The following is a 72,089-nucleotide window of genomic DNA, read 5'->3' as shown; positions in this document are numbered from 1 at the left end:
GTATCAACAGCCAACGTTTTCCTGCAGCCTGATCTTAATCCGCGTTACTTCTGGCTGTGGGGTTATCTAAAATATGCTGAGTTCAGTACTACGCTTGGAAAAATAGCTTTACTATAGCCACGCATTGCGCAATGTATTTTGATCGTGACTCCTGAGACACTCCGATCTGTTATGGAACAAGTTGTTTTATCGATTTAAACTTGTGCCTGAAAACAGTGGATAGTATACTGCGTGCCAGTCTCGCGACAGTTAAAAACCGACTTCATTGTTGCTTTTTATGTGGTTTTTGGCCACAGAACAATTAAAACCGATTTCATTGTTGCTTTTTAAGAGGTTTTAGGCCTCAGAGCAATTAAAAACCGATTGTTTCCATCCGACGTGGTACGACTTGGCTTGGTGCATGGGCTTACATAACTAGCAATGCCGCAACTGTTGAATGTCACATTCTGTGCCTTGGTGTACATTGCACGGTAGGGTTAGTTTAATGTGCAACTTCCACTACAGCCACCGTATTGAGACTCATCTGTCACTTGTAGACGAATCCATTTATGATAATGACGCTTAAAGCGCCATCTAGTGGTAAAATTCTCGTTAACCTTTTGTTGTTTCCAAAACTTTTCTCCTTTCTTTGATAATATTCCATTTATACTTGCCGTCTTTGCATTTAAAGCAGCTGTCCTTTATACAGCGTTTTGAAACTGTATTTGTTATTTGTTTGTATAATCCGTATGTGCCTAGTAAAGAAAAACAGACTACTCGATTACTGGTTTACAAATAACTTTCTTTCTACACCGTTACCCCTCTGAGATTTTGGTAGACGTAGTTTCTATGTTATTTCCTCTTGCCTCTGTGTAAATGACAGTGCCTCATACATTCCCAGAAACGAATGTGGTCGTAATGCAATGTATATAATCAAATCTTTCCTGAATCATTTACTCTCAGAGTTTTCAGCATAATTTTCGTTTGAGGAACACCTTATCGTTGATGAAGGTGTGTATGGATTTACAGAAAGACTTATTTTCCGTGTCTATAAGAAAAACAACCCTGACAATTACGATATCAAACTGTTTAAAGACAGGATATGCTTTTGATTTTCTAGGGGAATGTGCTTGCTTAAATGTAGAGGACTTCCTAACCAAGGTAAAGACAGCAAAAGACAAAAAGTTGAAAGGTACCTGTACATTTACGACGAAGAAACATTTTTAGTGTCGGTAGTGGAGGGACAGAAAAGATGTTCTACGTTTACGTTTTTCAGGTCTTTACCAGATGATGAGAAACAGAAGCAGAAGTTAACACTAAAATAGGGATGATAAAGAAGATAAAACCTGATGCCATTCTATAGTACAATCTCAATAGGTAAGGTCTACACAGGAATGATCAACTCGTTTCCTATTATCCTTTCAACACAAGGCAAATGAAATTGTGCAAGACACTGTTTTTCCGCCTTTTTGAAATGTCAATCACGAATCCTTTCATCTTGAGTAGAAAAACAAAAAATAATCTGGACGAAGACTACCATTTGGCAAATTTTTTTCTGCAATTAGGCGAGTAATTTGCGAAGAGTCGGGGTGTACATCAACATCCTGCTGCTTCCCAAAATGCATGTAGAAACGCACCTCTAGGAAGACATTCCACAGAAAATAAGGCGCATCCCAAAAGAGCGTGCAAAATTTTTTCAGAAAGAAAGTATCCAGTGAACAGTCTTCAAGAAAAGAACGGTATGATGGTGCCCTGACTGTACACTTCAGATCACACCATACAAGACCCAATTATTGCTAAATGTGGTAACAAGAATCGTCTCTTTTTAATTAAACATATACTGAAATTGTAGAAAAATTTATGTGCCAAATTTGTAGTGAATATACTTTATTTTATAACTATGTTAAAGAAGAGCCTTCCTACCCCCAAAATGGATATCCATATTTTCTTCTTCTTGCGATTGCGGTTCATCTAATGGAACAAAATGAAAGGCGGTTTTTATTGTTCCATACATGTTTGGCTTCTTTATATTTGTGAAGTATTCCAGTGGCCTGTAATGCAATTTGTTTTTGTATGTAATATTTGCGTTACACAATAATTACAGAGATGTTACCAAATAACTTTTTCGTTTTTCTTTTGCTATTACACGAGGAACAAATTAACAACCTTTTGTAGCATGTTGTGATGTTAAATTAATATTTGTTTCTGTTTACTGTCTGTGATCTTATTAGCGCATGTGTGCTGTTCTAGAGGTGTACTTAGATGGTTTGCAGGCTTTCTGATTTTCGTCGTTTAACGAACATATTCCGACTTAACACGTCACTTCCACTGAGCTGTGTGTGGTATGGTTAGTTTACTGCACGTAGTATTGCCAACTAATATACATACTTATTTATTTGTTGACAGTACCACATTCAGTAAACTATTTCCATATATATGTGAGGAATTGTTTTTATTTATTTATGTTTTGGTGTATTTTATGCATCTGTTTTTATTGTGTTAGTAGCTAACATGATGACTGTTGTTAATTAGATAAATTTGATCATTTATTACTTTCTTCTTCATTGCAAGAGCTCTTAGTACATCCTGTAATGTTAGGAGTTTTCTGTTGTGACTGTTCATCTGAACAATTTTCATGTCCTGTTCAGTGTCAGATGGTTCATGTCCCCACTTCATTAGATGTTCAACAAAGGTAGAATTTTAATTTCTGCCTGTCATTCTGAGATCGAGATTTGCAATCTTCACATTCTAACTGGTATACACTAGGTCCATGGTATTTGTCTTGTTTTTCTATTAGTGCATTTAACTGTTACTGGAATGTGATTCTTGTGCCATATAATACTTGCAATTTTTGTTTCTTCAGTATACATGGTATTCCGTGTCTTGATCTGTATCTTTATGTTAAGGTGTACCATTTCTTTTTGTTAGTCATGTCGTAAGCGTTACTCTTCTGTGTATGTTTGTGTAATGTAGTGTGTTTTTTTATAGAGTTTTGTGGTATTTGTGCTTTCTTTATTTTCATTTCTACTTAATTCTGGCCGGCCGCTGTGGCCGAGCGGTTCTAGGCGCTTCAGTCCGGAACATCGCTGCTGCTACGGTCGCAGGTTCGAATCCTGCCGTGGGCATGGATGTCTGTGATGTCCTTAGGTTAGTTAGGTTTAAGTAGTTCTAAGTTCTAGGGGACTGATTACCTCAGATGTTAAGTCCCATAGTGCTTAGAGCCATTTGAACCATTTGAACGTAATTCTGTTTTGATTTTGTGTTGCAGTTTTTGTATCATGTGCTTCTTACGTCCACTGTTTTTGGCTATAAGTACATTGTTTGTAATTCTTAATCATAGTTTTCTTTGCTGAGTGGGATTTTGTTCAGTCTGTGTGTCATCTGTTAGGAAGCTGCTAGTTTGTCTTTTTGTGGGTGGTTTCATGTGACACATACAATTGTATACGTCGCTATTAGTTTCCTGTAAATGTCAAACTTGTGATTATTGTCATCTGTCTTTATAGTTGTATCCAAGAAGGGTATTCGTTTTTGTGTTTCTTTTTCTATGGAGAACTGGATATTAATAAATAGACTGTTTATGTCTGCATGAAGTTTATTTATTTACTCCATTGGTTCATTTAGATTATGTCATCCACGTATCTGTACTAATAAATAATTTTTTAACTTTTCTTTGTAATTGATGTATCAAAGATGGCATTTTCTCTGTGGTTGAAGTATATGTTAGCCAATGTTCCTAATACTCGAATTTCATTCTAAGGCCCTCTTTCTCTAAATAATATTCCTTTTGAAATTGGAAATACTTCTGTGATGTGATTATTTGAAGAGTTTTGGTTATTTCTCTGTTATAAAGAATACATAAGAATCTTGAAGTATGAAAACAGAATTTGTACCTTTCTTTACACCTAATGAAGCAGTGACATGAACCATCTAACACGAAAAAGGACATAAAAACTGCTGGGATGAAGAATCACAACAGAAATCTATCATTACAGGGAACTCTATTGCAGGCCACTGAAGATGCCTCACGTATAAAAAGGAGGGAAATTCATGTGGTACAACAAAATAATCCTTTCCATTCGCTGCATTAGACGAACCGACATACTGAGAGAATAGAAGCAAGCATTGAATGACGGGAAGCATAAATATTGACTGTATCGATAACGTTAATAACGTTACTTAAATTTGTCAGAATGAAATGGTACTTAGAGAGATGCCAAAAAGTCTGGGATTCTGTGACATGCATGCTGCAAAGAGGCTGAGTCAGGAAGGATTTGACAATTTTGCTGTCAAGCAGTTCTGATATCCATTGTCCATAATACTGCTAGAGGGGTCCTAATCCATCTTAATTGGCAGTCTCGTCTGAGTCATCCATTGGCTATGCACACGTTAGTAGTGTCTCTGATTGCAGTGCGATATTTCATAACCAAATGATGCTTATATGTCACGCTGCACAGAGCCGTGAGCTACTGTAACTTGAGTATGAACAGGGAAATGGTTTCACGCTGGTATTGTCAGTTAACTGTAATATAACAATAGGAACACGCCTTGGATTCACTCACGTAGCACTGAGTCCACGCAGGATACTCTGGCCCATGTGCTCTGACCAGTTCCCATCCGAAACACTGGCCGAGTTCATTGATTTGCCTGGAATGATAGGATGAATGGCTGGCTGGCATCGCCAGTAGAATTTTGGGTGCTTTCTCTTCTGACAGAAAAAAAAAGATTTTAAAGCATCAGATAACATGAGAGTACGTTCAGTAGCTGGTAACACTGACATCCATCTTGTTTTATATTTTACATTAATAAACTCAAATATGTCTTTTAGCTTTTCTGTATTGACAGTGTACATAGCAAAATAATTAATTTTTGAATTATTTGATCACTGTCACACGATAATTTGACAGCTACTGTTTGCAATGTATTATGTAACATATGAGCAGTACATGCAGTTATTTCAATATTTGCTCCAATTTCTAGTTTAGTTCCTTGTACACATTATTAGTACCAAGTCTCTCTTGTCCTTCAAAATTGGCGTTATCATTGTCACCTTGAAATCCAATGCATTTCTTAAGGTCAATTTTAAATCGGTTAAAACCTGTACACAAAAACTAACTACCATATCTGACATCTCTCCTTTTAACGTTCAAGTTTCAACAGTTTTATGATTATGCTTGTCTTGGTAAAGTATTGAAAAAGAAGTGGATTTTTTTTTCATTTTTATGGTTATTTCCGACGGTGCTAATGCTATAAAATGAGCGACTTTCAAGTTGATTACGAATGAACTCAACGGAATGAGGTGCAAGAACTTAATCAGACACGTTTCTGTTCTAGTTGAGGCATATTGAGTGGCAATTTTTCAATCATTAAATATTTTCGGTTTTAACTTATTAAGACAGTCTGTAGAAGCAAAATATTGATTATTTTTACTAAATGGTGTGCGAAACACAATCCTGCTGCAGTAATTTTTTCTTCTCCTAAACTATCTTATTTTACAAAATTTCTGAGAGTTTTATTTCTACTTGAGGATGATAGTCATATTTCTCGTTTCCAACGTGATGGTTTATATCTGCAACTCTTACACGACGAGAAGGCTTGATTTCTGTTCTGCCTTTTCTAATGTAGGAATATTTCTCGCTACATGTGTCAGAAAATTTGCACTTTCTTTTTGGTATTTTGGGCAGGGCTAAAAAAATTATAACATGCTGTATTTAGAAACTTCGTAATTAATTTTAAAAAATTACATTTTAGTTTCGGGATGACAACTTCTTGACGAGTTGACATTAGAGGGGAGTGAGGAGGAAGGAGCAGTGCAGGGTAAGCAGTTGACAGCAACTCGTGCATTGGCGAGAGCATAAACTTTGGCCGATTATCCGCTGCGGTAGAAATCTCACGGAGAAATAACAAGGTTTCACTACTGCTCATTGTTTGGCCACTCACATCAAAATATAGCATTATTTGTAGTACTAAACACTAAATAAAACAAATTCAAGTAGTAATCACTTAATAAGTAGAGATCCAATGACATTTTAAACTACATTAGAGTAGTTACTCCATGGCAGACTGTTAGATCACGGGTGTTGGGAGCAACGGGAAAAGGCACAATATCTGTCAACTACTAACTACGCGACTATAGCGTAAGTGGGGTGGGAGAAGTTCTTTAAGAAGTTGACGTACTGTAGTTACTAGCTTTAATGATGTTTACTTACATTGGTGGCAAGCTATAGCCCAGGGCCGGCCACGGCGTGCCAGACTTGATGCGTGCAAAGTGTGCGAGCAACAGGTGTGCCAAGGCCCGGCTGTGTGATTCTTCAGTTTCTCACGGTGTATTTCTTGCTCGAACAGTCCATGGGTGTACTGCCGGTCCATAGTCTCTAACGGGCACAATATTTCGGCGATCAGACATGTCGCCCTCGTCAGGTGCGCTGATGAACTGAGCTCCTGAGGGTGGGCGGGCGTCTTAAATCCCCACCACTAGCGAGGTGTTCTCTCTGCGATCCGCGCCCGCGCGTCAGCGGTCGGTGAGACGCTGGCGTCGGCGTCTGTGGTGGCCTCGGTGTAATTGCCTCGTCCGCCCTAGTCGCTCGTTCGTTTCCTTTGCTGAGCGTCTTTTCAATTAGACTCAGTGCTGGCTCCCATGCCCTGCTGAGGTTGTAGCTGCAATCTCGGTTGATGAGTCCGTCCCTGGTCCGAATTTCGATAGCCTCTCTAACGACGCTGTCCAAGTATTTAGATGTCTGTGCCAAGACCCTGGTATGTTGGCAGCCCATTTCGTGATTTTCGGAAAAACAGTGCTCTGTGGCCGACTTATTGTGGTACCCAAGTCGAGTGTGCCTCTGATGTTCTCGACAACGATCTTCAATGGTACGCACTATCTGTCCAATACAAGTCTTCCCACATTGACACGAAATCTGGTATATGCTGGTCTTCCGCAAACCGTGATCGTCTTTGACACTTACCAATAATGCTCGTGTTTTATTTGGTGGGCAAAAGACAGTTCCTACCCGGTGTTACCTTAATATTCGTCCTATTTTCCCCGATAGTGCGCGAGTATACGGTATATAGGCAGTGGCTATCTCTTTCTCCGTGACCTCTACCGTCTCCACACGCTGTACTGTAGAGGTGGGGAAGAGAGCGCGGCCGGCCGCGGTGGTCTAGCGGTTCTGGCGCTGCAGTCCGGAACCGCGGGACTGCTACGGTCGCAGGTTCGAATCCTGCCTCGGGCATGGGTGTGTGTGATGTCCTTAGGTTAGTTAGGTTTAAGTAGTTCTAAGTTCTAGGGGACTTATGACCTAAGATGTTGAGTCCCATAGTGCTCAGAGCCATTTGAACCAAGAGAGCGCGTCTGATCTGCCATTCCGAGTACCCATTTTTCCGGAATAGTTTTGAGGTTTGAACATAGCTGCTAAGGTTCAGTGACCATGTCAGAATTATATTGTAACAAATAAGCCCTCGGTCACAAATATTAAGTCAAAAATTGATCGGGTTTCGACGCTACTATGAGCGTCGTCTTCAGAATTAGACTAAGTGTACTAAAACATTAGGTATATAGTACATTAATAAAATTAAAGTTTGTACTGACTCGAAAAAATGTAACTGACTGACGTGCAGGATAATTTCAATTTTAATTAAAACTCTTTACTGTAAACGAGTCCAGAAAGACTACAATGTTTTTCAAATGCAGATTTTCCAAGTCCCAATAATGAGGTTGCGAAAGTACTACAATATTTCGATCGACATATTTCTGTGAAAGGGTTTTTTCGATTATGAAACTAAGTAAGTCACGATTACGTGGCAACTTGAGTCTGAAAATCGATGAAACTGTCTGCATCTGTCGGTGTGACGACAGTTTGAACCAGATAAAAATGATACTGTGCCTTCAGCGCATTAAAACTCAGTTGTTAATACTGAAAACTTATTTTATTTGTGGTCTGTGTTGTTGATAAATGTGAGATATAAAACCAAGTCATATGCAGTTTGACAGTACTGCCTCGTAGATGCAGCGCTTTCACTGTTTGCCCCTCTTCTCCCTGCTCGCGCTCAGAGCGCGGGGTGCAGTTTGGGGAAACGTGAAGCGAGGATGAGTGCTGCGGCGCTCGCGGCCGCCCATCGCTTTGCGAGTCGAAATCTTGGCCACCGCTGTTGTGGACGGAAGCTGTAGCGATATCTGATATCTATAAAAATGTCATGTTTTCAAACTTTGTCGTCAAATGCCTTCTAATCAACTGAATACAGTATCAATCAGAATCGCTGTGCCTACAGTTGCAGGCAGAGTTGCGAGAATATACTACCGGCCATTAAAACTGCTACACCAAGAAGATGACGTGCTACAGACGCGAAATTTAACCGACAGGAAGAAGATCCTGTGACATGCAAATGATTAGCTTTTCAGAGCATTCACACAAGTTTGGCGCCGGTGGCGACACCTACAACGTGCTGACATGGGGAAAGTTTTCAACCGATTTCTCATACACAAACAGCAGTTGACCGGCGTTGCATGGTGAAACGTTGTTGTGTTGCATCGCCTAAGGAGGAGAAATGCGTACCATCACGGTTCCGACTTTGATAAAGGTCGGATAGTAGCCTATCGCGATTGCGGTTTATGGTATCGTGACATTGCTGCTCGCGTTGGTCGAGATCCAATGACTGTTAGCAGAATATGGAATCGGTGGGTTCAGGAGGGTAATACGGAACGCCGTGCTGGATCCCAAACAGCCTCGTATCACTAGCAGTCCGCATGGCTGTAACGGGTCGTGCAGCCACGTCTCGATCCCTGAGTCAACAGAATGGGGACGTTTGCAAGACAACAACCATCTGCACGAATAGTTCGACGACGTTTGCAGCAGCATGGACTATCAGCTCGGAGACCATGGCTGCGGTTACCCTTGACGGTGCGTCACAGACAGGAGCGCCTGCGATGGTGTACTCAACGACGAACTTGGGCGCACGAATGGCAAAATGTCGTTTTTTCGGATGAATCCATGTTCTGTTTACAGCATCATGATGGTCGCATCCTTGTTTGGCGACATCGCGGTGAACGCACATTGGAAGCGTGTATTCGTCATCGCCATACTGGCGTATCACCCGGCGTGATGGTATGGGCGCGGCATTAGCCGAGCGGTCTGGAGGCGCTGCAGTTATGGCCTGTGCGGCTGGTCCCGACGGACGTTCGAGTCGTGCTTCGGGCATGTGTGTGTGTGTTTGTCCTTAGGATGATTTAAGTTAAGTAGTGTGTTAGCTTAGGGACTGATGACCTTAGCAGTTAAGTCCCATAAGATTTCATACACATTTGAACATTTTTTTGATGGTATGGGGTGCCATTGGTTACACGTCTCGGTCACCTCTTGTTCGCACTGACGGCGCTTTGAACAGTGGACATTACATTTCAGATATGTTACGAGCCGTGGCTCTACCCTTCATTCGATCCCTGCGAAACCCTACATTTCAGCAGGATAATACTCGACCGCATGATGCAGGTCCTCTACGGGCCTTTCTGGATACAGAAAATGTTCGACTGCTGCCGTGGCCAGCACATTCTCCAGATCTCTCACCAACTGAAAACGTCTGGTCAACGTCTGGTCAATGGTGGCCGAGCAACTGGCTCGTCACAATACGACAGCCACTATTCTTGATGAACTGTGGTAGCTGCATAGGCAGCTGTACCTGTACACGCCATCCAAGCTCTGTTTGACTAAATGCCCAGGCGTATCAAGGCCGTTTTTACGGCCAGAGGTGGTTGTTCTGGGTACTGATTTCTCAGGATCTATGCGCCCAAATTGCGTGAAAATGTAATTACATGTCAGTTCTAGTATAATTTATTTGTCCAATGAATACCCGTTTATTATCTGCATTTCTTCTTGGTGTAGCAACTTTAATGGCCAGTAGTGTATGATTGTGAGGACACGGTGTGCCGCTCGTAGAGTAATGTGAATGCTAACGGTTTGACAATGTAAACAATGTTTAGAATCAGAATGGTGAGAAACTGTGACATTTGAAAGTCCCGAAAGATGTAGCTGGGACACAGGAACTTCAAATAAAAAATCGGGCAATCCCAACTAATCGAGACACCTGGCAACCCTCGTTAAGTTAAAACTATTGGATCAGACTTTGGGATAAGTTCCGTAGCCAGATGAATGTTTCAGGAGTGGTCGTAGAAAGTAAAAGCAAGGCATGGAGACAATCGTGCTGTACTTCGAATGCTGCGAAGTGTTTTAGTTAATGCAAATACTTGCTCCTAGGTACCACTGCTTCATTGAATGCTTGAATTCACTACAATGTATAGTTCTTACAGCCGCTCATTTATTGTTACCGAAGTATCAACCGCTGCTGATGTCACATTCCCAGTTTTCTTGTTGTTTCTGCTGCAAGGAGAGTCATAGAGTTATTTCTTCCCAATCAAACGATACATTTGTCATGAGTATGAAGATTTAGATGTTGTGCACTAAAAATGTGTCTATTGATTAAATTACATCTACTCTAATTTATACTGTTGTTTGTCACAAACACGATCAATAGTATTATATTTTATCTTTCACTATCAATATTTTTGTTGTCATGATATAGAGAATTTGTTGATAATACCACCGGCATCTTAACTTTAATGAGAAATTTTTAAATGGTTACACATACCCAGCATGAATAGCTTAAAGGTCTTAATGTAATACGTACCAAACGGTCGTGCTATAACTTCTTAAAGCGACTGTCATGGAAGCGATTGGTAAATAATCTAATAATCTATACATTACGTGATAGACTTAAAGCGTTACAGGAAAACAAGGAGGTGACCACGAAACTTATTTTAGGAAATAATACGTTTTTTTCCGAGAACATTCAATGATGAACAAGAAACAGTATTGTCCAATCGTGTTGAAAATTTGGATAGAAAGATTATTCCTTAGAGTAAAGATGAGTTCGTAAACCTAATGTGCAAACATGCAGAGCAAATGAAAATGAAGTATCGGTTCAATAAACATAACTGATAGCGGATAAAAACTTTTGCTACGACTTAATGACAACACATGACGACATAAGGCTGTAGACAGCTGGCAGCGAGAAGCGGGTTGCAGCAAGGAACAAGTTCACAAATTCTTCGACAAACTATTTGAACTGATGGACAATTTCATGTTCTTAACCATTTGTGATCCAATTAAAACTTTTTGCAACAAAAATGACTTTTTTATGCTCAATACAATTTTATGTCTGATAAAAATATAAACGTCCAAAGTCAAAGGGTGGAAAAAATATCCTGCTGAGTAACGCATCACAGTATTGTCCACTGCGAATGATGTTCCTCAAGGAAACCTTCATGAAAACAATTATTTTAAAAATATTCCGTGTTCGATACTACCAAACGTCCCTCTAATAAATGGAGACGTCCTATAAACAACCGACGAGGAAAGATGGATCAAAGGAGATAATGAACTGAAAAGCTTGAATTCTTGGATGCGGAATACAGTATGAACCACTGCTGAAAATTTTAGTTAAAGGGATGATGCACTGAAGGGCTGACAGGAACGGGACGAAATGTAAGAATATGTTTGCTGACGTAGGGTAAAGAGGTTATGCTGAAATAAGGAGGATGGCTGACAAGTGGCGTAAATTGAAAATTCTATCAAAGCAGCTTAATGAGTGATGATGGAAACAACTGTAATTTTAATTCAAAGACCGCAAAATCTGGCGAGTAACGTGAATGTTCTACAAGTTCGTAGTCCATATACCGCAGCTATTCGTTGCCAACGTACGTTTGTGGGTTGTGAAATTGTCCCGATGAATGACGAATTTTTGTTTTGCAATCCAGACACATCTCACATAAATTTTCATTTAATTCTCCCGCGTTAGTGTTGCCATACGACTTGGAAAACCGGGACCGTCCCGGATTTGAGTGGTGCAAATAATGTCCCATCTGGTTGAGTACGAGTCCAGGACTTTTAAAAAGTGATCCCTTTACACAGATATCGAGTAAATAAAATTTAAACGCTCGCTTGATCTTTCAGACTTCGCTTAATTTGAAGGTTCGAGTCTCAAAAGTTATCGATTACACTTTCCCTCATCTATGAAGCAAATAAACAGTCGAATTATCACCTCTTTCCACGTCATTAATGTGATACCATTTTCTTTCCAACTCGAAAACGGAAAGAATCTTATTCAACGTTCCGTGATTTAAGTAGAAGGTGAATGCAATCATTTTATAAAACAACTATTGACTTTCTGATGAAATTCAGTGAGTCTCTTCGCCCGTCTCTTCCTCGGGTCCCTGCCTATGCACCCACGTAGGTGCCTCCTTCTCTTGTTAAATTCGTATACGCGTTTTCACCTCTTTATTGCATCTCATGAGTTACGTAACTCTGATTCCCAAATGTCTGAAAGCACTAACTTGTTCTATATCTTTCCGTCCTAACTTTATAAGTCGTTAAGTCTTGCATGAAAGTTGTAAGTCCTTTATGAAAAAAGATAATTCATATGCAGAATTCAGTAGTTTGTTAAGTAACAGAAACTCTTCTTCAAAAGCTGTGTGTCAGAAGAGCAAGCTCCGAGCTGCTCATAATGGTCCAGTTTTATTTCTCTCTTTCCTAGCCAGAGTGGTAATGTAGAGTGAGTGTTCTCAAGTAATGAATGCTCACTTGACTGAAGAATGAAATATGTTAAACTTGGCGTCAATTAGAGCCATTCTTCAAATCCAGAATAATATGATAGATGTCAGTTGTTCTGCATTCTATAAATTAATCTCCAGTGGCGAAATATTAACATACCGTGACTCTCTACACTAATCACAGTTGTCATAATAAAAATAATATAAATTGCAATTTATTGCAAAGAATTCCATGTTAAAACTGTGTCACATAAATTTGTAATACTTATTTCACCGACAGTGCGCTATATTTCATCGTTAATAGTCATTTGTTCCTGTTTTTTGGAAGAGAATTATAGTAACCTTATTCCAGGTGACTTTCTTCATATTCTCCAGTCATTGTTTAGTCTTTTCCAAGGTAATCAATTAGAGGAGTCCCTTCTTCACCCCTGAAAGCATAAAACAAAACCTTTCGAGTAGCTGAATTTTACTTCACCTATCTTGGTACTTTGTTTTTACAGTCATAGGACTACCACCTCATTCATAGTAAGAGATAGATATAAAAACTCAGTTGGATTCGTTCTAAAACAAACATTCCTGGTTCGTTACCGCATTTGTTCGAGGTCATCATTCAGTAAATGTGGCACTTGGATTACGCAGCACTTCCTCACAGATCATTCTTTACATAAAGTAAGTGATTCCATAAACCTTACACCGTCTAACGCCCAGTTCGATATTGTGCACCTTATAAACTATTTCAGTTGTGGCTTGCACAATCAGGATGTCCCTCAAGTGGATCTACTTCAGAAATAACGACCACTTTTTAAGATACCAATTCATTTCTTAACTAACCGTATGACTTTTTCCTAATCCTGTCAGAAGCATAAATACAGCTACATACATACTTGTACTCCGCAAGCCGACTCACTATGTGTAGCGAAGGGTATTTTGTGTACCACAGACACTCTTCCCCCAACCTCCCTTTTAATGTTCCAGCCGAGTGTGCCTGATGGGAAGAAAGAATGCTGGTAAGCCTCCGTAAGAGTTCGAATCTGTCTAATTTTTCCTTCTCTCGTAGCGCCTGTCACCGGTGTTGAGCGAACTCTTTTTGACACTTTCCCGATTACTAAACGTCCGTGTCAGGAAATGCGCTATTCTTGTTTGGATATTCTCTATTTTATCTCTCTCATCTTTTAAGGGTCTGACACTGAGTTGCAATACTCAAATATCAAGGTAACATGTATATTGTAAGCTATCTCCTTCGTGGGTAGGCTACACTTCCTCCGGATTCATGCAACGTATCGTTCTCTGGCATCTGTCTTTCCTAAGATTAGTTTTATGTGATCGTTCCACTTTACGTCGCTCCGTGCATGAACACCAGATATTTCATGGCTATGACTGCTCCAAGTGAATTTTCCTGAATCGTGCGATCATATAATATTGGATTCTGCCAACTATTTAGGCACAGTAAATTACGTTTGTATATGTTGAGTGTCAAGTGCCAGACCCCTGCACCAAATGTCTTTCCATTGGAGGTATGAATTAAACAACGCCTTCAGTCACAACTTTTTCGTGTTTTATTAACTACACGATGCATTTCGGATCCTGTGGGTCGATTGTCAGGTGTAATTTGTCTAAATACATGTTTTATTTCTTCTCCTGAATGAGGTGAAATGCATTTTCCGGTCACGAAAAGTTTTAATGTTAGGTTATGAATTTCTTAAGTCGAACGTGGAAAATATGTGCAAAATAGTGGAAAATTAACAGTGTAAAGTTACCACATAATCCAAGGTAAGCATTTTTAACGTTTTAGTACCGGAAAACATTCTTTTCTCCGTCGTTTTAGTACATGTCACTTCATTCAAGTGTTTATAAAGCTGTGTGTGCAAATGTGCATCTTGTTCATTTTCCACTATTTTCCACATATTTTCCGTGTTCGACTTACGAAATTCATAACCTAACATCAAACCTTTCCGTGACAGGAATATGCGTTTCACCTCATTCAGGAGAAGAAATAAAACATGTATTAAGACAAATTTCACCAGACGATGGACCCACAGGATTCGAAATGCATCGTGTAGTTAATAAAACACGAAAAAGTTGTGACTGAAGGCGTTGTTTAATTCATACCTCCAATGTTTTGAATACAGTCACTTTTTCAGCTGCAAAATATGGATAAAATTAAAATGTCCTTCCTATACACGACCTCCAACATTTCACTACAAATTCTCTAGCGTTGCTGCGTCTCTATTCACAAGAACATCAAAATGTAAGAGTTGCATGCAGAGTCAGACGTAATCCAATAGGTCACAGAAAACTTAAACAAAAGAAAAAACAGAGCAAATAAATCAAGATGAAAATATGGAGGTATGGATGCATAGAATATTACACAACAGATTACCAAAAACGGCCAGCCTCTACAGTATTTTCCGCTTCATTAAATGAATCTTCCTTGGTGTAGAATCTCTGCTGGAGAGAATCCACAGCAGAGTAAATAGACTGAAGCGACAAAGAAACTGGCATAAGCATGCGTATTCAAAACAGAAATATGTAAACAGGCAGAATACGGCGCTGCGGTCGGCAACGCCTATAGAAGACAATAAGTGTCTGGCGCAGTTGTTAGGTCGGTTACTGCTGCTACAATGGCAGGTTATCAAGATTTAAGTGAGTTCCAACTTCCTGTTATAGTCGGTGCACGAGCGATGGGACACAGCATCTCCGAGGCAGTGATGAAGTGGAGATTTTCCCGTACGACCATTTCACGGGTGTACCGTGATATCAGGAAACCGGTAAGACATCAAATCTCCGACATCACTGAGGACGGAAAAAGATCCTGCAAGAGCGGGAGCAACGACGACAAGAAAATGGTTCAACGTGACAGAATTGCGAGCATTCCTCAGATCCCGGCAAATTTCAATTCTGGGCCGTCAACAAGTGTCAGCTTGCGAACCATTCAACGAAACATCGTCGATATGGGCTTTCGGAGCCGAAGGCGCGCTCGTGTACCCTTGATGACTTCACGACACAAACTTTTACGCCTCGCCTGGTACCGTCAACACTGACATTTAACTGTTGACGACTGGAAACATATTGCCTGGTCGGATAAGTCTCGTTTCAAATTGTATCGAGTGGATGGACGTGTACGGGTATGGAGACAACCTCGTGAATCCATGGACCCTGCGTTTCAGCAAGAGACTGTTCAGGCTGATGGAGGCTCTGTAATGGTGTGGGGCGTATGCATTGTGAATCCTAAGGACTTGGTCAATTCCAGCAGGTCAATGCGTCAACCCACACGTCCAGAATTGCTACAGAGTGGCTCCAGGAAAACTGTTCTGAGTTTAAACACTTCCGCTGGCAACCAAACTCCCCAAACATGAACATTATTGAGAATATCTGGGATGTCTTGCAACGTGTTATTCAGAAGAGATCTCCACCATCTCGTACTCTTGCGGATTTATGGACAGCCCTGCAGGATTCGTGGTGTCAGTTCCCTCCAGTACTACTTCAGGCATTAGTCGAATCCATGCCACGTCGTACTGCGGGACTTCCGCGTACACGCGAGGGCCCTGCACGATATTAAGCAGGTGTACCAGTTTCTTTGGCTCTTCACAGTGTAGATGGTTTGCGCTTCTCCGCAGTCGCAGGCAGTACTGACAACTGGAAATGCCCATTTTTGGAAATTACATCTGGATTCTCATGCTATTGCCAGACCGCCACATATATTTCCTTCCGGCCATCCATATTAAGGTGTCACGTGTTTTCTGTAAGTCACTTAAACGAATGCTCGGATAGCTCTTTCGAAAACAACACCTTTCTCATCCTTGCTAAGTCCTATCTTGAAATCCGCTTCTAACGACTTCATCGTCGTTGAGATATAAAACTCTAGCCTTAGTTTCTTCATTTCTTAATGTTGTTGATGCCGAGCGAGCAGTTTCATCTCAAACATCCGAGAACTATGTGTAAATTTCCGTTGGGTATAAACCGCCCGAAACAAGGAATTGTTGGTAAGACGCTGTCTACTGGAGTTGGTTCAGTTCCTTGGCTGATCTTCCATGTTCATGTTTTTCGTGGTTTCCGTAAAGCGATCGATAGTCTTCTCCATCCTTGTGAAATCACAGCTTTTGCTGCGTATCCAGCGAACTAGTCATCGATGAGACATTAAACTCTGTGACAGCCGCCTGTTATATCCATCTTTCGTAATGTGTATTCATATGCACGTAGATAAGCGCTTGTATCTCTCAGAGAACGTACAGCCATTCTGCTGTCTGTTGGAGTAGCTGAAAAGGCATGTCTTAACCAAGGGATTTAAACTCTGAGATTGTCCAGCCAAGTAGCATTGCTTGGCGCGGAGAATTAGAATACGCGGCCCTACAAGGCTTGTGGTCAAAGGGAACTTTCGCTTCCGCCTGCTACTGTGAACACACTCTGCTTTCGTGCTTGGGCGTGGCGAAATATTTAGTATAGAAGCCAGTCTTGTCATTTTGAAATGGCCACACTGGAACGACATCGTCTAGGATTATGGCGAGATGGTTGCTTGCTTAGGTGGCCTTAGTGCAGCTATACGTTACGCGGTTTTCCACATTTATTCACATGATATAATTTTTAATTCATGGGAGAAATATTAGTTTATTTAATCCGTTTCACAACTTTGTTGGAACATTTGGGAATCACTTCATTCATCCGCGTCTGTAATCTGTCTTTCCCACTGGTTTTCCACTCATTACATAATATTATGCGCGCAAATATGAATACCGAAATGGGTGGTCATGTAAAATCACACTGTCCATTGAGGGGCAGTTGTATGTAGGATATGATACTTTGTATTCATTGTCTGTACAATATATACATGTTTACTCAGTATTCATATAACTTGCGAATCTTACGAAGTCATTTTCCACTCCTCTGATCTTTGTTTAAATCCTCACTTGTGGTCACTTAAGAACCTCGTTCACAAGAGAATCACATTCAGTTTCATTATGTCTCAAGACGGAAGAGAATAATCTGCCTTCCGCAGAGAGAGTATTTTTAAATGGAATTATCAGTTAACATGGTAAGTGGCTGTAGCAGTGGAACTTTAAAGCACTTGTTTGCAGTGACGGAGACGATATTTAGCTACAGTACGAGGACGCTTCACTTTATTAGGTGTTGTGGTATACCACGTGTACTTCCATTTGCACTGGTCGAATTACTCCTACAAGGAGTGATTCATTAACTCCTATAGGGAGTAGCTATAGCAAATTGGTTGCAAAGATTATGGTTTCAAGTTATGTTGATTTAGCCTATGTTAAATAGCCTTTCATTATTCTGTTGCACTATCAGAAAGTTCCTTGTCGCTACAGTATATAAGGTAGAACTCAGATCGCGTTGTTCATCACTTATGGGTCGGATTTCATTAAAAGCGCAGTCTTTCAGAAAACTGAAACGGGGGTCAAAACATGAGCTCACAGGCCTGAAGTTTAGATGTAGTGACCGCCATTCATGTAATCACCCCTTTCTACCCAATTACCAAAGTTAGTGTGTCATGCTCTGTTATAAACACATCGAAGATTATTCGATTACATTTATATAAGTTATTGGTACCATTTGAATGTAACATACTATATGGCAATCATTGACAACGTTGGCGGTTTCCAGCAAGGCAGTGAGACTTTATGGCTCCCGAAAAGTCTTACGTGATCGTTCCTAGGGTAGTATAGAGCTTCGCATTTACTCTTTGAGTAGGCTCTGTACTGTTTTACGTCTTCCGCAATGGTCAATTTATTATCATTTCTTCTTCTTAGTCCAGTTTTCGGAATCACCTAAATAGAAATAAGCAGAAAACAAATGGACAATATTATGATAAAACTACTTCAGAGTGCTTACATCTGAATTTTTCCAGTGTATGTGGTAATGCATCTTCTTAGTCTATCTTTGTGTACATAATTCATCTAATGCAATAATTATTTTCGCCAGATGGTTTCAGCAGGATTCAGAAGTGCTGCACTACTGACTTCTCAAGTTTCGAGCATCCATCTAAATTAAAACGAAATTATCTGCAACAGCATCCTGAGACTTTGATGCATCTCTGCCGTCAGTGTGGAATACACAACAAAAAATGATTCATAGCAGTTGCGACAAAGTGAGACAATTTATCATCACCCGCTCGAGGATAACAGTAACAGAGTGCATTCGTTTTGTTTTTGCTCTTTTGTGCGAGAGATAACGTAGTGGGGCAGTCCGCTGAGAATATGCGTCGCATCGAAACGTCAGTTGCTGAAGTAGCAGAAAGCGGACGGGCCAGTGCATCATGGTGAGTTCTGCACTACATCTTCCCACTGTCTCTCCTTCCAGTCTGGAGAACTGACACTGTACGAGAATATTTTGGCGATACTGAGACTGTCACACCTAGCAAGAAAGTCTGTTTATGTAATGAAATATTAGTGAATAACATCTAAATATAGGCAGCCTCCCACTGTTTCCAGTTACTTAGAAATCAGCTTTTTCACACACTAATTTATTTCTAAGTAGTTAATTTAGAGTTGCACAATCTGGATAGGTAAGCACTGTAATGATTTCTTTGCTGTAACAATGACTAATGGAATTAGAGATAAAATTTGCCTAGCCGTCTTCTACACGGTCCGCTCACTTTAATGTGACCACTGCCTGTGTTCGACGTCAACGCGCAATAACCACTTACAGATGACAGGTGGCAGCACTAGCAGTGGAGGGTATGTAAAGCGTCTCGGGTGGACGCGGACGCAGTACGCCGATGACACCGCCTTCCTTGCCCTCGCCCCCACCCTGCAACGCTCCCAACACCTTATCCAATCCCACCTTGACCGGTTCACCGCTTGGTGTAACCAATGGTTGCTCAAGGTCAATCCTTCCAGGCGATCATTGCAGGCAAAACCACCCCTTCCTTCCGTCTCCTCGATTTCTATATCACCATTTATGGCCGTCCTATCACCCTCAAGTACCTTGGCGTCACCCTTGACCGTTGTCTCTCCTGGACCCCCATCTCCGGGCTATCCAAGCCAAGGCACACTCCCAACTCCCAACTCCGTCTCCTCAAGCTCCTTTCTGGCCGCACATCGGGTCTGGACCCCTCCACCATCCTCCACACCTATAAATCCCTCATCCACCCAATCCTCTGCTACACCCATCCTGCCTGGATCTCTGGCCCTCCTTCCTTTTACAAATCCCTTCAAGTCCTGGAACATCATGCGATCTGCCTCGCCTATCACATCCGCCTCCCCTCCCACATGCGGATCCTCTATGACCTCATTCCATTCCCACACCTCCTCCTTTTCTTCGAATGGATACAGATCCTCTACACCTCCCGTAAACTTGATTCCCCACACCTGCTTGTCTCTCCCATCCTCTCCCACCCCAGTAGGCTGCCACTCCTGTATTCCCAGGCCCCACCTGCTCTCCATCTCTCCATACCCTCGCCCCAAGGTGGCTTCCGCCAACTCCCCCTAACTAATGATACCGTCATCCCCTCCATCTACCCCTCCTACCAACTTTGATCCTCTCCTTCCACCCCCAGGTCTTTTCCCAAGGGCACCCTCTCTCCCTTCTCTCCCTCCTCCCTTCCTCCCTCCCTTGGGCTTCCTCTGCCTCCCCCCTACCTTCTTTCCTCTCCCTCCCATCTCCTCTGCCACTGGCATCTACACCCTCCCCTCTCCCTCCTCCCCCACATTTTCCCCTTTGGCAGGTCAGTGAAAATTCGCGCGCCGGAGGTCGTCACCAGTGTTTGTGTGTGCCATCGTGTTAGTGATTCAGTGTTTCATCGTTTGTGCTCCTTCGTTCACATGTGTCATTTCTGTCGTCCCTGTTTCGTATCCGAGTGCTGAACGTTTTTTATTTGGACACTGCACCTGTGAACGGCTTCATGTATTTTAATTTTGTCTGTCTACTGTTGTTTATCCACTGTGGTTGTTTCGTTTTTCGATGTCGCCTCTTTTACTGAATGTATTATCTGCGGTCGAAGAGCGACGTAGTTTTGCCACTTCCAGCCTACCTTGTATGAGGTTTCAAAATGACAATAAAGAAAAAAAAAAAGACGCTGACACAGTGCAGTTGTTGTCGTAATACAGAAACGGAGTGGTTTATTTGACGTCCAAAAGGACATAATCATTAGCCTTTGGGCCAAGGAGGGAGACATTTCCGAAACAGCGAAGTTTATAAACTGTTCGCGTGCCGCCTTGGTTAAAGTATCTCGTGCATGCCAAAATGGCGCTATCCAGAACCGGCGCCTAGGCAACTGTGGCGCAACACATGTAGCAGACGACAGGGTAGAACGACGGCTGTGGAGATGTGTACGGGGGAATCGGCGTGCAGTCGTAGAGCAACTAACCACCAGATGAACCAAAGGAAACAGTGACACCTCATCCACCGTTCAGCAACGCCGCTGCCTAAGGGTCTCCGCAGCAGGTGCCTGGTTCACACACTCGTGCTGACGGGTTCACCGGCGACGAAGGCTGGGGTTTGCATACCAGTACTGCAACTGGTCGTCCACTGAGTTTTATGCTCCACCAGACAGGTGGCTGGTGGCGTGTATGGCGTGAAATATATGAATGCAAACACCCTGCATGCGTTATGGTCTGGAGAATGTTTGCGTTGCATTGACTGGGTGATCTCGTCATTCTGGAAGACTTAATGAATTCGCTGCAAAACGTGGCTATTCATGTTTCTGACGGGTCGTCACATTAACGTGACTGGACAGTGTATGTCCTTCACTTCTGCGATATATTCACTAATGGCCATTAAAATTGCTACACCACGAAGATGACGTGTTACAGACGCGAAATTTAACCGACAGGAAGAGGATGCTGTGATATGCAAATGATTAGCTTTTCAGAGCATTCACACAAGGTTGGCGCCGGTGGCGACACCTACAATGTGCTGACATGAGGAAAGTTTCCAACCGATTTCTCACACACAAACAGCAGTTGACCGGCGTTGCCTGGTGAAACGTTGTTGTGATGCCTCGTGTAAGGAGGAGAAATGCGTACCATCACATTTCCGACTTTTATAAAGGTCGGATTGTAGCCTGTCGCGATAGCGGTTTATCCTATCGCGACATTGTTGCTCGCGTTGGTCGAGATCCAATCAACTGTTAGCAGAATATGGAATCGGTGGCTTCAAGGGGGTAATACGGAACGCCGTGCTGGATCCCAACGGCCTCGTATCACTACCAGTCAAGATGACAGGCATCTTATCCGCATAGCTATAACGGATCGTGCAGTCAAGTCTCGATCCCTGAGTCAACAGATGGGGACGTTTGCAAGACAACAACCATCTGCACGAACAGTTCGACGACGTTTGCAGCAGCATGGATATCAGCTCGGAGACCATGGCTGCGGTTACCCTTGACGCTGCATTACAGACAGGAGCGTCTGTAATGGTGTACTAAACGACGAAGCTGGGTGCACGAATGGCAAAACGTCATTTTTTCGGATGAATCCAGGTTCTGTTTACAGCATCATGATGGTCGCATCCGTGTTTGGCGACATCGCGGTGAACGCACATTGGAAGCGTGTATTCGTTATCCCCATACTGGCGTATCACCCGGCGTGATGGTATGGGGTGCCATTGGTTACACGTCTCGATCACCTCTTGTTCGCATTGACGGCACTTTGAACAGTGGACGCTACATTTCAGATGCGTTACGACCCGTGGCTCTACCCTTCATTCGATCCCTGCGAAACCCTACATTTCAGCAGGATAATGCACGACCGCATGTTGCAGGTCTTGTACGGTGGATGAACTGTGGATTCGTGTTGAAGCTGCATGGACAGCTGTACATGTACACGCCATCCAAGCTCTGTTTGACTCAATGCCCAGGCGTAACAAGGCCGTTATTACAGCCAGAGGTGGTTGTTCTGGGTACTGATTTCTCAGGATCTATGCAGCCAAATTGCGTGAAAATGTAATCACATGCCAGTTCTAGTATAATATATTTGTCCAATCAACACCCGTTTATCATCTGCATTTCTTCTTGGTGTAGCAATTTTAATGGCCAGTAGTGTAGTAAATTAATGTTAGCTATGATGGGTATGCCCTATTTGTCTGACTTCTCAAGCATAAAAAATCGTAATTCCTTGTTAAAATGAGGAGATAAATAACATCATGAGATAATTAAGCTGGAAGACCAATTACTTGACGAAATTCTACTGAAAATATAAATCAAAAAGGTAATGCTCGCCTGAGAGTATAATTTAGTGTAAGTCAGGATATTGTAACAATTATGTAAGATGTGCGAGTCAAGCCGCCGAACCGTATGTGTATCGTGAATAAAACTCCGTACTGTCCTAACAGCCAGCCTAACAACACAGAGTATACAAGCATATTTCAGTGCCAATCAGCGGTTCTAGATTTTCTTACAAGTTTTGCTCTGTCGTTTATCATTACGGTGATGTTGACCACAGTCATATAATGTCGACTCCTGAACGCACACCTCCTCTATAGTTTTTCACGCACGATGATCTTCAGCATGCTTCCTATTGCCATCCATTCGTCTTCCAGTAGATCGTCGTACGGTCTTGGCTTATCTTTTGGAATCAAGCAAAGAATTTGATAAATCTATCTAGCATTCATATGCCTGGTTAGACTTTCCGGACACATGATTAACTTTTCATTCCAATATGATCCCTTAGATATGTATTTCTTTTCTTGCCTCACCTAGTACGTAAATCCTAACACACTTGTCAACATTGCTCGCAGCCCCCTCTCCTTTGAGTGGTTTTAGCGTTAAATATTAATCACGCAATAAAAGATTTCGTGACCAGTTGTTTCGGTTGCCAGTGAATCGTCCGGGTAACCGAAACCAAGAAACAGCGGAACATGGAGATATTCTGAAGATGTCCAACGCAGCTCTGTGCTAAAAGTAAGGAACGAAAAAGTCCACGTTTCACGACAAAACGACATAAATGATAGTACTCTCCGATTGCAAACTTTCAATTTCAGACATATAGGAATCATCATTTTTTAAATCCCGTTTAACTTGCGCAATAGCAATCTACAACTACATCCATACTCCACAAGCCACCTGACGGTGTGTGGCGGTGGGTACCTTGAGTACCTCTATCGGTTCTCCCTTCTGTTACAGTCTCGTATTGTTCGTGGAAAGAAAGATTGTCGGTATGCCTGTGTGGGCTCTAATCTCTCTGATTTTATCCTCATGGTCTCTTCGCGAGATAAACGTAGGAGGGAGCAATATACTGCTTGACTCCTCGGTGAAGGTATGTTCTTGTAACTTCAACAAAAGCCCGTACCGAGCTACTGAGCGTCTCTCTTGCAGAGTCTTCCACTGGAGTTTATCTATCATCTCCGTAACGCTTTCGCGATTACTAAATGATCCTGTAACGAAGCGCGCTGCTCTTCGTTGGATCTTCTCTATCTCTTCTATCAACCCTATCTGGTACGGATCCCACACTGGTGATCAGTATTCAAGCAGTGGGCGAACAAGTGTACTGTAACCTACTTCCTTTGTTTTCGGACTGCATTTCCTTAGGATTCTTCCAATGAATCTCAGTCTGGCATCTGATTTACCGACGATTAATTTTATATGGTCATTCCATTTTAAATCACTCCTAATGCCTACTCCCAGATAATTTATGGAATTAACTGCTTCCATTTGCTGACCGGCTATATTGTAGCTAAATGATAAAGGATCTTTTGTTCCATGTATTCGCAGCACACTACACTTGTCTACATTGAGATTCAATTGCCATTCCCTGCACCATGCGTCAATTCGTTGCAGATCCTCCTGCATTTCAGTACAATTTTCCATTGTTACAACCTCTCGATATACTACAGCATCATCCGCAAAAAGCCTCAGTGAACTTCCGATGTTATCCACAAGGTCATTTATATATATTGCCAATAGCAACGGTCCTACGACGCTTCCCTGCGGCACACCTGAAATCACTCTCACTTCGGAAGACTTCTCTCCATTGAGAATGACATGCTGCCTTCTGTTATCTAGGAACTCTTCAATACAATCACACAATTGGTCTGATAGTCCATATGCTCTTACTTTGTTCATTACACAATTGTGGGGAACTGTATCAAACGCCTTGCGGAAGTCAAGAAGCACGGCATCTACCCGTGAACCAGTGTCTATGGCCGTCTGAGTCTCGTGGACGAATAGCGCCAGCTGGGTTGCACACTATCGACTTTTTCGAAATCCATGCTGATTCCTACACAGTAGATTTCTGGTCTTCAGAAAGGTCATTATACTTGAACATAATACGTGTTCCAAAATTCTACAACTGATCGACGTTAGAGATATAGGTCTATAGTTCTGCACATCTGTTCGACGTCCCTTCTTGAAAACGGTGATGACCTGTGCCATTTTCCAATCTTTTGGAACGCTACGCTCTTCTAGAGACCAACGGTACACCGCTGCACGAAGAGGGGGCAATTTCCTTCGGGTACTCTGTGTAAAATCGAACTGGTATCCCATCAGGTCCAGCGGCCATGCCAGGTTTGCTCTTAAGTTTATTTTTTTTTCCTGTTAATCAGTTTTTTGTCTTCAGCTGCTCTAAACACAAAAAACTGGTTTCAGTTATGAAATTCTCATCGTCCTAATGAAGTCTAATGCGTTGATATATATATACTGTCTGATCAAAAGTGTCCGGGCAATCCTGTGTACTGCGGAACTGACCACTAGAGGGGCACCCACCAGTATAAAAGGTGAATTTTGTAAGCACAGAAGCAGCCACAGAAGAATGGGTCGATCAGTAGAGCTCAGTGACTTCGAACGTGGACTAGTCATCATTCTATCTCACATGAGTAACAAACACGTCAGCGACGTTTCAACCCTTCTAAAGCTGTGCAAGTTGACTGCTGATGACGTCATTGTGAAGTGGAAATTCGAAGAAACAATCACATCTGAAACAAGCCCAGACATTTCTCATGTTCTGATGTACAGGGGCCGTCGAGTACTGTGGAGGGAAATGTAAAGAACCGCGCGAAGCCAGCGGAGGGAATCACTCGAGTTACGAAGTACGACCATAGTGCATCTAGCACAACTACTGTGTGAAGGGAGATAAAAAGAATGGGGTACAGTGGTGGAGCAGCTACTCATAAACCGTTCAGTTGATCTATGGAACATGTAACTATAACTAACTAACAAATTAAGAAAAAGTTTTTTTTCTTTTTCAACTTAGTCACATTTTCATTGTTGACCTGTGTTATTCGTTAAGTATACTTCAGTCTCTGCCTTTCCCTACAGTTAATTCCATTACATTGTTTCATCACGTACCATGGAAGTTCTTTCTTGACTTCTTAACGCATGATGTATCATCACGTCTCTTCTTCTTGTGTACAGTATATCTTCCACGTGTCCCTATCGTCGCCAGTTTGGCAAAGAGTTTTCTCGTTTCTTATTTTGTCACCCCACCTAACTTCCAACATCGTTCACAGCTTCTGTCTACACATAATAAAGGTGCGACAGTAAACAGCAAGTTTGGCAACTCTGGAATTAATACGTTAGGAATCAGAAAACGGAATTTCGAGGAAGCGGGTGATATGGTGCGAAAGAGGGTTCGAAGTGCAAAGCTCATGTGCACACCGGAGACTGGAAGATGCCTTCCGCCGAAGTAACAGGCAGTCTTCAGGCAAGCAGGCGCTGCAATCTGATGTGTTGGATCGCAGTGAACGGTGAAAATTGCGTAAGGAACTGCAATACCACACATACAAAATTCAGAAAGTGCAAAAACTGAATGCGGACGACCTCCCAATGATACTATTCTTTTGCTGGGAATTGTTGGACCTCATGACGGCATCTCAGGCCTGTTCGGCAATCTGATCTTGAGCTTTTGGGCCAATTCTTATGTGTCAGGCTTTGCTAACAAGCAAAACCTTGGACACTGGTCACGCTAAAATCCCGAAATGATTCATAAAACGCCACTCCAGAGTCAGAGAATTGTAGTGTGGTGCGGCGTATCATCGTTTGGAATCATAGGGCCTTACTTTTTTTTAAGACGATCGCAACAACGCTCTTACAGTGAATATAGAATGTGATGTTCACATGTTGCACCATTTCCTAGTGCGACAGCTTGCTGATTTCCCTCTAACTGCAAACATGTGCTTCCAAAATGTATGGAACCACACTCCATACCTAGCGGCATTCCATTAACGCGCTACAGAACATATTTCCTGTCGTCTCATCTCAAAAAACGGGTACATTTCCTGGCCTCCAAGATCCTCTGGCCTTTCAGTCTGCGATTTCAGCCTTTGGTGTCACTTGAAATGTCAGATCAGCATCTACATCTACAGGATTACTGTGTAATTCTCAATTACACGACTGGCAGAGGCTTTATCGAACCACCTCCAAGCTACTTCTCTACCGTTCAATTCTCGAATAGCGCGTGGGACAAGCCAAATCTTAAATCTTTACGTGCGAGATATGATTTATTTGTTATTATAATCATTTGTGCCTACGTAGCTGGGCGCCAACAAAATATTTTCACACTATGAAGAGAAAGTTGTTTATTGAAATATTTCATGAGAAGTTCCTGCCGCAAAAAAAGAACGCATTTGTTTTCATGACTGCCACCCCAATTCGAGTATCATATTGTTGCACATCTCTCCCGTATTTCGTGATAATAAAAAACGAGCTTCCCTTCTTCGAACTTTTTCGTTGTCCTCCGTCAGTCCAATCCGATGTGGATCCCGCACCGCATAGCAGTACTCCAGCAGAGGGCGGACAAACGTAGTGTATGCAGTCTCTTTAGTAGACCTGTTATATTTTCTAAGTCTTTTACCAATAAATCACAGTCTTTGGATTGCTTTCCCTACAGCATTGCCTATGTGATCGGTCTAATTTAAGTTATTCGTGATTGTAGACACAAATCATTTAGTCGAGTTTACAGCCTTTAGAGTTGTGTGATTCATCGTCTACATGAAATTTAGCTGATTGTTTTTAGTGCTCATGTGGACGACATCACGCATTACATTATTTGGAATGAATTTGCACTTTTTTCACCACGCAGATATCTTGTCCAAATAATTTTGCAATTCGTTTTGACCATCTGATGAGTTTACATGACGGTAAATGACAGCATCATCTGCAAGGAATCTAAGAGGATTGCTCAGATTGTCTCCTAAAACGTTCACGTAAATCAGGAACAACATAGGCCTTTTAACACTCCCTTGGGGAATGGCAGATATTACTTCTGTTTTATTCGATGAGTTTCTGTCAATTATTACGAACTGTGAGCATTCTGATAGGAAATTACGAATCCAGTCACACAACTGAGACGACACCCACGTAATTTAATTAAAAGTCGCTTGTGAGAAGCGGTTTCAAAAGCGTTCTAGGAATCTAAATATGTGGAATCAATTTGACGTCCCCTGTTGATAGCACTCACTACTTCGTGAGAATAAAGAGCTAATTGCGTTTCATAAGAGCGATATTTTCTGAATTCGTGTTATTCGAGGTGAATTCGTTTTATTCGAGGTGATTCATAATGTTGGAGCACAGTATATGTTCCAAAATCCTACTGCAAACTAACGTTAGTGACATGGGCTTGATATTCAGCGGACTACTTCTGTTTCCTTTCTTGTGTATTGTTATGTTTTGTGCAACTTTCCAGTCTTAGGGTACGGATCTTTCGTTGAGCGAGCGGTCATATATGATACCTAAGTTTGGAGCTATTTTATCAGCGTACTCTGGAAGGAACGTAACTGGTATGCTGTCTGGAGCGGAAGCCTTGTCTCTTCTAAGTGTCTTAAACTCCTTCGCTATACTGAGGGCATTTAGTTCTAAGTTATTCATGTTGCCAATTCCTCTTCATTCGAATCCTGGAGTATTTACTTTGTGTTCTTTTGTGGAGAATTTAAGGAAAACCAGGTTTAGAAAATCTGTTTTAGTGGCATTGTCATCAATAACATCACCATTGTTATCGCGCAGTGAAGATAATGAATGCGTATTGCCATTGGTGTACTTTACATACGGTCAGAATCTCTTTGGGTTTTCTGCCAGATTTCGACACAACTTTTAAAGCGTCTCGTATTAAAGTTCGCACTAAATTTCAAGCTTCTGTAAAACTTCGCCACTCTTCCGGTGTGATCCACCATACACGATCCAAGAACTGAAGGATCAGATTCGGGAGGAAGTTAATCGAATTCCAGTGCCAGTACTGCAAGATCTGTTGAGTAACTTCCGTAAAGGCTTGAAATATGTGTAAAGGACATTGCAGGCTACCTGCTAGATATCACTTTCATGCGCTGGGCACTTTAATTTGCAAGCATTGCAGATTCATTTTGTATTTCTTTCATATAGCTGTGAATAAATCTGTATCGCTGATGGAGGTTTCAGAATCGCCCGTTTCACTGTCAGACGTGCTATACGCAATTGTTTATGTGGCGACCTTAGAATGGGAGCCTCCTTCCCATAACCTACATAGAATTACACGAGGCAAGGTCGGAAAGCAACGCACAAAAATTTTATTACCAAAAGATTTAAGAGATAACAAAAGAAAAATCACAAATGAGCTTCATTTGTGCCGTCGTGGTACCTTGTTTGAAAAAGACCGTTTGGTTGGCATATTACCATCTCGGACTGCTTATTTCACTTCCGCCATCTGTCACAAAGCGTCGATCGGCCAGGAATTTCTTGTGTGGACCAAAGAGATGAAAGTCCAACGGTGCTAGGTCCAGACCGTATGGCGTATTTTTTTTTTTTTTTTTTTTAACTGGTGAGCCAACATTCCACCCCGTAGAGGCCTGCTTCGTTTCATCTGTATTGTGGTACGCCCCGTGACGATTCCTTTCAGAAAGTCATGCCCTTCTGCGGCGTAACGAGTTAAGTGATCCAAGCTTGTCATCATTCGCTGGCTCTTGTGGTTGTCTGTCAGGCTCTTAGGCAACCAATGAGCGCAAACTTTACGAAATTTCAAAGTGTCATGAATAGTAGCGTACGCTCCACCACAGGATATTATGAACTGCAGCGATAACGTTCGCAGTTGTAGACACCTGTTGTTTCGGAATTCATGCCAATAACATGAGCGTCATGTTTGTTTTGTAGTCCAGGCTTCTCTCGCAAGAGCTGAACATGAAAAAAAAAGAAGAATAAAAACTTTTGTGAATCGTTGTAAAATTTCAACATTCCAGCTGCAATACCAAGGGAGGAAACAAAATATTGCTTTACTTTCCTATCCTCCCTGGTACAAATATATGTTTGGTGTGTGTTTTTCTCATTGCAGAGGCTGCACGTGTTAGCTTTGGTGCTGGCGGCGGCATGTGTCGCCGCCCTTGTCCAGATGCCACGAGGTGCCTGCCGCCGCGGCTGGAACAGCAGGCGGTGCCTCTCCAGTCTGTGCAGGCGGAGGGGCGGCGTGTACCTGCCCAACACTAGCGGTTGTCGTGGCTGCGGCGCCTGCGTCAAGTTCTTAGGCAAGTCCTTCACCTTCACCTACTGGAAGTGTCAATGTCAAGAGAGCTGCCTCATGGGGTACGGGCACTCGCGAGCGCCCATGGCAGGTGCAAGTACAGTCCGACTGAACTTACTTGTTAGTTGTCGTTTGTCGCTTGCCGCTACAGTGTTGCCACAGTGGCTGCCACGTACCGCTCGAGTACATGGTGGATCACCTAAACTTCCACCGGAAATATCGCGGAAATGGAAAGTGCTATTGAGGTGCGGTTTTTTTCAGAATGGGCTGGTAGTCAGGGCTCGTATTGTTAGCCAATTAACACACAGTAATACTACTGAGAAAGTATATTTTTTGTGCAGACATACACTATTTAAATGGAACATTGCCTACTGCCGGCCGGTGTTGCCGAGCGGTTCTAGGCGCTTCAGTCTGGAACTGCGCGACCGCTACGGTCGCAGGTTCGAATCCTGCCTCGGGCATGGATGTGTGTGATGTCCTTAGGTTAGTTAGGTTTAAGTAGATCTAAGTTCTAGGGGACTGATGACCTCAGATGTTAAGTCACATGGTGCTCAGAGCCATTTGAACCATTTGAACAATGCCTACTAACACTGACAAACTAAAAGTACGGTAAATTAGAATGTGTGTTTGTTCCAGGATTCGGGCACGAGTCATTTACGAGATACCGTATTCCGAAAGGATCCCACATCATCATTTGTACAACACAAGTGCATTTTCTAGTTATGTAGATTCTGACTAGTAACGAAACAATTGACCATCACAGGTTGTGTTCCAAATGACCATCAGCAGCTGCAACACAGGCTTCCAGTCTGGTAAAGAACGACTGCTGCACATTTCCTAGCACTTCAGCGAAGATGTCCGAGCAGGCTACAGTAATATGTCGTTGCTTATCACCGGCTGTAGATGGTATGTTCTTGTAGACAGCGTCTTTCAGCTTTCCCCATAAGATAAGTCTACAGGCTTCAAATCCAGACAATGGGCCGGCAAAGTTACAGGTCCTCTGCTTCCAGTCCAACAATTTCGAAAAAATTCGTGAAGACATGCTGTAGTACTTCATGCACAATGGGCTGACAGCAAGGTACCACAGGTTTCTCTAGGCTGCAGAGGAACGTCTTATAGCATCCGTAGATGATGGTCTGTTAGGAGCCAGCGATACTTGACGGCATTTAGTGTTCCCTCTATGAAAAACAGCATTGATGCCTGAAATTGTGTCTAGAAACAAAAGACATTACTTGCTATAGCATTTTAATTTACTAATGTTTTTCAATTCTATATAAATGGAGGCTCTTATTAATCTAAAGAAAAATACATTACACACCACTGCTCGAGATTGTTAAATTAACGATTAAAAACATATAGGAGCCTTTCGACTACATTAATGATCTAACTAAAAATCACTTAGAGGAAGTGTATTCTTTAGATCCGATAACGCCAGAAGAAGTAGAATTATTTGATTAAGAAGAATTGAAGCAGAAAATAAATCAAGCTCTTGACGAGTGTGTAAATGAATATAATTTAAGTTTAATTAGATCAGAATTGTTGGATCGAGTAAAAGTTAAACATCACATTAACAACACAAAGATTTGGAGTTGTTTTAAAGAAGTAAAACAATGGAAAAGCAGTAAAGAACCGATTACACATAAAGAAATTGAAATTACAGTTACTTATTGATTGCTTCAGCTAGCGCTGTAGCTTGTAATATTCATAGACAATACAAATTTCATCACCCTTCAAATTATATAACTAATTTACAGCCTCATCAGTTAATTGATTTATGAATGTAGATATTATATCTTCTTCTTCATCATCACAATAACATACAGATAGAAAGAATGAAAGTGACAGTTTCCTCATTCCTACTATTTGATACATTTATATAGAAAAAATTTATTTTAAAATTTATTAAAACAGTGGGTGCTATTGCGTAGCATTTCTTTAAACATACAACAATATTATAGCAGTCAATCACCAACTATTACTTTATCTTTATTTACCCAACTGTTGCGCGAATTATCAAAACCCAACCATTTAACATAAACTTTATTTCCTTTCTTTCTCAGAACTTTTTCAACGAGATGCACATCTGGATATTTTGTTTTCTGTAGCTCTTGCTCATAAAAATTACCTTCGATATCTTTCAGTTTATATATGATTGGATTAGAATAAATAACATCTTCAATTTCAAACATTTCCGTTGACCAGTTGGCAGTATATCCTTTTTCAAAAAGTCCTAAAAGTTTACTGATCCTACCTTTAACTCCTTTCTGAAATTTAGCCTTATCGTTAGGCACAACGACGCCTATCTTATAGTTCTCTTCATTAACCTCTGTTGGCTTCATTTTTATAGTTTGATGAACTGTGTTATTTAATTCGCCAACTAGTTTCGAGACTAGATCACGTCAGCTCAAGCAGACTTTGAACTGCATCCAGTCCATTTGCAATTTCCTTGAAGAGCACATTTCTTCCACATCTTTTCTTTAAGTGTTCTGTGGAATCTTTCAACAACAGATGCTTTTAATTCTGAAAAAGATCAATATGATTAATGCTGTATTTCTTCATCAGCTCATGAAATTCTTTATTATAAAATTCTTTCCCATTGTCTGTCTGCAGATTTTTTGGTCTCCTGGAGCTGAATATCTTTTCGAGAGCATCAGCCACATTCTTACCTGTTTTACTTTTAACTGGGATTGCCCAAGCAATTTCGAAAAGACATCAATAACAGTCAATAAATATTTGTATCCTCAATTTATCTTTGAAATTCCTTTTAACTTGCCCGAATCCATTTCAATTAAGTCCACTTGGCATAAATCATCTATACCGAGAGAAATTGCATTCTTCATCTAAAATTTTTCCTCATTGGCTTATTCAGCTTGTTAATAATTTCTTCACGAATAAAAAGGCTGCCAGCTCCACAAAAATTTTTTCACGAATTTACTTTTCTTCTTTTGACAAACTGTGCATAGACCTTCAATTCTTTGTTGTGCATGTTTTGTTGTTACTCTGTGTGGATTATGTGTCTCAGGAAATTTTTTATACTTAAAGCAATAAATGTGATCGTCCTTAAGGACTAAGTTTGTCTTCGACAAATGATCGCTCTGAAGAGCTGGGTGCAAAGCACGATTGTTCATTTATATAGATAAAATTTATTAAATTTTAAATTATTTTGCCAAATATAATTAACTTAACATCAACTGGAACAGTTTTAGCAGAATCTTTCAATGTTAGAGTGAGAAAACTGGACTTGTCTACTATTACTGACTGATTAGAAGAAGTTATTTCATAAAGATTATCATAAACACAAAAATATTGAAATCATTAAATGATAATTCTTTATTCTTATTTTGGCCACTAACCATAACTTTTTAAAAATAAACTTGTACTGGAAATTATGAATTTTTTGTTCACCAACAGTCATAAAAGTAAATTCAATTATTTGTTTATTATATACTTTATCTTTAAGATTACTTAAATCATCCATAAATGGCCTTAAATCTGTTTTTGAGAAATAATCCGAAAAAGCTTTTTCTACTTCTATTTTCGGTAAAATAATTATTGAACTGTGTTAGAATGCTTGCATATTCAGGTTCTGTAACAACATTTGATAGTCGCTGGCTAAAGTCAGCTTCAGCTGATACTAACTCATTATCGAAATAATGTTTGTCCACTGCATCCTTTGCATCAGTTGGATCATTTGGATTCGCAAGTCTTCTACCTCTAAACCCAATATGACCTTTAGTTACTTTAAAATAGCATTATTTTCTTTGTTAAATTGATTAATTACATTGCTATCTTTGGATCAATTTCGCTTTTGATTTTTTCTAGATTGAACGCAGGTGCGCTGAGCCCTCCAGTTTGACCTTTCTTATTGACAAAAACGTCCATTTATTAAATCCAAAATAACATTAAACTTATAATTCTCACATAACAGTTTCAAAACAAATAGTCACAAGTGACCACATATTACTTACTCCAAATTTTGTATTCTCTCACTATTGTAGTACAGATCAGTTCTTCCTAAATAGTTAACTATGTGTTTTGGTATATTACCATCAAATGAACCAAAAACAGGTTTTATGTTGTTATTCTTGTACTAACAAATCCAGTGAGTACCAGGATGTTCAAATGTATCTAAATTAACTATTCCATATTCATATTCTTCTGGATGATTCAGTAATTCATCAATCATGAATTTTCAATTGTTTAGCAAGTTTTTCTATATCGAATTTACTTAATGCATTAGGATGTTTATCAATTACTTTTTGGAAATTTTTTTTACATTCTTCAGCTTTTTTTCTTGTTTATGACTGCTTTTGCGATTGCTGCAGGTCCACCAGCAAGTCAACCAATAATTGCTAGATATGGTAATGCGGCCAAAAGTAATGGTAGGAATCCACCTTCGTGTTATGTTAATCTTTTTCCTTCCTTCTTTTTTGTTAGATATTCAATAACTTTTTTCACAACAGGCATAGCTAATGTAAGAAGTAAATTTCCACCAGTTTTCTTTTCTTTCTTTCTCTTTTGCACATCTTTTAAAAATCGCTGAATTGCATTTAATTGTTCATTACTCAACTTTAATTTAATTGATTTTGTTTTAGTCTTGCCAATAGGTAGCACAATATAATCAATAGTAAAACTGTTCATTTATATAGCTTAAAAATTTAATAGGATGAAATTTTTACACTCCCCATCCATTGTCTTCCACACATAAGCCAGCTCCAGCTGAAGCAGGCTGAGGACTGCATCCCAGTCCTAATTTTCGTTTTCCATACATTATTCCTGTAGCTAGTGTTGCTGCAACTTTTTCTCCTAATGAAGCATCACTTGTATGCATTCTTTGTTTTGCAGCTAACTGAAGTTACTTATCAGCTTCATGTCTTTTTTCTAAATCTTTTGTGAGTACAATAAGCAATATCATGTTTCTTATAATCCTTGTCTAGTCGATTAATTCCTGGAAAAAAGCGCGATAGTCTTCTTCAAGTTTAGTGAAAGGCCTACAGTAATTAAATACCAGTAGATGCATCTCAGGCATTGGTACATTATTTAAAACCAATTGACTAACCCTTTACCATGTTTTTCAATCTTCCAAATGTATGAGGAAGATTATTCAAAATTGTAATCAAATATGGAATGCTTTTCCTATTGTTGACGATGAAATCACTAAATTTATTTGTCAACATCTGCGTTATTCCCACTTTTTCATTATGATAATTTTTATTTCCAGCTAGTTCTTCACCATGAAGAACTGCTAATCTATCAATTAATTGCTGAACATCATCCATCCAAACTTATACAATTGGTTTTTCTGTATAGTTTTTAACAAGGCCTTCACCTTTTTTCTCAGCTGAACTAGCATCTATAGTTAGTCTTCTTTAAGTTTGGAAAACAGTCATCAACCATTGGTTTAATTGAATGTTTATATTTATTACCTCTACTCGATCTTATTTTATTTGGATTATTGTCTGAATACAGTGCTCCTGAATTGTATAATATATCTGCATTATTTGATGAATCTACTCCATCAAACTTTTTTCCCATATCATCCATAGTAATCTGTTTTTTCAGTTAAAAGACTCATTAATCCATCGGTTCCTTCATATGTCTTTTCGGCAACTTTTAATTTATCTCCTTCAAATGTTACTGGTAATCTTCCTATATATTTAAAGGTACCAACAGGCCTTAATCCAAAAGTAGTATCTTCACTATGGTTTACATATTTTCGCATTCTTTCACTTATATTTATTTTCTAAAAACATCACTATCCTTTATAGTACCTTGAGATTTTTTCTCTTTTTCGTATTTATTCAATGCATCTTGAATTTGTGATTCACTTAGTGTGTTGTCATGTTTTCCTGGAATATCATCAGACCAATCTTTTATTGGTTTATTTGGTGATAAATCTCCAATATCTTCTATATGACAATGACATGGAATCATTAGTTTTTCAACTGTTCAATTTTCTTCGATAGCTTTCAGAACATTGTCACCTAATCCTTCAATTAGTTGTTTGACTTGTTCAATGGCATCAATTACCGGCTGATCTTCTTTCTTAAATTTTACATACTCTGTTCTTGGTTGTTTTTTCCATTTTTCAAACTCTTCTTTCAACTGTTCTTTTACACTCCTGTTCTGTCTAGCTTTTTTAAGGATTTCTGGGTCATATTTTGCAACCATTTGTTAAGAATAAAAAACATTAATTAAATTATTTTATGTTTATGTTGTTATGAAATATTGTATTCTGTTTCTGAACTTTCCATCATTTGATTTTCTAGTCTTGTCTATCATTAAGAATCCAAAATGGTCATTCCAACATTTACTACACATTTCTTTAAAATCATCTAACTTTAAATCTCCTCCAACAAACGCATGGTAAACATGATTTAAATTTGTATCATTTTGTCTAAAGATATTTAAAAAATTTAGATTGTCTCTGAATAACTGTTTTGGTATTTTTGAGTAAGTTTGAGCTAAGTAAAAACAACCTATTCCTTTGTGTCCACCTCTAGTAAAATAATCTCTAACAATATCTTGATTTTTGAAAGTGAAGTCATCAAATACAACAACTGAATTTTCTTCACATTCATCTAAAGGAATGATTTCTTGGTTATTTACTATAAATCTAACAATTTTCTCATTAATTTTATCTTCAATTTTCTCACATTGTTTACTAAGTTCCGAGTATTTTGGTTAATCTAAATCTTTGAATAAACATACAAATAATTAATTTTATTCCAGTTCAGCCATCCTGGAGCTAAAATATAATTATCAATCATTAATGTTGTTTTTCCACATCCACTTGTTCCCATTATTGCACATTAAATAGAATTAGGTAGAAGCTTACCATGTTTATTTTTCGACTTCCTCTCGGGAAGTCTTATTTTTGGTTCCCAATCAGTTTTGGTAATTTATTTTAAAAAAATTTTTAATACTAAATGAGTAGATTATTTCAACTGAGTGGTAAGTCATCTGTTCGGAGAAAATGATTAACTATGCCAATAAGACACAGCTTTAGTATTGTTGCACTAGTTGAATTTTATTCATCGTTTAAAACTCTGACTATTACATCATGAAATAATAAACTTTACTGTGATGGGGAAACGAGAGAAATTCCTGTAGGTCATTATAGTTTGAAAAACTTGGAAAAATTTATTCATTCGTAGAAGCCAAATATTCACATCCCAGCAGATGAAACTTTAAACAGAATTGTTATTGAAAGTGATGTAAATGGACATAAAAGACAGTATTGGAAGTGTGCTGGGATTTAGTAGTCAAATTGTTGAGGCTAAAGAAAAGACTGTTGCTAAAGATGTTCCTAAAATTATTCCATTCGAGTTAATCAATATAAATTTCAATCTTGCTGATGGAACATTTGTAAAACATACTGATCATTTTCACAGAGAAACTAATACTATTGCTTCATTCAAGCTAATGCAGTATTTGGTGGGCCAATACTTCATGAACTGAATTATCGTGGAAATATTCCAATTTTTGATCCAATTAAGGACTTAGAAATTACTGTAACTGATGACAGTGATAGTTTGATTGACTTTAATGGTGCTTGTGTAACAGTTATTTTAGAAATTTCTTAATATTTTTATTCTTAAATAAATCATGAATAAAGTCGAAAGTTATCAGTTTTACTCATTCCCTGTGAATGAGAAAACTAAAATTAATTTGAATTTCCCCAGTAAGAACACGTAGATTGATATAAATATTGGATATGGTTAGTTTCATCCTAATCATGCCCAATTATACATGAATTTCAGTATTATTGGAACTACTGGTACAGATTATCCAACTTATGATGGAAAATTCAATAAAAAATTAATCGGTAGTTGTGTAGCAAAACTCTTCAATGTTATCACCATAAAGAAAGGTAACAATATTTTGTCTAGAATGGAATTTCCATTTATTTCTTGATCAGCTCTTAATTGATTGATCTCGACTCTAACCAATGGGAAGATAAAAAGTAAGAAAAATGAAGTAATTTATCGATTAGAATTAATCAGTGGATTTTTTTTAAGATTATAAGGAAACAATGTGGGAAACAGTCATCTAGTGCTGGAGATTCTATTTTTCATTGGTCAGATTGTAACCAATCTGGAGTTGAAGATGTGACCACGCTTCCAAAAGAGTTCTTGTAGAATCAATGGAAATTCGTGTTCCTGTTGTTAAATTTGAACCAGAATATTCGCTTTAATTTGAACAGGATAGACTTAAAAATCCACAAATTCCCATATCTTTCTTTGAACCACAAACTGTAGAGATTGCAAGCTTGGATGAAAAAAGAAATTTTGATTAGATATGAAAAATTTCTATAACTGTGCATAATTTGATATGCCTTATTTCATCTTCATTGTTTTCCAGACAAAAAAGAAAAATCATCAGTTAGTTTACTCTTCCTTATTCGATCATGTTAAATTACAGAATATCTATATTAAAAATGGAAGAAACTAGATTTTTTCCTCAAGCAATGTGGAATCTAGATCCGCCAGATAATTATCTAAAAGCTTATAATGCTTTCCTAGATATTAAGAGAACTACACAATTGAATGGTCATATTAATGTGAGTCCATTCAATTTTATTCAAAATTATCCTACCTATCTAATAAATATGTCTAGAAGAATGAATGTGTTAGCTACTCAGAAAACAACAATGAAATTGTGTACAGCTTTTAATGAAAAAATTCCGAAAGATACACTTATGTATGTAGTAATTTATGGTAAAAAGAATTTCACATGTGATTCGCAGCATAGAATTTTAGTTGAAAATTTTTATTTTGTGGGTGTGTTAGCATGCATCCGTTTATTAAAAAAAAGTTAGTAATTAGGTGGCTAGTGTGCTCAGCCTAGCTGTTTGTAAGAAAATAAAAAACATATAAAATTATCTGCAAGTGCGCTCAATCCACCCACTTGCTACTCTCACTATGTTCAACTATTGACTGTACAATTTAAATACATCCTAACAGTCCGGTTTGTATATGAAAAATTGATATATTCAGTTCAGTTACGATTACTACCATTGTAAATCAAAAGGCTGTAGCTGGTGGTTGAAAAATCAAGTATATGAGGAAGTTTAACTTTTTTGCTTTCTATATTTGTTAGTCGGAAACAGTTCAAAATCGCTCTAAGCTCTATGGTACTTAACACCTGAGGTCATCAGTCCCCTAGACTTGGAACTACTTAAACCTAACAAACCTAAGGACATCACACACATCCATGCCCGAGGCAGGATTCGAACCTGTGACCATAGTAGTCGTGCGGTTCTGGGCTGAAGCGCCTAGAACCAGTCTCCCACAGTGGACAGCTCCGGACACAGTCATACATGGAGTACGGGGGAGTGAAAGATCTATGGCATATTAATGTATTACTGAAAGAAGCAGAGGGGAAATCAAAGCTGTAAACAACATACTTGATCTGTTTATTGTCGTGATATTGTAGCTCAGTCATAAAATTTTGCGCGAGTCACAACTGTGTAAACCCACACAAATGCCTCTGTTATTACGTCTGCAGGTACGCAGTGTGTGGCAGTACCGGTACCCTGTGCTCAAGCACGGTTCACTGACCACAGTTTAGCCACGGCCATTTTAAAAATGGTACTCAGATCAAAAACATGCCTCATATTATATAATTTAGAGTGTCGTCATTCAGCAGCACTGTGCCAGGTGATGGCCATATATGCTAATCATTGAGGGCTAAAGTTGTACTACCAGCTATTATTGTTCAACAAACATAACAAAGAAAGCAGTATATTTTTTCTTCTTCAATGTCATTTCGTTTCCTCCCTTCTCCATGTGAAACACAAGCAGTGTTACGTTGACATATATCAGATAACGTGAATAACATTATAATGAGGTAATAGAAAAAGGTAAGTTATGAATAGTCTTGATACTATTGATGATCAAGTTATGTGTGACCCATGTGGTTGCAGCTAGCATCTTCATGAATCACAGCAGCACAGTTTGCAAATGCAAAGGAGTGGTCCGGAATCTGGGAGGGAAAGCGAGTTCAGTAGGAGAAAGGAAGAGGGAATGAAAGAAACGGGTGTGACACGATTAAGAAAGGACATGCCGTGGGAGTAGATGAATTAGATGCGCTGCAAGTGTAAAGTGTATGTGAACACGTTGGGGGTGCCGTCCAGTGACGTCCCATAAGTGCTGTAATCGAGACAGGTCTGGTGATCACGCAGGCCAAAGGACATGTCGACACTCCACTTTTCGGTTACAACATCGGCGAGCGTTATCTGTTAGAAAACCCCCCTGGAATACTATTCATGAATTCACAACAGATCGAATCATCAGACTGACGTACAAATTTGCAGTCAGGGTGAATGGGACCGCAAGAGTGCTCCTGCTGTCATACGAAATCGCACCCCACACCATGACTCCAGGTGTGCCCAGCACGCAGACAGGTTGGCTGCAGGTGCTCATCTAGCTTCCTTCTGATCAACACATGGCCATCACTGGCCCCTAGGCAGAACCAGCTTTCATTAGAAAAAACAACAGACCTCTTCTCTGCACTCCAATGAGCTCTCGCTTCACATCACTGAAGTCACAAGTGGTGTTGGGTTGGGGTCGGTGCAATGCACTCTACAGGGCGTCTGGCTCGGAGCTGTACCGATTTGTAACAGTTAGTTGTGTCACTGTGGAGTCAACTGCTACTTAAATTGCTCCTGAAAATTAACTACTATGCGATACATCCATATACCAAACACAATCGTACCTTCTTGTGACCATCGCTGCCAGCAGTCACTGTACAGTGGCTACATTCCTACGAAGTCTTTCTGTAAGAACGCAGAGAGAACTTTCAGCTTCTGGTAAACCTATTACGCGACCTATGTAAATAATGGCGTCTTTGTCGCCTTAAAGCCATTCTTGACTAACATCAGTTCAGGAATTTAAAGCCATTTTGACTATTTTTCGACCGTGACTGTCTAAAGAAATATGTAAAGGTTTTTTAAATTACTGCTACCAGTCACAAACTTTGTCAACTATTGTATTACTTATTTACTTAGCGACATGTTTCGAGGATTATATCTCATCTTCAGGCTAAATGGTGTTACAAAAACAAGTTTACAATAAGGTCATGCTGATGTTACATAGTCTTTTCGTAAATGCTTTTTCTCTTCTTTCACAGGATGACCACAGCATTCACGAAAAGTCTATGTAACATCAGCATGAACTTAATGTAAACTTGTTTTTGTAATTTACCCTGAAGATGAGGTTTATTCCTCGAAACATGTCGCTAAATATGTGAACAGCGCGTAGCGTTGCGCAGTTGGAGGTGAGCCGCCAGCAGTGGTGGATGTGGGGAGAGAGATGGCGGAGTTTGGAAATTTGTAAGACTGGATGTCATGATCTGTTATGTATATTATGATTTTTCAACACTATTAAGGTAAATACATTGTTTGTTCTCTACTAAAATCTTTCATTTCCTAACTATGCCTATCAGTAGTTAGTGCCTTCCGTAGTTTGAATCTTTTATTTAGCTGGCAGTAGTGGCGCTCGCTGTTTTGCAGTAGTTCGAGTAACGAAGATTTTTGGTGAGGTAAGTGATTTGTGAAAGGTATAGGTTAATGTTAGTCAGGGCCATTCTTTTGTAGGGATTTTTGAAAGTCAGATTGCGTTGCGCTAAAAATATTGTGTGTCAGGTTAAGCACAGTCCTGTATAATTGTACAAAGGGGACGTTTCAAATAAATAAGTGATACAAGATGTAACACCTCCGTTTATTTATCCCGACCTGATCTGATCGAATAGCAGCCCAATAATTATTATTAATGTGACCGTGTACCTAATGGGGCTGGCAATCGGAATTGACTACTACGGAAGTTGTTACTTTCCAGTTCGTCCTTCTCAATACTGTAATAATGAAACGTCTGGTAACAAGAAAAACACCAACACAGTTTCACTAATTACGAACCTATATTCGTCTCAAAAACACAAAAAGGAGGAGACAGCCACTGCCTTCGTCATACATATCTAATTACGGCTAATCTCAGCACAGGCTTCATTTTCCAATATCATCACACGCTAATCCATCACTGCATCCAACACTGCAATCCAACACTGCAATCCAAGGTGATGCCGGCGCGGTAGACGCGAAACCAAAATATCGGCACTCGAAATGTCACTGACCACTTCCGTAATGATACTTCTTCACTTTCCCGGTATTATTTCTAGTACAAAGGGGTCTAACCACGGCGATGGCGACTTCCTTCTCCGTTAAAGCCTTGCATTTCAACAACTGGCCTCCACACACCTCTACCCGCAACATGGCACTCGCTCAACTCCACACTCGCTCTCGCAACACGACACAATCGATTGTTCGCCCTATCGACCTGTGCCGAGTGCAAATTTATAGTAAGGGCCTACAGACCTCTTACAAAGAGTCGACAAAGTTTGTGACTGGTAGCGGTAATTTTAAAAAAACTTCACATATTTAACATCAATTCACGTCATCCAAGATCAAAGGTAACTAGCTCCCACGACCGTTACAGCGTGTATTTAAAGCCAACTTTATATGCATCCTAACAGTGACGGTAATAGCGCCACTCTCATGCGACAGGCACGAAATTTGAGTAGACATCATCTTTCAGATGTAAAATGAGGCCTACAGTCTTCCGTTTATGTCGCACAGCTCCTGCTTGGTGTTGAGATTTTTTTTTTTACCTTCTATGTAGATAGACTTATTTATGAGAAATATTTATGCATATCTTTCGGCTGCTACCGCTAAGATGCTGGTGCAAACTGCTAGTTAGAATAACAAATGTAAGAGTGTAGTCGTTTTTAATACAGAGGGTTTTGTTTAAATTTATATAATGGTGGATATTTATAGCTGATTGCAGTTTTTCAGTTACACTTGGAGAGTTAATCACATGGGCAGATGTGGGGAGAGTGAAGGGAAGGTAGATTTGTTTGAGTTTGGAAAGTTGTAATAAGGGGAGCTCGAAACTTTCTGGAGAGAAGTGAAAGCAAATGTCTCCTTGCAGATATGACTGCTTCAGTGCAAGATTATGTGTGTAGAATATTTTAGGTGAGTGGGGTAATATGTAAGTGATAAAATGTGGTAAAAAATGTATGCTTGATTACGCGTGTCTAGGAGAGTGAAAAGCGTCACGCAACGTCCAAAACAAAAAGCAGAAGCAGATTTGTTCCATGTTTCAACGAATTCGCATGCAATGTTAGTACAAGTGCATCGACTGGTGTTCGTTGTAGACATTAAAATGTGTTTATGATTGGTCAGAATACGTTCGGAACAAATCAGAAACTGTTCGTGATGTCATGTTTCTCTTGCTGTTTGTGCTCCTCTATTGCACTGACAAAGTATTTTACTGTAAGCAAAAAAGGTACTGCGAAGGACAGACAAGGTCCGTCTTGTTTACATCCGAGAATTCGAGAAGAGGTCTACCAGCGTCACGAGTCTAAGCTGTCGTCTGCTACGTGAGTAAATGTTTGCTGATATGACTGCGAAGTTGCTGTAGTGGCCCTCAGGTATCTAGGCGGGTCAGAGTTATCTCTGCAACTTACAGCATTGCCAGCTAGCGATAATTTCAAATGTAGGTAAAAATTCCGAATATACTGTAGATATCTCTATTTTTAGTCTGGAATATGGTGGAAGGTTTACCAAAAGAATATTCTTGCTGGTCGTTATGTAAAAACTAGAAACTAACGTTACAAGGAAGTTCCAAGTAAAAAAAAAATTACTTCAGTCTGTGAAAAAAGCCAGACCACTAACATATTTTGACTGAAAAGAACTATGAACATTATCAAAATATATAGGTGAATACGATACGAATTTTATTGTGAAAAAATAAAATACCTTGAGAGGTGTGAAACTGCTTCTCGTTTGTAATGAAAAATTTCGCAGGTAATGAATTTGCTTTATGTTGGACCTTATAGACAGTGGCCAAGTTGTTAAGAAAACCATACATTTAATTGTAGCGACGTCTGCGACATCACTGTATCATGCCACGTAAGAATACAGGTTATTTACGAAAGGTTCCGTGAGCGACAACGTGGGAGGACCTACACGCCGCCAGAAAGATTTGTGTTTCGACTGCTCGCCTTAAAAGGATCGAGAATATACCTTACCTCACGAAGTGATAATATTGTCAGCTGTTAAAGGCTCTTCATCACTGTACTCATTACCCAAAACAACGATGAACACTAAAAAAGATACAGTAACCATTACAGGACAAGTTAGGCAATGGTATCGAGACTTCAGATTGTATAAATGAAGAGCTAAATGTCAGGTCTAGTATCTAAATCTATGAAGCTAAATAATTCAAACAGTGGTCGAAGGGTAGAAATTTTTTGTGAGTTGGAAGAAAGCACAAAGGAAGCCCCGCAGGGTTCAATTTTGCGTACATTCCTATTCCTTATACCTGTGAATGAGCATCCACTTAACATTCAACAACCAGAACTGGTAGTTTCATCAGATGATACTAGTGTTATAAAAATCCCATTAGAGTGAAAGCAACGGAAGAGATTGTAAATTAAATTTTTCCAAGGAATTGTTAGCCACTATTACTATGGCCCATTATTAATGCTGTAGGTGGCTGAGAAATGAGTTCAATTTGTAAGAACGAAAATCTTTGGTCATTTCTCCAATAACATAAAAGTCTGACAGTTAGAACAGTAAATTTGAAATATAATGTAAAACCATTTCTCCTGGACTACTCCTCTTATTCCATGGACGAGTTTCAACGTAAAAGTGATAGCTTGTAAACAAAAAAATAGAAAAGAAACTTTTTTAAGTACTGTTGCACGGGAAGGACTAAAAATCTACTGTGTTCTTTAATGTTAAAGCTAATGATCTATCCATATCCTGTAAACTGATATTTCGATAAATTAATAGAACAAATGATCTGTGTAACATGTAACTGTCTAACTAATGTGAAAGAATTAACTTGCAATTCATATTCTTATCATATCTACATTAATCGATGTAGAAGACCTATTTCCAACAGTTTAAGGGTAATATTATTTTTTTTTATTTTTGTGGGAAGTCACATCATGAACAATTTCGGAGGAAATGAGGTTCCATTTTCTTTTGTGACGAATTTTGTGCTTTCGGTGTGCTTTGTTTGCTTCGTGGTTTGAGGAGCACATTTCACTTTGCGTACGATGTACATCTATACATATGCCTCACTGCAAACTTTCCCATGACACTATTATTTGCGAAGTAAGAGACAAGGATGTTACAGACAATGATATGTGTGCACAACCGCTGTTGTTTTAAACGTGTTTCCCTCGCTTTCCACTTGTTGCAGGTCTGGGCGAGTCCTGCGCTGAACGAGGAATCTCAACTAGATTTCCGCAGCTCGTGTGCAGCAGACGCCTACAATGCGACCCGGAAACCAAGAAATGCGTTCCTCTTCCTGTCTCTACCGCTGCCAGAAACTCTACGGTACCACCAATGAATGTAAAACCGTAATCTCAAGTGATCAGGTTGTTTCAATCGGCACACAGTTGGCAGTTCTCTATATTTGACTCTCTCTTCTTGCAGATCAAATCCAGATGTGGAAGGCGGAGGACGTGCTTCAGATGCTTCTGCCAGAGATCCCGAAGGCCAAAACTTAATCTGTCTAAGTCCACCCTCCACAGGCAGTACCGTTAACATAAGCACAAGTGTTTACTTTCTCGATCGCTCTCTAAACATTCAATGAGTCGTCTTTTAGGAGACCATTCATCGAAATTTGACGCATCTACAGCCTTCCTATAAGAAAAAAAATTGCTGATACAGATTTGAGGATATCTGCCAGTCATTCTTGCTAACTTTTAATTTTCTTTGGTAAATGATATGGAGATTTACTGACATTTATATCGTTCTACATTAGACTGCTAAGTGGAAACAAAGCGTTAGTTCCGCCACTACTAAAATGATGCAGTTCGATATGTTACTATTTTAGTGGTACGTTCCTTCACAATAAATCGGAAATATTAATATAACGTTGACTAATGAGCATTTTTATTGTGAGAAGTGTGATGTCATCAAATCAAGTGACACAGAAGTAAATGCTTATGCGTGAGGAGTAATGTTACGAAGACGTAATTATTGCATTGCTGCATAAGTTCGTAGCGCTTTTCCAACGCACACACACACACACACACACACACACACACACACACACACACACGAGACTTAAGTCATCGATAATATATTTTACTTTACTATTTACAACAGCCTGCCAACGCTGGGGTAACTTTGCGATTCCGCGACTGTAGAAATCACATGGTTTTGAGGCAAAGAACTCATCAAGCCACGTTCGTAGCGCATTTTCATCCGGATATGAAGTTCCTTGAAGATTATTCGATAGAGAGCGGAAAAGGTGAAAATCTGAGGGAGTATGATCAGGGGAATGAGGTGGATGTGTAGTGACTTCCCGACCCAACTCCTGCATAGTGTTTTTTTTTTTTTTTTTTTTTTTTTGTCAGAATGCAGTTAGGCGCTATCGTGGAGTAGCATAACGAAATCTTCCTCGTCGTTGTTCTTGAACTGGGTCTGCAAGACGACTCAGTTGTTGACATACATGTCAGCAGTGATGGCTACACCTCGGTGAAGCAATTCGTAGTACACCACACCGTCGTTGTTCTACGAGATGCATAACATTTTCTTTTGTGGACGCGTGCAGGTTTTTGTATGGGGAGTTGCTGCTTTGTTTGGGTTCAACCGTTTCCTACGTTAGCATAAAGACACCATTTCTCGTCACCAGGAACGATAAAGGATGGGAATGGTCGGTGTTGTTCACTAGCCAATTGATGACGAGCAAGCAGAGATACACAGATTTTTGTGATTTTGGCTTAGAGCATGCAGAGCCCATACATCCGATTTTTGAACCTTCCCCACTGAATGCAAATGTCGCACGATGGTGGAATAATCACAGTTCATTACATTTGCCAGTTCTCGGGAACATTGTGGATTAATGCTTTAAAATGATCTTCATCAAACCCCCAAGGCCTTACTGAACGTGGAGAGTCACTAACGTCGAAACGGTCCTCCTTAAAGCGTTGAAACTATTTTTCTGCTGTGCTCCAACCAATAGCATTATCCCCATATACGAAGCAAATGTTTCTGGCTACCTCCGCAGCTGTCACCCTTCTATTGAACTCAGACAGAAGAATATGTCGAAAATGTTCCGATTTCTCCACTTGGCATTCCATTTTCTAGCGTCAACAGCTCCACTCACTACCTGCAAATGACAAAATGACAATATCTAAACTCAAATAGGAACAGTGAACTACTAAAAATCTCGTAGTAACCGTAATATCAAGATACGAAACAAAAACTCTACGAACTTATGTACCAATCTAATAAAAATCAGCACAATAATAAATTAAATTTGAAGTCTTTTGTAAAGAAACATTTCTGCCATTAACAGATACAATGTGATTTATTTATTAGGAATCTTTTGATACATCCACAGCTCTAAATAATTAGTAAACAAGTAACTGGTTTCAGCCACGAGTGTCCTCTAGATCTATGTAAATAAAAATCAATTACCGCATGTATGAAAGATCACCACCAGTGAACGGTTGACCTATTTCGTTTATTTTTTGTTTTGCTCTGTTCATTATTGTCAGGACAGGGTTTGTATGAAAGAAAAGTTCTGGATAATCAAACGTAAAATTCGGAAATTATTATCCATTGTCGTTTGTATGGAATACCATCATTTAAGAACGGCTCGACAGATTTGGTTGATTTTTTGTCTTTGTTGTGTTGATAATTGTCAGGACAAGGTCTGCATTGAAGATAATTTTTGAAAAATCCACCGGAAAAGTCGGAAATTAAAATGAATTTTAGAAGTTCATCACTTGATAACCGCTCGGCTGATTTGGTTGATTTTTTTCCTTTTTCTTCTTTTTTTCCGTAATTGTAGATGTTAATACTACTTTTGGTATGAAAAAGAAAATAAAAAATGGCATTAAGTTTGACATTTCTGCTGTCAAATTTTCATAGCAAAAAAACTCAGTTTGACAGTTGTACATATAATATATAAATATATATGTAATGTATAAAGCGGAGAAGTTGCTACAGAGAATCTCGAAAAGTTATTGACCGATCTACTACAAATTTTATACGACACTCTAATGAACGTTCGTACTTACATGGGCTATGTATTTTTGCAATATATATACTATTCGCATACATACGTAATATATAAACTGGAAGTGTAGTTACCACAAATCTCGATAAGTCCTTGACCGATTTACTTCCAGTTTTACACGACACTCTTAACATTCGGATTGACATAGCAATTAGGCTATATATTTTTGTAATATATACATATATATGTAATATATAAAGGAGGTTGCGTTGTTACCATCAATCTCGAAAAGTTCTAAACGTATTTATTTCCAGTTTTTTCCCGATACTCTAATGAACATTCGGACGGATATAGGATGCATATTTTTGTGGTATATTACTTATATAAATATATATGTAATATACGAAGGGGAAACGATGTTACGAAAAATCTCTAAAAGGTCTTGACGGATTTACTTCAAATTCTGCATCCCTATAATATTACAGCAGACCATATACCCACTGTTTGCTTCGTCAGCAGGAAGACAAGGAAGCAATGGAGTGTAGCAGAGAAAGAACAGTGCTGAATCAGAAATCTTTTATCACGATAACTTCAACGGTACTAGTAGGTACCTTACAGAGCTGTAAGGGGAAACAGAGATTGTAATATGTACAGATCTGGGACCGATTCAGTTCCCCTTCATAGCCTATGTGATCTAGTTCTCCGTCTCCGCTCAAAGAAGGCTGACCTCTAACCTTTCTTTCTCCTTGTAACTCGTCTGACGTAAGGTCAAGAGTACCGACAGCGACAACCTCGCCTCACCATCATGTGCAGCGCGCCCGCTTCTGTACATCCGCGCACAAGGACAAGTTCTTACGTCACAGTGTTCCCCGCTCCACAACGTAACAGATGCGCCACCTGACTAACGCTCTCCCTGCCCTACCACGCCCTGTTAGCTTTGTCAGTAGTCAGAAACGAATAAGCAAGAGGGACTCAGTCAGATTATGAAGGCGTGGAATCGAAGTGTCTTCATGGAAATCATGACAAACGACTCTTCCATTCGTGACCCGTTATAGTGTTTTGTTGCTGTGGAGCACCGTTGTTTGGATGGAAAAATTGCATGGAATTCATGACAGTCTTGTTCCAGGCAAACAAACTGCGTTCTCCAGCACTAAAACAACATAGAGGGTCACCTGTGAAACGCCCTGCTTAAGTCCGCATGACAGAACAGCTAGTTTGAATCATGGGAAGGGGCCAAAAGGGGGCTGTCAGTTACACATATAACTTTATTTAGTTGTCCAAACAATACAGCAAAAATTTTTGAACTTAGTTATCGGCTGAATAGGCCACACTATGTTATGTCGTAAGGGCACAAGCACTTAAATTCAAAAACGGCTGAAAGCCATTAACTTAAAACTGAGACTCAAAACAGAATATTTAGAAGGCAGGAGGCCTCACGTAAGTAAGTTCTATAACTTGGCTGAAGACCCAACAAATCCAACACTGCCGGCCTGAGTGGCCGAGCGGTTCTAGGCGCTACAGTCTGGAATCGCGCGACCGCTACGGTCGCAGGATCGAATCCTGCCTGGGGCACGCATGTGTGTGTTGTCCTTAGGTTAGTTAGGTTTAAGTAGTTCTACGTTCTAGGGGACTGTGACCTCAGAAGTTAAGTCCCATAGTGCTCAGAGCCATTTGAACCATTTGAAATCCAACACTTGAAAAAGCAAACAAGTTTAATTCAAAGACGGCTGAAGGCTCATGATTTAAGACTGCATGTAAAATTAATTAAAAAAAAACACAAAGCAGAAGGCCTTATCTTCAATTAGGCTGGAGGCCCCACAAATTCTGATCCTTGAAAGACAAGAACTTTAATTTAAAAACGGCTGAAGGCCGATTACTTAAAACAACTAAAGTAATTTTTAGTAGGCAGAAGGCTGAAAGCTTTATCTTTAAACAATATTTTACACAGGCTGAAGGCCCAAACAATCTAAGATTTAACAAGTAAGGAATTTAAATTTTAAATCGGCTGAAGGCCCATTATTGAAAAACACAACTACAATAAACTTTCAAAAGGCAGAAGGTCCATGCTTTATCCAAAAAAATATTTTAAATGAGGCAGAAGGCCCAATCGATGCAAGCCTTGACAAGTAATGATCTTTCAGTTTTAAAGAGGCTGAAGGCCCATTATTTAAAACCCAACTAAAACCATACAAATTCAAACTATCGGCTACAAGCCATTAAAATACACACAAAAAACACCAATAAGAAAAGGTAGTACAGCCAGTGGCGCTTAGAAGTTTCCAGGGGTCGGTCTGCACTTGAAATATTAACGTTCGCTTAGGGGAGACGGGTTGTCGGCCCAACTATATCCGATCCGCCGGTAACCCAAACAAGAGACTTGCTTTCCACCTGACCAGTGTATAAGGAACTCCAAAACCAAAACGTAAGAGGCGTAGCCGCCCACAACCAAGTATGCATAATCTGTAAAAACTACACACACGTGTTGGACAGCGACAACACGGTGAGGAATGGACACTGACTGAATTTTACGTCAGCGGCCAGGGCAGGTAACCGGTACGCTATCGGCCACAAGGCAGAAAATTCCGCTGGTGCACTTGGACTTCAAATAACCAAAATACAGTTAACCTCCACCGGATGGTGGCCAAACTTTCGCCAACAAGAACACTCGCTGTTGCTCAAGGGAATACCCGCAACAGCCAACCATGAGAACCAACGGCACAATGTGAACAGTCTGGCTTCAGTAATTAAATCACCACTCAACTTTGATGCCCTGGGTCGCTGAGCCACGAACACCGTAACAATCAGAACAGCTCCCACACACTTAGACACTGCGCCGCGTTGAGATTTCCTGGCTGATCCACACCAACTGACCGACTGCCACACCGGTTAGCTGGAAACTATAAGCACCAGACCAAAGATAGTACAAGGCGCGAATATCGATACACACTGCTGCTACCACACGTAGAAACAGGAAGAACTACGGCATAACCGCAATAGCCACGGGAAACCAAACGCAGACTAACAGTCAAGGTTTAAATCAATGCATAAGCCGGGGCCAGCATGGCTCAACCTGCTAGGGCTGAAACTACACAAAAGGGTCATAAAGTCTTGCAGTCGCTTACGTAAACATTGCACTCTCTCTTTCTTTTATTTTTATTTATTTATTTATGTGAGGGGGAGGGAGGGGTGGACAGGGAAAGTGAGTTCGGCCGGCTTCAGAGGGCGATATTGTCACAACTATAAGCTTTGCTAATGCCAACTAATTCAAGTCTATCGTTTATCTTACTCGTTGCTCAGAATTAGTTGATGTGGCAGTCGTAGAGCGTCGCTCTTTACACAATGTCAAGCTCACCACTTCAGGCTTCGCTTGGCATTCAGCTTTAATATTGTATCCCATTCTTTTTATCTCCCTGCACACACTCATTGTGCCGTCTGGACTGCTGGTAGCACTTTGGAACTCACCAGTGATTGCTCCCACTGATTTCACACAATCTCTTACAACCACCCTCTGCAATGCTCGGCGGACCCTGTGAGATCTGCCTGAGGTCTTAGTTTGGCACTCCCGGGTTCCCGGGTTCGATTCCCGGCGGGGTCAGGGATTTTCTCTGCCTCGTGATGGCTGGGTGTTGTGTGCTGTCCTTAGGTTACTTAGGTTTAAGTAGTTCTAAGTTCTAGGGGACTTATGACCACAGCAGTTGAGTCCCATAGTGCTCAGAGCCATTTGAACCAACCATTCTTAGTTTGGCTCTGGTTGTTTCTGCGTAACAATCAACACCAGTTTCAGAGAGACGCTAAAGCATCATGAGAGTATCCTGTGGTGGCCACAAGGGCGAATCCTAAGTGCGTGTGTGTAAAAAGAGCAGCTACAGGGGAAGTGTATGTTTTCTAGTGCAGTGCTGGACTGGAATACCATTCTTACGGTAAGAAATTACTGCAGTCTTATTATTGTAGAGCAAATGAACTCTTAGTTAAGAAGAGTAGAGTTATTTAGTTGAAACAATTATGCTTTGACTCCTCATGAATGACTGGTGTCGTTTCAGTCGTCTAGCGTGCAATGATGGTGTGGTTTCTTGGAGATGGTGTGGAGAACACTGCGTTATTTGTAGTTTCCTTATCTTAAGAGAAAATGACTGAGGCCAGGTCGGCCGGAGAGGCCGAGTGGTTCTAGGCGCTACAGTCTGGAACCGCGCGACCGCTACGGTCGCAGGTTCGAATACTGCCTCGGGCATGGATGTATGTGGTGTCCTTAAGTTACTTGGGTTTAAGTAGTTCTAAGTTCTATGGGACTGATGACCTCAGATTGTAAGTCCCATAGTGCTCAGAGCCATTTGAACCATTTTGACTGAGCTCAACGATGACGACAATTCTAGTTGCTACTATCAGATTGGAAGTGGCAGCTTAATAAAGAAGCGCCTTCGAAGAGGAGTCCAAGACGTAAAATGTGTGGAATTTGATCAAAGAGTAGCAACATAAAAGAGCAGCATATCTCTATCCAGCCGAAATGAGGTACCACAAACGTCTACCCTCTTAAAGTGCTGTGTAAAAATCAAGGACGCAACTAACTTTCCCACAATGTGTCACTGCCAAGTAATACAGCTCTATGAAAGTTAGACCATACATAGAAAGAGTTACTACAGCATAGTACAGAAGACAACCGAAATAAATATGCAATGAGATGAAGAGAAATGACACTTTTGTTCAAAGACAATAATTACACTGCAGTCACCGTGATTCAGAGTGGTTCACTGGACATTACAAAACGCAGTTCCTGGTTGTTAACAGCGTGCTCCCATGCTGACCACAAGATTTGGTAAGGAGCTCTTATGTTAGAGCATTCTATTCGTCCTCCAACGCGGACTGCTGGATGGCTCTTGATCAGGTGGACGCGCAGCAATACGTCTCCTCGATGCATCCAACATGTACTCGAAGGCATTTAAGTCGCGGGTAACAGGTAGACCAGTCCATTCGCGACATATCATCTTGTTGGCTCTGAGCACTATGGGACTCAACTTCTTTGGTCATCAGTCCCCTAGAACTTAGAACTACTTAAACCTAACTAACCTAAGGACATGACACACATCCATGCCCGAGGCAGGATTCGAACCTGCGACCGTAGTGTATCATCTTGTTCCCAGAGCTGCTCCATCTGTACCATTCGATGAAGTCGCGCATTGTCGTCCATGAAAATCAAGTCAGAGCCGAAAGCATCCAATGGGGATGGATGTCACAATAGCGTTGACCAGTCAGTGCACAGTGTTCAAAGATTTGGAGGTCATATGTCCATCCTTTACTACGCCTCTCCACACCGCAACGAATGCAACATCAAAACGATCATGTCCGACAGTGTTCCCTGGTACATTACGTGTTCCCATATCTCCCCGTATGGGGGCATGTCAGCCCCACTGTTGGAGGAATGGAATGCCCTATCACAAGAGCTCCGAACCAACGCTGTTGCCAGCATGGGAGCACGTTGCAGAGCACGCACTGTCGTCCATGGCGATCACCCCCTCCATTAACAACCGTGTCCGGCCATCAACTGATGAGAAAAATGCATCTAACATCTTAGCAGTGGTATCATTTAATCAATGTTTGATTGCGAGGCAGCTTAATGTGCGAGTAGAGTAGCCGAAGCAGTTTTCTGCAAGTACTACATTCCAACGCACTTCATCCTTTCAGTATTTCGCTCCAACGGCAGCTTCATGGCAGGACCATCCAAAGCCGTCTACAGATCTCCGTAAGGTGTCTGGAAAATAATGCGGCTTTTCTAACAGAGATTTTGCTTGAGTGAATCACCATTCACAAACCATTCCCAATTCTACCTTCGCAATATACGCTACTGCTAAGCTGAAAATCCACACTAGTTGAGAGAAGCGGGTAAACCTCAACATGTGATAGATATACGAAGATGGTATCTGTTCTTTCGGACATGTCCGAAAGAACGGATACCATCTTCGTATATATATATAGTTTAGGCTCACCGGCCACTTGACCATCTTCTTCTTCTGTGCGGCCGGCCGAAGTGGCCGTGCGGTTAAAGGCGCTGCAGTCTGGAACCGCAAGACCGCTACGGTCGCAGGTTCGAATTCTGCCTCGGGCATGGATGTTTGTGATGTCCTTAGGTTAGTTAGGTTTAACTAGTTCTAAGTTCTAGGGGACTAATGACCTCAGCAGTTGAGTCCCATAGTGCTCAGAGCCATTTGAACCATTTCTTCTGTGCGAATGCACAAACAGTGCCCGAACTCTTACGGGAATCGGCAACGCGCCGCGAGTAGTGAGCATAATGGCGGGGGCACAACCAATGTAGAGCGGGACAATACGTTGAGAATGTGGGTTTCGCGGGAGGCGTGCCAGAGATAAATCCCTGCAGTCGCGCTATCCTCTTTGTCCTCGGTGGCTCAGACTGATAGAGCGTCTGTCATGTGTAATGGTTGGTTGGTTGGTTGGTTGGTTGGTTTGGGGAAGGAGACCAGACAGCGTGGTCATCGGTCTCATCGGATTAGGGAAGGATTGGGAAGGAAGTCGGCCGTGCCCTTTCAGAGGAACCATCCCGGCATTTGCCTGGAGTGATTTAGGGAAATCACGGAAAACCTAAATCAGGATGGCCGGACGCGGGATTGAACCGTCGTCCTCCCGAATGCGAGTCCAGTGTCGAACCACTGCGCCACCCCGCTCGGTGTGTAATGGTACTTGAATTACGTAACCATTATGGGACCTCACCTGAACCTCTCGATACCAGTAATATTCTACTGTATTTCTGTTAACTACTTAACATATTTCTGTGACAACATTCAGATTTGATTTCACTTTTGATACATCGATATGTTTATATTACAATGATATTATTCTTATGTGTATTCATTCTTTTGTCACTATGTTCTTTGACGGACTTGTAACTCTGATTTTTGGGCGCGTAAGCGATGATTAGTTAGTTGTTAACTTGTTAGAGAGTCGGACCTTGAGAAAGTCAAGTCTTGAACAAAAATGGCTCTGAGCACTATGGGACTAAACATCTATGGTCATCAGTCCCCTAGAACTTAGAACTACTTAAACCTAACTAACCTAAGGACATCACACAACACCCAGCCATCACGAGGCAGAGAAAATCCCTGACCCCGCCGGGAATCGAACCCGGGAACCCGAGTGTGGGAAGCGATAACGTTACCGCACGACCACGAGATGCGGGCAAGTCTTGAACATCATGTTGGAAAGACGCTTAACGTAGTCAGCTTATAAAATGTGAACTTTAAAGTGACTGTGATGAAGATTTTTTCAAGTATGTTTTGTATTGTGAAGTTATGTTTTGTGTTTACGTGATATTGCAGTTAAAAGTAAGTGTAACTTAATTTCGGAGTGCTGATTATTTTTTTACATCACCATTGTCCAGCAAAAGTGTAGTCTTCAAGGATGGTTTGTGAAGCGCATCTACACAACTTTTGAATATAGCAGAATAAAACCTAGGCCTCTTTGCATCCGAGCTTGGAATCATAATCACCTAGATTTTCAACGATTGAGCCATGATTTTACGACGAGACCAGCGTGGGAAACACAAAAAGATGAGTGCCTAGTGTTTTCATTATTACATGAAATGACTATTAACTGTGCTCTAATGACACCTGCCACATAATATGACTGTTGTTGCCCGAAAATGCGGTATTTAGCAGCGTGAGCAACACCACAATCGTTATTAAATTCTGACCTTTGTTGTGGCAGGGTTGTTAGACATGTAAGCAGGAGATCCCGGGTTCGAGTCCTGGTCGGGGCACACAATTTCATCTGTCGCCGTTGACGTATGTTTCGCCTGTAAGCAGCTAAGGGTGTAAATTTCGTTGTAATCTCAACATGTGATGCGGGCTTTCCTCGACCCACTTCACTGATCCATGTTTTATTACTGGGACACTAAATATTGCTATAATACGTTCACCATACGAATAAAACAGATGTAAACATTGTATTATGTATTCTTGCGCGTTTGCTGGAACCTCATTGTATTTCCATTTCACATGGGGCTTGCAGCCAAGCTGTCTCGAGCACTGTCAAGTACAACAATAAGGGGACGTTTTGATCTCTGCTTTACTGGAACATCGACTCAGAGATAATACGGGACAACTGCTTTACCGGCGCATTTAACTTGGACAACACTGGCCGTTCAGCTGGTACAGCTAGCCTGCAGTGGCGTTTCCAGCTGCAGTTCACACGTAAAAAAAGACGAGCAGAGGAGCAATACAGCATCGAATGTCATTTAATTTTTAAGCAGAATGAAACAAAACACCACAAATCTCCCACAATACGCTCCTTAGACAACTAGACGAAAACCACAGCACGTTATCGTTTTTAGATAACGTATTATTCTAATTAAAAACAAGAATGATGAAAACTCCTGAGTTAACCACAGGGTAATTTTTCTGCATAAGCTGTGTGTAATGTAAGAGAGTATTGAAGGATTTCACCGTATAGTTAAATATTGAAGCCACTGAAGGTAATACTTACAGTCAGTCCTCCTTCCTTATCCGAAACAGAGAAATACATTTCGGTCCTGAAAGTGTCACCTTCTACGTTGTTAACGAGCCTATCAGCAACAGAATCCACAAAGCCGATCAGGCGCAGAATTTTCTCTTCTTCTTTTATGACGAGCCGTTCTATGTCCCGCCAGCGCTCGGCAGTGATGTGTGAAAAAGCAGTTCCAGTACGGCTGGCAGTTTAACAGTCTTGTTACATCTCGGGCCTTATCCCGCAGCTTTGCTCCAGATCAGTTTTTCATGTTTCTACGGTACGTATCTACCTCTGTGGTATAAAACGATGGACATAGTCCAAATAAAGAGGATATGGTTTTTCATTTTTGCTTTAAAAATTAAATGGTTTTCTTAATTTCAACAACTTTTATGAACAGACTTTCGTAAAACATCGATAATTAAGAATTTGTATTAGAAATGGAAACAGGAATTTGGCGTCCAATATGTAATTAGAAACAAGAAGTTGTGCATTATTCGTAATAAATTATGACGAGTTTTATAATTACGAGATGTAGATATTTAAAATTGAACGAGAAAAAGAAAATGATACCGTGGAGTTTTGAACCATAGCACCTAGCAGCTGAACAAGACTCATCGACAACTACGCAACCGACTACGCTACCCTTCCGACGGACTTCAGTACGTGCACTATATAGAAGACTAAGAACGCATCAAACCCGATTATCTTCGTAAATTGATGAAAAATATTAATAACAGTCTGTTTCTCGGCACTTTTTAACCGTGTTCCCCATACGTGTTTCACTACGGAACAGGATTCAGCCTGAGCCATTTTCATACTGCTCACTATCAGCGCGACAATCAGAGCATAACGCTGGAGAGGCTGTTACCGTATACGATTTTTGAAATAAAATCTACATAGCTGAAGTGTGATTAACAAAAACGTTGATGGCTGTTAATACATTTGAATATCTTAAAGTTTTATTTAACGTAACGTAGTGATAAACTATGTAAAACATAAGTAGGACCTACTTCCAAGAGTATAACAACACCAATGTACGTGAGCTACGGCTTCTGACCAATCATTGCGTTTGTGTTTGTTTACATCAGGTTTATTCTTATGCTGAATGGATTATAGCACATGTGCTGCCGCGATTATTAAAGGATATCACAGTCGACATTAGACGACCCATGTGATATCAACGTGACGGCTGTCCCGCCCATTCTCAGGAGGTTTTCTTAACAGAAAATTTCCGTCGGTTATTCGTGAAACACAGATTATCTTCTACGCTCACCAAACTTAACGCATTCTTCCAAATGTCATCATAGGGAACTATTAAAAAAATAAGTTCTTCAAGAAAACATCGACGATTCCTGAAGACAAGAAATACTACAAGCCAGGATTTGCGCTGAGCTAAGCCCTAATTAAATTCAACGTACACTATAGTCTAGTTGGAATGACTTTGTACCATACTGTTAAAGTGGGCGTCTTCGTGACTGAGGTACTAATTTGTGACGACAGTGCGATCCAGTTTTTCATTCTTGAATACTGTAATTCGGGTCAATATTCAACAAATACTTCCGTTACAGTGTGTTTTTGCTTAGTACTGTTATTAGTGTTGCAAGATTTATTTACGCGCAGTACAACAGAGCTGGTCAAAGATTAATTTTGTTGTGAGGTGAAGAACTGTGTTTGTAGATTTCTTGAAAACTTTCTGATATGGTCGTGAATTTGAAGAGCTTACTAACTGGAGGTAAGCTGAAGGTAAGTTGTATCTGCAATGGCGGATTTTCGTATAGGCCCACTAGGCACGGACGTAGGGGCGGCACCTGAAGGGGGGCGGCATTTTTTGCTCTATACTCATTTTAATCTTTTACCTTTTAAAATGATTGCGCTTAAAAACAACAAAAATTTTTAATATTGTTAAACAAATTGCTAGTTTAAATCAACCTTAAAAACGAAATTCGACAATACAAGCTTGGAAATATACATAATTTACTTGGTGACTGAATGGAAATGTAACATTGGGATCAGGGCTACAGTATTGTGACCTGGTGAAAATAGCCCCTGCAAGACCCACACCAATGTTGGGCTCCTGCATGCTTTCGTGCGGCACGATCAGCCCCAGTTGAACCGCTCTGTCAGGAGGGTAAATATGGAGTTGGATCGGTTGTGTAGGGCGGCCACTCTGTCAGACATTGGATTGGTTCCTGTCGAGGCTATTGTAGGGGTGATTTCACAAGGCATGGCCTACACCTCAATAGGAAAGCGAAGGGCAAACTGGCAGGGCTATTAGCGAAATCCAGAAGGGGGGACACTAGTACTCATGGATGTACCTCTTTTTTAGACTAATATCAGTGTCCAATGGGAAGTTCAGGCAGGCAGGTGCTAAAGAGGTCCAAAACTCACAAGATCCTCACAACATGCAAGTAAATAATAATGCTACCATATTTAACCAAAATATTGATGGAGTAAAGAAAAAAGTAGATTCTCACAAAAGTAAAGTAAAAAAAAAGTTATCATTTTTCACCAAAATATTCCGGGATTGAAGAATAAAGTAGATGAGCTCCTGGTTTGATTAGATGACATTGAATCTCATAATGTAAGAGCATCACATGCCTGTCAGAGCATCACATTGTGTCTGATATGGAAAAGGTAAATATCAGTGGTTATAAACTAGCTGCACATATGAGTAGAGAGAATAAGGAGAGAGGAGGAGTTGCCATATATGCCAAAAGTTTTCACTGTGTAAAAAGCTTTGATGCAAAAAAGTTTTGCCTAGAGCAACATGTAGAAGCATGTGCCTGTCAACTTAAACTGAAGGAGGGCTCTTTTATAATTGTAACAGTACATAGGTCCCCTTCAGGAGACTTTCATTTATTCCTGGAAAACTTGGATGCCATCTTGTGCTATCTGTCAGATAAGGGAAAACAAATTATTATTTGTGGGGACTTCAGTGTTGATTCACTGAAAGAGTGTAATAGGAAGAATGACCTGGAAGTCTTGCTCAGTTCTTTTAATTTGACATCTGTCATTAATTTTCCTACTCGGGTAGGAAAGGACAGCAGCACATTGACAGATAACACTGTTATAGACCAAGATAAGTTTAAAAACATAAATTCTTGTCCTGTTGAGAATGGCCTTTCCGATCATGGTGCTCAGCTAGTTACAGTATATGACATAGCTCCATTCAGTAATTCAAAACTACCCTCCAAAGTTGTGCATTCAGCTAATGACTCAACAATTAGAAATTTCAGAGGAAATCTTGAGTAGTTAGACTGGGATGTGGTGTACAAGGAACCCAATGCTGATTTAAAACATAACTTATTTCATGATACACTTGTAAGAGAATTTGAAAACAGTTTCCCCAAGAAAGTAGTTAAATCTGATTATAAGAAACCATGCAAAAAACCTTGGTTTACTAAAGGAATAAAAATATCTTGTAACCACAAAAGGGAACTGTATCTAACAACAAGAAAGAGTAATGACTCAGAAACAGCCAAATATTATAAAAACTACTGTGCTACATTAAGATAGGTTATTAAAAAGTACAGAAGCATGTGCATAATCTCTGCGATTAATACCTCTGATAACAAAATCAAAACAATTTGGAATATTGTTACAAGGAAGATAGGGCAACCAAGAGTACAGGATGATAGCATTACCATCAAAGTGAATGGAAACTTGAGAAACAACAAGCCGGAAGTCGAAAAAATTTTGAATAATCATTTTTTAAATGTTGTAGAGAAAATAGGATCTAAATGGTCATTAGAAGAAACAAGGTAGTTAATGGAAGAGACCTTACCCACACCATTTAATACAACTGAAATTCCACACACCTCTCCTTCTGAAATTAGGAAGATGATAAACTCCCTCAAGAATAAAAGCTCACATGGAACTGATGGAATTTCCAGCAGGATAATAAAAGCTTGTTCCCAAGAGATAAGTGGGATTCTTAGTGAGCTCTCTGAAGCAGGGTATTTTCCCAGATAGACTGAAGTATGCCATTGTTAAACCACTGCATAAAAAAGGGAATACGGCTGATGTCAACAACTACCGCCCAATCTCTCTTATGACTGCCTTATCAAAAATTCTTGATAAAGTAATGTGTTGCAGAGTAGCTTCACACCTTCGTAAAAATAAAGTTTTAACAAACCGCCAGTTTGGTTTCCATAAAGGTTTTTTAACAGAAAATGCTATATATACTTTCACTAATAAAATATTAAATGCTCTGAGTAACCGGAAGTCACCCATTGCGATTCTTGTGATCTCTCAAAGACTTTTGATAGTGTAAATCATGGAATACTTCTAAGTAAGGTCAAGTACTGTGGTATGAATGGGACAGCGCTCGAATGGTTTAAATCATACCTAACTGGAAGAGTGCAGAAAGTTGAAATAAGCAGTTCACATAATATGCAAAAAACTGGTGATTTCTCAAACTGGGGAACAATCAAGAATGGGGTGCAGCAAGGTTAGGTCTGCTGTTCTTAATATATATTAATGACTTGCCACTCTATATTCACGAAGATGCAAAGCTGGTACTTTTTCTGATGATTCAAGTATAGCTATCACACCCAACAGACAAGAATTAACTGGTGAAATTGTAAAATCATTAACTGGTTCTCTACAAATGGGCTCTCATTAAACTTTGACAAAACACAGTACATACAGTTCCACACAGTAAATGGAATGACACCATTAAAAGATATAGACTTCAATCAGAAATCGGTAGCTAAGGTAGAATATTCAAAATTTCTAGGTGTATTCATTGATGAGGGGTTGAACTGGAAAAAAACACACTGAAGATCTGCTGAAACGTTTGAGTTCAGCTACTTATGCTGTTAGGGTCATTGCAAATTTTGGCGATATACATCTCAGTAAATTAGCTTACCACACCTATTTTCATTCTCTGCTTTCGTATGGCATCATATTCTGGGGTAACTCATCATTGATTAAGAGAGTGTTCATTGCATAAAAGCGTGTAGTCAGAATAATTGCTGGCGCTAGTCCAAGATCATCCTGCAGGCACTTATTTAAAGAGCTAGAGATCTTCACTGTAGCCTCACAATATATATATATTCACTTATGAAATTTGTTATTAACAATCCACACGAATTCAAAAGTAATAGCAGTGTACATGGCTACAATACTAGGAGAAAGGATGATCTTCACTACTCAAGGTTAAATCTAACTTTGGCTCAGAAGGGGGTAAATTATGCTGCTACAAAAGTCTTTGGTCACTTACCAAATAGCATCAAAAGCCTGACAGATAGCCATATAGCATTTAAAAGGAAATTAAAAGAATTTCTTAATGGCAACTCCTTCTACTCCTTAGATGAATTTTTGGCTATAGTAAATGGGTAATTTCCCCAACCCCCACAAAAAATTAAAAATATCAAGTGTCATGTAATATTTTGTGTAATGTAATATCTTGTATAGACACCTTTAATTAACCTTACACGTTCCACATCATTGCGAAGTGTCATATTCATGATCTATGGAACAAGTACTAATCTAATCTAATCTAATTGGGGTTCTGTCTGATATTATCTTCATGATTGTTCAAAATATTCTGAAGTAAGCTGTCAGGACGGCAATCTACATGTTCGAAACCTTATTATTTCGAGAATGTTGTCGGCTTCTACTTCACCCTGCCATATTTTCCCCGTGAAAGTACTGGGACCCCTGAAAATCTGTGATAAACTAATCAGCAAATTCTTAAATACTGTAACATGCGTGGGCCTCAGTGTGTAAAACCCGACTCTATTTAAATTTCTTGTAGAAATTATGGGGAAGTATCAAGTCAACCCTACATTACAGTAATTAATGTGAAAGCTCTGTGGTCTTCAGTATCTGAGCTTTGAGTTAATGACACCCGTTTAACAAAACATGTTGATAGTGGGAACGTTTTACATTTCTGAACACATTTTTATAAGAAAAGAACATAAGCATATTATCTAATAATGTGTGAAACACACTTCACAACAGTTTAAAAATTTTATTTATTTATTTACTTAGTTACTTTTTTTGGCGAAAAAAGATGAAGAAACCAACTTTCGTTTGTCTCATTTATTGTGCTGCAGCCTGCACGATATCAGAGTTCCCACTCTGTGCAATCGAATAGTACGTGGCAGTGCAAATTTTATATTAAACTTCTTAACTAAGCTTTTTTTCTTCGAGGAAAGATTATTTGTATTTTATGTTGGAACAAAAGGTGCATTTGCGTGTAGACATAACAGTAGTGTTTTCACAAATGACAACACACCACGTAAACTGCCAACAAGACTACTTAAACTTTGTAGTCTGTCTTCTCTGCCCACAGAAACCACTGAAATGTTATAAGAATAAGTGGGATAATAGTCGATTCAGTACACCTCACTGCAAGAAACTGCAAAAATTATTTCCTTTTTAAATTAAAAAGACAGTGTCAAGAATATTCAGACCGTATTTGCGTCTCAGCTAAAATTACGGCAACGCGGAAACAGAAGCCAAAAAAGGGACTGTCCCATTTTCTTTACGAGATGAATTCCAACCGGTAGGTGTGCTTCTACTGTTCACTGACAACAGAGAAACAGGTGACAATGGAATTAAATTATTCTGCATTGTCGCTCTTTCATAGCACAGTTACGTCGAGAAATCCGAGTTGGTCAGTTCATCCCTTTCTGTTTAAAGGAAAACTCTTTGTGCTCGTATGCCGTGTGCCGTGTTTAATAGCCTAAATCTGTAATTGCAAAGTGTAGATATTGATACTAAAATAGTGCAAGAATTATATGAATCACTTGTAGGATTTATTGCATCTATTCGTGGCATGTTCGACTATTATGAAAATACATGGAGATTGTGACTGATATAAACTGAGTGCACCTATAAAAGATCACGAAAACGAAAACGCAAACTTCATGATGACGAAGAACCGGACTCTGAAGGAGTTTTTCTGACTAGAACGGAAAAAATTTATAGAGTCGAAACATTTCTTCCAGTAATCGACAACTTGTACCCCGAATTTGTGAGGAGGAAGGAAAGCTATGGAATACTGTTTGACTCCTTCCGACTTTTCAGTAACCTTAAGAACAGATCATCTGACGATATTGCTGAAAGTGCAGCAAAACTCCAAGTATCATATGACACAGATTTAGAACCTTCCCTCCCTCAAAGTGGAACTTTTGAAATCTTCTGAGATTAGTGATATACAAGTCGAAATGAGCAAATTTTTACGAAAAGGGAGGTTACAGTCCGTGTTTCCGAATGGTGACATTGCTCTTCGAATACTTCTATGTATGGCACTTACAAATTGTTCAGCAGAACGCTCGTTTTCCGCTCTTAAAAGACTGAAATCGTACCTACGTTCTACGTTGTCTGAGGAGAGATTGAACGCCTTGTCCATTCTTCACATCGAAACCCACCTCCTAACTGATAACCGTATGAACTACGAGTTTTCTGCCGTCAGGGCCAGACGCAAACTTTGCTGACTGGTTAGTTTATTTATTTATTCATAGTAGAATTAAAAATTTAAGATTATACTGTGATTTTTATTATAAATTAGACCACATTCATTGGATTTACAAACTACGTATTACCTGTTCATTTTACAATTGCCGATGGCAGAACATGGAACTAAACCTAGTTTACGTGCAGGCGTGACCGAAGGCGCCCTACAATACTAACAATACCCGAATGACCCAGGCCGCTCGGCGCTGTACAGTCAAGTCATACTGATACTGCAAGTAATTACAACTGATGCATATTCTTGGCGTCTACTGAAGTGCATAGTTATCGCAGAAATATACGTTATCGGAGAGTACACTCAGATGAAAAGTTTTAATAAATAACGTAGTTCAGTTCTGTCGATAAATACGTAAAAGCTTTGCTAATACCGTTCAAAGAGCTATGGTGTGAGGAGTAGCTGCGCTACGAAACTGTTCAGCCCTTACATGGATTAAAGGTATTGTATACACTTATTATGCAGCATCTAGCTACACGGACCCTAATGCTTTACACGTTAACTATTACATTATAAAACAGATTTCATTTATCCACTCGAGTCTGTAAAATTATGTAATAGCAAATCCAGTTCTGTGTGTGTTCGTCTGTATTTAGTTATTCGTTCGTGCACCGAAATCTCCATTTCATTTTCATTTCTTACGCTTTCCTATAGATTCACGTATTAATATCGAACGTGTTTTTTTTTATCTGCTACACATTGAAGTTATCAGATTGTAAAACGACAGTTTAATTTTAATTTTGAACGCACCTCTGTAAAAGTACGTTTTAATTTCTAATGTGTGACACGTTCGCTTCAATTTTTAGATCGTAATAACTTTTATATTTTCATTTTCGACGGTTTCGTGTAAAAGAATATATTAAAAGTGAATGTATAACAAAAATCCATTGTCTCTTACACGCTCTGCTGAATTTTTAGGCCATAAAAGAAAAGTTATTTTTCTTGTGTTCGTTTCTGTTGTCTTTCCACATAAGAATGTGTCAACACAATGCAGTTTTATCCCCTGCCGTATACCAACTACAGTTCAGGAACCATATTACATTTTGATTGAGCGCGACTAGACCCCTGACGCGTCCTTCAGAACAACTAATAGCAGAGTACGGAAACAACTCAGAGCGCTCCCACCCAAAACGGCAATTGTGAAGTGATCGGCTAATAGTTATTATTTAAAACATGGTTTTTTTAGGGGGGAGGGGGGAGGGCGCATGTAATATGGTGTGCCTAGGGACGCAAAATTTTTAAATCCGCCACTGTGTATGTGCAGATCACCTTTATCAGAATTTAATTTTATAAAAAAATTCTTTGGCCATTCGAAAACGTAAAACGTTATTTCTGCTGATTAGAGGGATAATTTTGTGACAGCACATATACACACATCAAAAAAAGTTTTGCATCACCCCGGTTTCCAGAACTCCAGAAGATAGACGTTGACTGTGGATATTATATCACAGACAGAGTCCCTTTGACTGTTCAGAGACGTCACTAAACGCGCCCAAAGATGTAAACAACCATACATGAGCACCGCCTATTAGATGGAGGGGATCCGACAGCCGATCAGTTCCAGTCATTCCACCAGTACTCGGCTCGTGTTGTCTGTAGTTCAAGCATGCCTAGACGGCCAATACCGCGATTCGATCGCCTCCGCTTTGTTACTCTGTGCCAGGAATGGCTCTCAACAAGGGAAGTATCCAGGCGTTTCGGAGTGAACCAAAGCGGTGTTGTTCGGACATGGAGCAGATACAGAGAGACAGGAACTGTAGATGACATGCCTCACTCAGGTCGCCCAAGGGTTACTACTGCAGTGGATGACCGCTACCTACGGATTATGGCTCGGAGGAACCCTTACAGCAACGCCACCATGTTGAATAATGCTTTTCGTGCAGCCACAGGACGTCGTGTTACAACTCAAACTGTGCGCAATAGGTTGCATGATGCGCAACTTCACTCCCGACGTCCATGGAGAGGTCTATCTCTACTACCACAGCACCATGCAGCGTGGTACAGATGGCCCCAAAAAACATGCCGAATGGAGCGATCAGGATTGGCATCACGTTCTTTTCACAGATGAGTGTCGCACATGCCTTCAATCAGACAATCGTCGGAGACGTGTTTGTAGGCAACCCGGTCAGGCTGAACGCCTTAGACACACTGTCCAGCGAGTGCAGGAAGCTGCAGGTTCCCTGTTGTTTTGGGGCGGCGTTATGTGGTGCCGACACACGCCGCTAGTGGTGATGGAATGCGCCGTAGTGGCTGCACGATACGTGAATGCCATCGTCCAACCGGTAGTTCAACCATATCGGCAGCATATTGGCGAGGCATTCGTCTTCATGGACGACAATTCGCATCCCCATCGTGCACATCTTGTGAATGACTTCAGGATAACGACATCGCTCGACTAGGGTGGCCAGCAAATTCTCCAGACATGAACCCCATCGAACATACCTGGGATAGATTGAAAAGGGTTGTTTATGGACGACGTGACCCACCAACCACTCTGTGGGATCTACGCCGAATCGCCGTTGAGGAGTGGAACAATCTGAACCAACAGTGCCGACGAACTTGCGGATAGTATGCCACGAAGGATACAGACATCCATCAATGCAAGAGAACGTGCTACTGGGTATTAGAGGTACTGGTGTGTACAGAAATCTGGACCAACACCTCTGAAGGTCTCGCTACATCCTGGTATAACATGCAATGTGTGGTTTTCATGGGAAATGATGTTTATGTTGATCTCTATCCCAATTATCTGTACAGGTGCCAGAATTCTCGGAACCGAGGTGATGCAAAACTTTTTGATGTGTGTATGGGCAGAAACGTGTGTGACAATTGAAATTGTAGGAAACAAGAGAAATTAATGAAACTAGAGCCTTTCGTGAACGATTTATTAAGAAAACCACAAAGTTTTATTTCACATTTGAAGTTTGTTTCTAAAAATATCATACAGTTGTCCAGAATATTGTACTGAATGTGTTACGACTGTTTTTTTCCCATACCATTGAACTAGTAAGTAAGAGTAAGTAAGGTTTTTTTTTCATTCAGTACCACTGATCAGACACGCTCATAAAAGTTTTTTAAGTTACCTTCCTTACTGCAGTTTACTTCTTTTTAACTGTTTTTTCGTTGTAACGGGGATAGGTGTATAATTGTTTGGATTTTAAGAACATTGGAAAAATAAATCTCACAAAATTGACGAACTTTGTGATAAATGTTTTCTGTGTATAGATAAAACAAAACTAATGAAACATGGCAAATTTGTAACAAAGTTATAATTGTGTATCAAAAAGGAACACATTGCATTTAAATACTTTATTTGTGCCAAAATTAAAAGATAACTGTTATAAAATTCCTTATAGGTGGTAATTAGATGTCGCAGTAGCTAACTGTATAAATTATTTTATAAAATATGCCCACTTTTCGAACCTATATCAAAGACAACAATTTCAGCATTTAATGAGATAGTGATGATAATAAACACACGAGCTTACCTGTGTTTTTGCTAGGATTTCGTGCTGGAGAACAGACGTTGGTGGCACTTCTTCTCCTGACTGTGGGACAGTGGTTGCAGTGTTACTGTATTGTTAATGCGTGTAGCACGTATAAATACAACAGAGCTGAATTTAGGTAGAGGCTGTGTTATGGTGGTGTAATAGGCCGGGGTAGGGAGTGGAGTTTGGTCGCGTGCAGTAAGGCAGGTCGCTGGGTTGTGGTCATGCTCTTCCCTCTTTCATATGTGTGCAAACTGAAGACCGACCAGGGTAATCCCACTCACTCTTCCCCACCACATCACAAATAGCGATTAAAGGGTGTTTCACCGAGTTATATCGACTATTCTCCAGCGCGCCTTATAAATCAATGATGATTCAGTACATAGACGCACGTGGGGGTCTTTATCATCCACAAAGAGCGTTGGCACTACAAGCAATACAGATATGAGCTACTAATAACGCTAACTCAAGAATCGCATATAGACAATCTACGTAAATCGCTGCACACCGCTAGACAGGAAATTAATTTTCAGTCGTCCTATATGGCAATCATAGAGTTCTTCTGCGAAAGGCAGCTTCACCTGTCACGAGTGCTGCTCGCTTTTCTGTTTGCAGTGAGACTATACCATAGCAGCATAACTCGCTTCCATGAGTAGACAGAATAACTTCACTGAACTCCTGTTTACATTGCGTGTTCTTGCGTAACAAGAAGCGCCGGAACGAAGATGCGGAACGCAAGACCAGAGAAGGCGGTGAGATAACGGCGGCCAATGGTGCGCGGAATTCCGCGCCGCTCCAGGCGCGCCCCCTGCGAGAAGTGAATATAAGCGCCGCTCCTGCCAGCCTCGGCCGCTCAGATCGCCTCACAGTACTGACATTAGTGGAACGTATGTGCAGATCGTGATACAAGAACAACTAGCTGTGAGGCTTATCAGTTACATGTCTGGACCTCGCCTACAGCGAGGACTTACTGTTTGCATGTTACTCGTGGTACCATTGTATCTCCAAAGTTAAGTATTGTCAGTTGCTTTATAGAAATAAAATACTAATGTTATTTATTTTAACTGTTGTATAGCATTGCGAGAACGCTGCATCCCTTATGCACACTATTGACGACGAGTGGCCAAGATTCCACAGAGTGGACTTATTTTTAGTTTATTAAGTCAGTAGTTACTTGCAGTTGTTAATTGAGTTATTATGTAGGAAAGCACAGCAACTGTAGCCGTCACAGCGTACAACATTGAAGAGTTTGCCTAAAGTGGAACACGGTGTCAATATTTATTCGACAAAGTCGATTCCATTATCGCCGTTATCCTTTTGACAGCATGAGGAATATGAAAAGCATCATATTAGGTACAGCTCCCCCAACACCAGAAGAGGGTCAGAGGCTTAAGTTGGCTCATTCTGGAAAAGAAGTTGGTCACCTAGATGTTATTGAACGCTGGCCATTGTAGCCAAGCGGTTGTAGGCGCTTCAGACCGGGACCGTGCTGCTGCTACGGTAGCAGGTTCGAACCCTGCCTCAGACATAAGTCCCATAGTGCTCAGAGCCATCTGAACCATCTGTTATTGAACTTCAGATAGTTCAACATAATTCAAGGAATAGCTTTGAGCATGGTCAGTCTTATTCCATCAGACTATTTACACTTACCTTTGTGATAAACCTTTTGCATTTCCTTTATGTTTTCGTCTTCTTTAAAGGCAAAGAGACAAGATGAAGCGGTAGCCCATCATAGAGCCTATGCCTACCGTCATGTATTTTTTGACTTTCAGTTGTTAATAAACAGAGGATTTTTTCTGGTACCAGTAGGAGGAAGGAGGGATTCGCGCTCAGCTAGTGAAAGAGTGAGAAGCACGCCAATTTTTTAGCGAGTAATTGTAGACCGCCATTTTGGGGTCGCTATGAATAAGTGAGGATTGTGTATTTCATATGTGCACCGTTTAGAAAAATACAGTATTGTTTTATTAACAGAAAGGTCGTGTGAGTTGTTATTTCAAATAGTACAATAATTACAATAACTGAATTGGAAAATTACGAAGATCCGATAAGCTTAATAGGAACACGGTCAAGACTTCAAAGGTGAACGCGGCGACCAAACGTAGTATTATAAAGAATGGTAAGCACAAATCTACAGCGGAGAAAGAAACTACTCCGCCCTGCAAAATAATATGAACTAATACGGACTTATTTCCAGGCATAGCTCAGCTTATTGTGCTTGTCATTCACGCCGAAAAATTAATCTCATTAATTCAATACATTTTAAAAAGCCACGCGTTTTATTATCATCTATTCCATTATTTTATTATACTATACCTTCAAAGATATACTGTGCATGTATGGTAAGTGAACTTGCTGAAACGTGACTGGAGAACAACGCATTGGCTCTGCTCTCATCCCGAGAAGATTTTATCAACTGATAAGCAGTTGTTATAATCCTGCTTAGACAGTGGATGGACATCATTTAGTTCCAAAATGATGGATGTAGAGGAATTACGTGCAAAATTTAAACTGGTTGTAAATTGCGCTCTGGAGAACGGTGTGCTGAGTAAGTCTATTAAGGATAGAAAAAACCCACCGCATTTTAATAACAAAACTCAGGAAATGTGGAGGAAATGGAGTTTGTTGCGACCTCATTTCAAAAATGACACGGAAATGTCGACAGGTTAAAGTTAATAGAAATTCGTGCGTCTATAAAAAGATCGATGCATGAAGCATACAACAACTTCCGTTGGCATACGTTAGTGAAAGATCTGCCGAAAACCCAAGAAAATTCTGGTCCACATAAAATCACTTAGGCAGAACTTCTATTTGGTGGCATCAATGACAGCTTGCAATAAATCCAGAAAAATACGAACTATTATCTAAAGGCAAAGGGACTTTCAACTTTTTTTATCTTGTTGGTACACATGTTCACGACGTATGTTTCCATTTTCAGCTGTTTTGAATATTAAGTTTAATGTTAACAGTCGAAAATGTCCTACGTTTTTTCGAGTGCTCGACGAAGTTTTACTCTCCAAAAAGATGGGTCATAGAATCTGCATTAAATTTTGCTTGAAAAATGGAATAAAGTGCAGCACCGCATTTTAATGTTGATTGTGGCTTTTGGCGAATCTACTATCAGTAAGGCAAGAGTTTATGAGTGGTATAAACGTTTCAAAGAGGATCGAGAGAACGTTGAAGACGGTGACCACCATGGACGTCCTAACACGTCAATTACTGAGGACAGACGGAAGAAGTAAAGAAAACGGTTCTGGAACATCGCCGAATCAGAGAAGTTGCCGATGATGTCGGCGTATCCTTTGGCTCATGCCAAGCAGTTTTGGGCATGAACGTGTAGCAGCGAAGTTTGTTCCGAAGGTGTTGAATTTCGGTAAAAAACGACGTAGCGTGGACATCGCTCAAGAATTGCTGACCGAAGTCGACGACGATCCACAACCTCTAAAGAAGGTTGTAATAGGTGACGAAACATGGGTATACGGTTATGAAGTCCAAACCAAAGCCCAATCGTCCTAATGGAAACTGCCTGAAGAGCCAAGAACGATAAAAAAAGTACGGTATCGACAAGTTCGTGAAAGTTCTACTCACTGCTTTCTTCGATTGCAACAGGGTTGTCCACCTTGATTTCCTGCCTTATGGTCTTGCTACCAATTAGGAATACTACGAGGAATTTATGTGGCGTTTGTGAAAAGCAATCCGCTCTGCCGAGCGCTGTTGGCAAGCGGGATGCACTCAGGCCTTCTGAGGCAAACTGAGGAGCTACTTGATTGAGAAGTAGTGGCTCCGGTCTCGTAAACTGGCATACGGTCGGGAGAGCGGTGTGCTGACCACATACCCCTCCATATCCGCATCCAGTGACTCCTGTGGGCTGAGGATGACAGCGCGGCCGATCGGTACCATTGGGCCTTCCACGACCTGTTCGGACGGAATTGTGAAAATCAATCTGAAGAAAACGAATAGATCAGTGATTAAACCACTCGTGGATATTTCATCCCGATAATGCTCCCATTATACCCCAATGTTTGTTCGTGATCTTTTGGTAATAAACAAAACAGTTATGTTACCTCAGCCACTGTATTACCGGACATTGCTGCTTGCGACTTCTTTCTATTCCCGAAGCTCACGAGAACCATGAAAGGATATCGTTTTGCCACCTTTGATGAGATAAAAACAGAACTGCTGAAGGAGCTGAACACCATAACGAAAACTGAGTTCCAGAAGTGCTTCCAAAAATGGATAAAGCGCTGGCATAAATGTATTGTATCTGAGGAGGATGACTGAAAGGGAAAAAGTTGATGTTTTTGAATAAAGATTCTTAAGAAAAACAAAAATTCCCGTCACTTTTTGATCACACCTTGTACAAATTGATGCAGATGAATAGGATGCAGTATTGGTGATGTGCTGTTTGACACAGTCTCGACAACTGACTATCTAGGCGTAACGTTGCAAAACTACATGAAATGGAATAAGCATTTAAGATCGGTCATAGTGGAGGCGAATGGTAGACTGTTTCGTTGATTGTGTATAGAACACTAGTCCAACCCATTCTTGAGTACTGTTTCAGTGTTTGGGACCCCCAACATGTCGGTTTAAAGGACAATTTGTTACCGGCAGGTTCGATCAACATGCGAAACTGGAAAGCGAATGAAAAGTAGTATGTAT

At 40.3% G+C, this 72,089-nt stretch overlaps 1 protein-coding gene across 1 annotated transcript; it reads left to right on the top strand.

The window, feature by feature from the left end:
• The first annotated feature begins 18,750 nt into the window (after positions 1-18,750).
• Positions 18,751-45,806, top strand: LOC126234763 (uncharacterized). The gene is made up of 4 exons (XM_049943512.1): positions 18,751-18,833; positions 29,743-29,932; positions 45,198-45,349; positions 45,434-45,806. Exons 1-4 carry the CDS (start codon positions 18,831-18,833, stop codon positions 45,542-45,544), a joined length of 456 nt encoding a protein of 151 aa, XP_049799469.1. The 5' UTR covers positions 18,751-18,830; the 3' UTR covers positions 45,545-45,806.
• The last annotated feature ends 26,283 nt before the right edge of the window (positions 45,807-72,089 follow it).

This window comes from Schistocerca nitens, chromosome 2, assembly GCF_023898315.1.
Source record: "Schistocerca nitens isolate TAMUIC-IGC-003100 chromosome 2, iqSchNite1.1, whole genome shotgun sequence".
Lineage (NCBI taxonomy): Eukaryota > Metazoa > Arthropoda > Insecta > Orthoptera > Acrididae > Schistocerca > Schistocerca nitens.
The sequence above is the reverse complement of the archived record's forward strand: the minus strand, read 5'-3'. Positions and strand labels throughout refer to the sequence as shown.

Coding starts and splice junctions, on each gene's coding strand:
- LOC126234763 (XM_049943512.1), top strand. Junction 29,933..45,197: donor CGCCTGCGTCAAGTTCTTAG/GCAAGTCCTTCA, acceptor CACTTGTTGCAG/GTCTGGGCGAGTCCTGCGCT. Junction 45,350..45,433: donor CTACGGTACCACCAATGAAT/GTAAAACCGTAA, acceptor CTCTTCTTGCAG/ATCAAATCCAGATGTGGAAG.